This window comes from Urocampus carinirostris, chromosome 12 (genome assembly GCF_059441175.1).
Source record: "Urocampus carinirostris isolate Australia breed hairy pipefish chromosome 12, RoL_Ucar_1.0, whole genome shotgun sequence".
Taxonomy (NCBI): Eukaryota; Metazoa; Chordata; class Actinopteri; order Syngnathiformes; family Syngnathidae; genus Urocampus; species Urocampus carinirostris.
In genome coordinates this window covers 15,728,959-15,792,197 of record NC_142360.1, presented here as the reverse complement: position 1 = coordinate 15,792,197, position 63,239 = coordinate 15,728,959, and the positions used below count along the sequence as shown (strand labels likewise).

The following is a 63,239-nucleotide window of genomic DNA, read 5'->3' as shown; positions in this document are numbered from 1 at the left end:
AAAAACTCAAAACCTCAGCACAAGGAAAATAAGATACCGATAATTGGAGCTTCATCTGTTTAGCCAATCAGAACACGGAACACAATGCACAATATGAATCTGTGAAGTAGCAAAACTGCGATAGAGCATGGGATTACTAAAATATTTTTTCAGCGAACCTCCGCACATGCAAGGCAAACACTTTTTGACTCAGGCTCCCGTCAGTTCCGTTCTGACCTGTTTCCTGCTTGGCCGTCCCTGGTTTCCCAATCGACTCCGGTTACCTGACATGATTCCGTCCTCCGACCACGCTCCAATCTCCCGTCCCGGCTGCTTGACTTGTTTCCGAGCACCGGATCGCTGTCGTTTGTTACTCCGCGCCTGACTTCCCCGATTCCTCTGTAAAACTTTGAAATGTGACGCGTTTGGGTCTGCTGTCTGTTCTGGCTCTGACAGTGCTCGAATTTTGAAGGTTACTGTTAAACTCTAAACATGTTTGGTAAAAATTGGCATGGTAAGGCTGAAACCTTGAGAAGGGGGCCTCACAAGTAGTAATCCCCCTTCAAGGATGACCAGGGTGCACTAGATTTAGCATTGGGAAACAGTTTAGCAATTGGCTCAACATACCAAGTGTCTGCAGAAACCGAAAAAAAAACAAAAAACAATCCCATAACGGGGTCAGGTTGTGTGTGTGTGTGTGTGTGTTGGGTAGGCGTGACTGCCAGTGTGCACAACTGTGATAGGCTAGTGTTTGCTGTCAGTCAAAGAGCACGGTGGGCGCACAAGTCAATGTGGCTACCCAAAACAAATGGCGACAGCTAACTTTTAGTGGCTCGTTACGCTGAAAAGAATTTTAACAATTAAATCGGACAATAAAGAGAAAGTCAGAACAGCGCATAAAAATGCATATCAGCACCGGGTCCTCCATGGGTTATTATCAGGTTCGGGAAGCCACTGAGGCGTCGTCAAGATCGAAGGCAATAGCTGCGCTGCAGGTGCGGCCTACTGCTATGGCTAGGCTAACAACTCTCTTAAGCCACCCCTGCTGAGCCTGTATCTCACCAAAACCAGATCCATTACCCATGTAAAGGATGACCTCAAAACTACTACATTTGGAACAGCTGTATTTTATTCATCGCGGACACCTGTCTTAATTCGAGGATATCTGATGCCAGCGTGGAGCTAGCCAGCCACTTTCTAAATCGCTCTTTAATTTCAATAAAGACCATTGATTTAGCGCTTTTCAAGTCAATGAAGACCTCCCAAAGCGTTTTACAATGTGCTTCACACTTACCCATTCACACACACACTCACACACCAATAGGGAGTCCTACCTGCTTATTCATATACGCTCAGTTGGTAAGGACGTCATCTCGAGGTAGGTTTGACTCTTGGAGGCTGTTATAAAGGTGCAACGCTGCTTTGCGGATTTTCATATTAAGCAAGGTGTTCTGGTCCCCATTACTTGCAATAACCATGGGATTACTGTACATCTACACATAGAGTGGAAACACTTGTCCGTTGTTTGTTTTGATAGTTTGTGAGGTGTCGGGGCTCAAAACTACTTTATTACGTTGAAAGTAAAATCTAATTTCAGTCTATTTACAATTTATTGCTAAAGGCCTAGCTGGCCTAGAATGCCTGTGGGTAATGGCAAACAAGAAGGCCGAAAGCCATCGCCCCGTCTCCCCAGCCAGGTAACACGGCAAAACCAAGCCATGGTTCTAATTTTCAAAACCCCTTGGCTGAAGATGAGGACAGAAAGGGATAGAGACTTTTCTATGGAAAGTGTTTCTTTCCTTTCCGCCATGTGGCCACCAAAGTCGATTTTGAATTAAATAGATATAATTCAAAGCAAATTTACTCTACACTGGAGGTGAATTTCATTCAGGTTTACTCTGAAGGAGGACCATACTTGGCTCTACTATCAGAGTCAGGCGCTGAAAAGTTTTGAGTGAATCATTTACTCCACACTTGACATCTCCCATACCCTGGACGACATGAGACAACAAGAAAAAAATTGGATATTGACAAAAGATTGAGAAAATGAAAAACGGATAACATTATACAGTGCTTTGCTAAATTATTGGCCAGTCAAGAACTGTTTGACCTATTGCCGAATTTCAGGCTTAAACATGATAGATAAAAACTAAAAATACTTTCTACGAATCAACAACAAGTGAGGCACACTAGGGAAAAGAATAATATTTTTTCTAACAAACGGAAAATTGAAAAATAGGCATTGCACAAATAATGCCCCCCTATGAGTTAATATCATGTTCCATCTCATTTTGCTGCGATCACAGCCACAAGTTATGATGCTAACACCATCAGTTTTGACGGTGGGGATTGTAACTTTAGGGTGATGTGCAGTGTTACTCTTACGCCAAACATAACACTTTGCATTCATTTGTCTTTTTTAACTTATTTTCCCTCAATTTAAGTCATTCCATGCATGAAGTTACACAATATTTGGCAATATGTAGAATAAATTATGCGTTTGTTGCCTCCCGTCTCGATTACTGTAATGCACTACTCTCTGGCCTCCCGAAGTCCAAAATCAAGAGCCTTCAACTAGTACAAAATGCTGCAGGAAGGCTTTTAACTAAGACAAGAAAGTTTGATTGCATTACCCCGATCTTAGCTAACCTGCATTGGCTCCCTGTTAGCTTAAGATGTGATCTTAAGGTTCTGTTGGTAGTATACAAAATCATGCATGGACTTGCTCCCTCATATCTTTCAGATTTAATTTCCCCCTATGTTCCAGTCAGTAAGCCTTTGCTCTGAAAATGCTGGTCTACTAGTGATCCCAAGAGCCAAGAAGAGATCCGCATGTTCGAGAGCGCTCTCCATTCGGGCCCTGGTGCTGTGGAATGCTCTTCCCCCTGAGATTCGATCTGCAACGTCAGTGGAAATGTTTAAATCCAAGCTTAAAACACACTTCTATTCTATAGCATATGAATAACCTATATTTTATGGTGACAATATCTGTGTGTTATTTGCCCTCATGTAGGTTTTAGATCAGGGGATGGTGTCATAATAGTCTGTGGTTTGCAATAATCTGTGGTCTGAGCAGCTCTTTGTGATTAAGGGCTGTACAAATAAACATGACTTGACAACCAAATCGGAAGAGCCATTTGAGAGCGGAAAGAGTCATCTCTTTTAATAAAGACCCTCGCTGAAAAAGTCGATTCTCTATAAAGAGCCAAAATTCCCATCACTCCGATCGAGGAGTTCTATTGGCTGGGTGCTTGTAGAAAGGGGCGGGGATTATATTGACACTGCAACACGTTTTAACATCATTTCATTCAGATGCGCGATTAAATTAGGATTTACTTCAACAAACATCATCCCGCATCACCAATTCTCAGGTGAATTTTGGTTTTTGCTCTTTTTATCGTATGAAGTTTAATTAGGGTTGCAGCTTTTGCGTGGATTTTGTTAGTGAGCGTGTCAAAAGTTTAGAAAAACAAGAGACAAGATCACCTCTAGTATGTATGTTCCATCTATCTGTATTTAAAACTAAATACAGTTTAAATAAAGTGTGTTTTAGCATAAGCGTATCCAAGCAGAAAACATGGATGACTGGTTTGTGTGTTGAGTTCAGTCCTAGCTTCAAAGAGGGCATGTCTGGGCAAATATCTTTGATGATTTTTGTCCTCCAACTTGCTTAAATTGAATATATTTTGTTATCTAGCGTTTCCTAGTGGTATTAAAACGCTATTCGTTAAATTAAAAAAAATATTGATTTCAATAATGTGCATAAAAAATTGAACGATCCGATAAATTACTCAAGTTTAGGTCAAGAAGTGTGTATTTATTTTGTAGGAGTGAGAAGATATGCTTTGGTCATGATTCGATTGTATCACCAATTTTTGATAATAATTACAAGTATTGTGATTCAATATAATTGATGTTTCCTAAAAATCAAGCAAAAAGTTTAATTTATTGCTTTCAATCTGAAAACTAAAAAATACTGTCGAAAACAATGATAATCTTTTACAGCAATACTATAATGCAAACATACTACATATGAAACGCTACAAAATACAAGTACAGTAATGATACAAAAATACTAAATCCATTAAAAAATACTATAAAAATAATGCAAAATCAGTACTGAAACAATAAAACAATACTGCTATGGCAATACTTCAAAAATACAACTAAAACACCACTACCAAAATACTATGATACAAAAATATTGGTAAAGAATTACTACTAATTACACCTACATTAATATTTCAAAATAAAAAAACTACAAACAATGGAAATTTTATATAGAAGTACTACAAAATTACTAATTGAATACTACTATGGAAATTGTTGTGTACTTGATACTTAATTCACAAATTAATTTCTGGGGAGAAACATCAATTTTAAAAATTGCCAAAAATAAAATCACAATATACAGAAGAATTTTTTTTTTGTCCCACCCCTTTTATTTTGCATAACATAAGCCTCGCCTAGAAGTAGTTTATAGTCCATCTTGCTAGTACAGGTACTCCCTAAAACCTTGTGAACGTCTCAATGTCGTTTGAATGTTAATAAAAAATGCAGCGCAACTTCCATTTTTTTTCCAGTGATAAATGAATACTGAATGTATAACAAATGTGATTGACTTCATTACTTGAAGAAATACTTAAAGTTGAATGAGATGACATTTATAAATTGGAAAGAAAATGGTAAGGTTTGGTCACTTTGAGGCTCTCTAGTTTGGATCATCATTGTGCTTTGTAGCGCTGGTTTTCGGTTGCACTTAACTTTAGCGACTTCTCGTGGTCAAATATACCACAGTCTCCCTTTAAAACAGGGGACTCAAAAACGCTGCCCAGGGGGCAATTGTTTCCCTTGGAATCTTTGTTTGAATCCCCCGGTTTACTACGAAAGCTTAATGAGACAGAGTATCATTTTTCGCCTCCTAGCGGTTCTCTACCAATCATTCATGAAAAAAATAGGTTTTTAAACAAATAAAGCCAAGAATACATGAACTTGCATTTTACACCTTACAAAATATTTGTAAGTTAAGTAATTTGCATTTATTTTACATAACGGGGGAGCCTCACCTAGGGGCAGTTAATATAATTTTCCGCCCTCTTGTTGCAGTTACCCCAAAAATAAAAAGAATCACAAAAAATAGTAGAAAAACCTGGTTGCAGTTTGGTAACTTTGAGTTACTGTAGTTTACATTCTTGTGTGTTTTTAGTACCCGTTTTCACTTGCACTACACAATATAGTGATCTCTAGTGGTCGAATATTACATATTGTCCCTTCCATGTAAGTGTAGCCCACGGAAATTCACTCATTTATTACTCATGATTGGTTTATTTTCATATTAATCCTTACGGTTTATTATTTTTAGATTTTATTTAGAAAGCAAATTTTAAAGCAAGCTAATCGAGAAACGTGAATGTTTTTATCAGCGCTTTTCTTGTGGAAAACCCGTTATGGCCCAACATCACCCACAAGCTATTTCCAGTGGCCCCCAAGTAAATCGAGTTTGAGACCCCTTTTTTATATCGACACCGTGATAAAATATAGTCCATTCTTAATACACGTTTAGTACATACCAGTCAATGAATTAAACATTTTACATTACTTTGTTTTAGGTAGTGGTAAGTTTGGGTAAAGAAAAACCCAGCCCGAACCTGCCCTTGATTTGAAAGACCAAGCCCAAAGAAAACAAGATTTTACATATTTTGATAACGAGGAGTTGGGAAGAGGAGGAAAGGGGTGGTTTTGAATGAACTCGCGGACGAGTGGGCTGCGTGAGAAGGGAATGGTATTCATCGTGCAAATGCTCTACAAAGAACAACAGGTTGATCATTTTTGAAAAAAAAAAAAAAAAAAATGGCAGGAGAGAAGCCTGCCCCAAACCTGAATGTACTAATTGACACTTCAGGCCTGACCTGAATTTCAGGCTGGGCTAAGGCCCAAGATCTTAACCTTTAGTTCTGAGTTATATGACACGCTAGGACAACTTGCAGAGGTATGAGATAGTTTATGAAGAAAAAAGTGCACCTCTTCCTGATGTTTTTGAATAAATGTTTTGTTGCAGACATGGTTGCATTCTTCCCATCTTCACACCATTATGTTCTGCTGCTCTGCACACTTGCCAACATTGTTCCAGCAGCCACTGGACTCTTTGAATGGCTGAGGCCAACAAAGCTTCCTCCAGAAGATGCAACATCCCATCAACCTCCTCCTGGAGCTTTAGTCCCAATAATTTTAGCCAAAGATGCTCAGTTTGAATTCTCCACCACTGATGAAAGGTTCCTGGCTAAGGCCAAGGAGCTGGAGCTGAGTGCTTTAGACAACTGTCATCACAGGGTATTGGAGCATGTCAACACTGGAGGAGAGTTATTTGCTCTCAACTCTTTGACTAAACAAATGCTTACATGTTATGCTCTGCAGGTAGTTGCCGAGTTAAAAGTGAGCTGTGAAGGTCTTTCAGAGGAGGACCTGGCCAAACTTGGTGTTGCATTGTTCAATTGCCAGGCACAGATAGAAGGCCGCACAACCTATCCATGTAAAGAATATATGGTAAGCGTTTGGAATAATATTTGAAAGTATTACAATTAATGAAATGAGATTTGTACACCCTTTTCATGGCAAAATTCTTTATTCAATATTTAAGGACTTTTCAAAGCCAATTTTCCAACTTTTTCAGTACCATTAAAAGAGAAATCTGATGTGAATCTCAAATATATCTATGATTTGTAATCTTGCGTGTGGATTTATCAATACAAATTATTTTTAGATCTTAAGTACATTGTGAATACGTTATGTTTTTGAGATAAAACTCAACCCATAGAGTTGTTGGGTAAAAATGACATTTTCAGTTGCAGTAAATTCTTCCATTGCAATTTACCACTCTGAAACACTTTCTTAATATTGCATGGTCCATAATAAATGTCCATAACTGGTAGTTAATGCTTGCATTTTGCCCTGTCTAGGTGTAGCATGCACCTGTCCTCTTGGGCAAAATCCGTAGGGGGCGATGATGCTTTCTAGGACAATAACATACTAATTCCAGTTGCCGGTAACCATGGAGGAAGGAATGCAATAGCAAAGTGAAGCCACCAGAAAGTATTTTTGGTGTCATTTTTAAGCCGACTTGTTGAGAAAAATGTACACAATTTCAAGAATATTCAAGCATTTGACCCAAACCACTTTTCAATCTTTGAATCCACGCTAAAATTGAAGCATATTTAAGGATTTAAAGCCCCGGTGCGAACCCTGATACTAACGACTGTTTCCTAGACTTATTTTGAGACAAGGCACACACTTTTGCATTAAAAAAATCTCAAGGCAGTCATTCTAAAATGTTTAGAAATTCCCATCACCGTATGATTTTTTTTTAACTTCTCACCAGGGATCAGGTGATAATACAGCTCATTTATTTTGGTTAACAATTTTGAATGAACATTGATATATTTTTAACCAGTTTTACCATGTTTTATAAAGTTGTTTTTTTCTACAAAAGACCATGTTATTCAACTCATCACTGGAAGAAAACAAAAATACTGAACATTGGCATGCCTTTTTTACAAAGAAAAAAATTGGGCAATTTCCTGCTGCACACTAAACAAGGTCTTACGGCACACTGGTTAAAAAATACATTCAACCAATTTCTAGAAACATCACTACAGAAATAAAGGTCTGGTCCATTTTTGTTGTAGTCTACGCCAGTAAACAATGCTATTATTTGTAGTAAAGTAGAAAAGTTAGACCAAAATAATTTGTGCAGTCCATCTACTGTATGTAAACCAAAGCCATAAGCCCCTGATGGGAGGTGGCTAGAGTCGAGGACACATTCAACAAACATCCATTCCCCTTCGCCCTTCCCACCCTGAAACCAAATTTTAAGCCCACAGCACAATCCTTGCATGAAATCCTTCATCAGCAGAAGCCTAACACCATACACTGGTTTACCCCCTCCGTATCAAATCGTTTATCAGTTATTCTTAACTATTCCTTCCCATTTACATCCATCCCTAGCACGCACTCTTGCATTCATTAAATCAACAGACCTCACATCCAGAGCACTTTTCACCCCATCTATCCAACCATATTTGGACCTTCCTTCCATTCATTCTATTCCCCACCACTTCTGCACTGCATACTCTTAGCTTACAAGCTAAATTCTACAGTGCCTTTCAAAAGTATTGGCTCCTCAAGAACCTTTTGACATATTGCTATATTTCAGGCTTCAAAGACAAAACTCAAGTGAGACACAATCGTGAAAAGAGACCAAATGTATCAGACTTTTTCTATTCTTACAAATAAAAAATTAAAAGGTAAACGTTGCAAAAAAATATTGGCCCCCTTCAAGTTAATATGTTGTATAACCTTTTTTTGCTGTGATCATAGCAACAAGTATTTTTCGGTAGGTCTCAAGGTTTGCATATCTTGAAACAGAAATATTTGCACGATTTTCCCTACAAAATAGCTCAAGTCCCGCAAGATTTGTTTGGGCTCGTTTGTGTGGAGCTTTCGCATGATTGTGTCTCATTTTGTTGATTTTAAGACTAATGTGGCAAAATGACAAAGTTCCAGGGGGGTATTGATGACTCTCACTCGGTACTGTATGTTTGTGGTCCTCGTTTTCTCTTCCAGAGTATTAAAGAATGCACAGCCAACATGGACCCAGACACCTGGACCGCCTACCACGTCGTGAGCAACAGAGCTCGAGCTCTGTGCTATGCAACACGCCAGCAGCTTTTTCGGCGCAGGGCTGAGCACACAGTCAACATGCTCATTTCTACAGCTGCAAGTCAACTGTCTTCCATGGAAGAGCTTAAGGTAGTACATACTTTGAAAAAAAAAATTGAAAGGACAAATATCCTGTGATTTGAAGCTGTCGAATGGATTGAAGGCTTGAATAAAAAATTAAACTACAAGGCGAAGACCGGACTGCTCGAAATTAAAAACTCTATAAAAGACGCATATAGTGTAGTCTAGTGCAGTAGTTCTCAACTTGTGTAACTTGAGTACCCATCATTTAACCCTGATGACAGGGTGCAACCCAAATCAAGAGAAACAAAACTTAAATTTGTTTTTTTCATCTTTGGAGTTTGGGTGGTACTTGGACTTAACTAGAAGCACATCTTCTCTTAATTCCTTCATTTAAATGCTACTGATGTATAGAAAAACAAACGGGGACCAGCATGACGTCACTTACCAGCTCTCTACTGAGCCCCCCATCCCTCAAACATAATTTGCTCCGCCCTGAACGGCATGATAAAGACACATAGTGAAAAATAATAAATAAAGGCTATTTGAACACATTATTAACTCATTCAGTTCCATAATGTCTAAATACGTTTTTAGAAGCATTTTCCCCGAGGCCCAAAACTCAGATATATAATGTTTGTCTTGTTTGGTGCAGCTCATTAGTAAGTATCAAGCCTTTGGGATTTTTTTCAGTACAATAAATCACAAATAGATGGCATGAGTGGCTTTGATCAGATCTTTGTCCAAATATCGAGGGTACCCCCACTTCCCAGTGTTGCTTCCTGTATCCAGTGAATGAAGTGTGTAGGCGGCCCCGTCTGTTGATTATAGGCATATTGAAACAATGTGGTCAGAGTACCAAAAATATGGTTGAATACAGACAGTTAACGCTTCAAGCTTTTTTCTTTCTAAAAAGATAACCAAGTCCCTTTGTCACTGTCGGTGTACGGAGGGATGACATATTGTGCACGTTCACAGTAACTCCATGCTGACCAAAAGTGTGACGTCACACGAAACGTAGGGCCCTCAAAAGTTTATGCATCAGTTCAGTGTTCTTGCAATAAAATGTTATTTGGCAAACAAAGTGCCATTGTGTTCAAGTGAGGCATTATTCAAATACTGGAGGTATCACAAATGGAAAAAAAAAACAAAGAAGTGAAAGTGCTGCTTGAAATGCATCCTTTCACAAAAAGCTGTTTTTCTCTCGGGTTTTCCTGGAAATTAGTATTTTCAAGAAACTTAGGAATATTCAACTGTCGTTTACGGAACGATGGTAAAAGCTAGCAACATACTTTTGTTTTCTAGTGAAAGATGAGAGTTACCGCTTTTGTTCGATATGGACACCTCAAACGACGCACCCTATCTTTAACTAGCCGTAGCTATGTGTCTACGGTATCAGTCTATTATGAACCCAATTGAATGTTTTTTTTTGATAGGATGTTCAACTGGAGCTCCGAGAGATGACTGCAACATCACTGGAGGGCCACAGTGCTCTGCATGCTCAGCAGGTCAAACTACAAGAAGGCCAAGATCAATTGAAAAGTTCCCTGAGAGACAACCTTGATCGTCTGCATCAGGAGAAAGCTCTCATTGCCTCCGGACAGGAACTCGTTGCCAAGCTAATCCGAAGAATTACAAATAAAATGGGTGAGAACTTATGACTTTCCTGCCTTGAGGTTGGTTAGTGGATTTGTGCGGTATTCCCTATACCAAAAAAAAACGTACCTGGGTTTGAGATGGTTGTCTCTCTCAATGTAAATATAGAACAGGGGCGTGCAAACCTTTTGAGTAGCGGGCCGCATTGGTTTGAAAGAATTTGCGTATGGGGAGAAAAAGAAAGCTGATTATGTCTCGCCCAGAGTAATTTTGTGTAGCAACTGTTTATTTCAGAATAGTTATTACTCCAGTGTTCCCATGGATTCCTAATTTCTTAAAAGGTATTGAATTTATTAATTTCCATTAAAATGTCTTGAATCCATCTTAAGACGGCGAACACATACGATTTATATTTGTTTGAACAAAAAATATTTGGGTAACATTTATTGTCTTTTTTTTTAATAATTCACCAATTTACTTTCGTGACAGTACTGCGTCACCACAATGACGGAACTATCAAAACGGTGATGAGTTTTCAGTCAGGCTTTTCTGAGCAGACACTTGTCTTAAATCTACCCACAATGCACATAGCAACTTCGGACAGAGGCGTTTACTTTGGACCATAGGAAAGTGTACACTTAATGTGAAGTTTTCTGTTCGACAAACATTTTTCGCAATGAATAAAGGCTTTGCCAGGTAATGCGTATGAAGCAAGGTGTATTAAGAATAATTTTGCGTTTTTTTGTTTTGTTTGGTTCCGTTTTGGTTTTTCAGTCAACTCTGTCTTAAATTTGATTTCAAAAGGCATTTAATAAGTATTTAATTTAACTTGCGTTAAGCTGTAGGAACCATAAACTCAAGTAGAAGTAAATAGTATTCATCCAAATATTTATTTGAGTAAAGGTAAGTGCACCTAACAGCGTGCAATCTGTGGAGATCCTCCACACAGAAAACAGAAGCCTGGCCTAAAATGAGATTGACATTTAATGCCTGAAGCTCGCCCGGGGCCAAGATCTTACCTCTAATTGGAGAGGAACGGGTGCTGCCAGGCTGTACTTGCCCAAGACACACCAAAGGGAGTGGTGCAACACTGGTGGAGCTGTGATTCTCCAGATCTACAAATAGATTTGAGATTTACTCGGGATCTAAAAATCGTATGTGCAAGATTTAAAATCGCATATGCAAGTCGCAAATAATGTGGTGGCTATGCAAAATACATAATTCGCACCAGATTTCTTCTTTTAATGCTACTGGAGATATTGAAATAATGGCCTTTAAAGTCATTAAAAAGGGCGTAGATTCATCCCTGAAAAAGGTGTACGAACCCTGTAATAAGTTTTGTGTGTTCCCTCTTCAGCTCTTGTTGGTGAGAAAGTGCAGATCCAAGGCTCCAAAGTTCAGGACAGCCACAGAGCCATTGTTCAAGACCTCTCTGACATCCGAAACCAAGCTCAGGGCATCCATCAGAAAATTGGTATTTAACAGCTGGAAACCGCTGTAGCAAGTGTCTGTTTTTGATATCATAAACCTAACATTTGTCTACAGATGACAGCATGTCAGAGTTTGCTCAGTACCAGGACCAGACGTTGAACTACTACATTGATCTCATGAGTAAACTGGAGCAAATGAATGTTAGTCTGGGCTTCATGCTGCACAACTTGGATGAAATCCAAGGCCGGGTAGAGGACAGACTTCATGTAATTCAGGATTACCTTGGCTGGGCAGGTAAGTCACACGTGACACTTAATGCATTAAGATATTGTCAAACACTTTTTAAAAATAAATCAGGCACAGGTTATGCTAATGTTGAAAATATTTCACATTCTGTGTGACTCAAGAAATTTTGTCTCAAAGTTGACTTATCTGGCTTGTTTCTGTAAAGCTGTGACCTCAACAATTTCAAAATGGCCAATCCCTTTAACACAATATGCAAGGCCAGCTCCTAAACAGCCAGCGGTTGTAGCAAATGGCAATTGCATATCACTTGTTACTGCTTGGAGTTAGGTGATTTTGGCTTTCCGTTTTTCGCCTTGTGTCGCTTTTGGTATAATTTTTTTCAGGCTAGTTCCCAGTTAGCGTCGGGGCTGCTGAGGGCTTTCCTGTTTTGTTTGCTCCCGGTTGGTGCTTGTTTGCTTCCCACTGTGTATTATTCCTCTGACTAGCCTGGCATTTGCTCTGGTTTTGCTGTGTTCCCTGGTTTGCTTATTCCAGGCCACTTTGTTCTTGGTTAAAAATTGGGCTGGCCGCTCACTGCGTGTTTTTTGGTCTGCGGGCCTCAAGTTTTTCCGCTGAGGCCGCTGCCACTTTTTGTTGATCAATCCCAGTTATCACCTTTTGGCAGCTCTGTTTTTGTTGTTTTTCTTTCCAGTTAGTCCCTTTATGGTTCCTTCCCCTTGGTTGTACTGTTAATTGCGTATTATTCCTATTTATGTGTGCACTTGTGTTAGAGCTCAAATTTTGTTTTTGCTGTATAATGACAATAAAGGAATTCAATTCAATTTAATCCACCTGTGGCACAGCTCCTACTCATTCCCCACAAATTCTACCAAAACTTTGCTTAAAGCACTCGAAACCTCTTCGATTAATCAATATGTTTAACAATAGGGCGACTAGCTTGCTAAGGTGCTGGTTAGAGGTAGGATTGGGCCTAAAAAGATCAAGTAGGACCATAGCCTGCAGGTATTAAAGCCTGACCAATTAACCAGATGTGAGGAACCAAGCCTGAAGCAAAACGGAAACTTATCTGTGAGGACACACAGGGCAGAAGTGATGGCACGGATCCTCCACAAAGAACAATGACTCGTGGATAATATGAAAATGGCAGATAAGCCCGGCCCGAGTCCAAACGTACTGATAGGCATCTTGGGCCCAACCTGAATTTTGGGCAAGACTAGGTCTTTAGAGCTTACCTCTAGTGCTGGTGTTCCTCCAAATATGTTGCAGCTCAGAATGATAAAGACAAGACATGGTCTTCAAAATAATTGGAATATCCCAATTAAATATATTTAGTTTTATGCAAAAATCATGTGCAATTTCCTCACATTTTACATATTTAATTTGGGATTTTCTTTAGATGCTCACTTATTGCCTTTATCCTGTTTGCTTGCTTCTCTTTCCAGGTATTAGCATAAGCGCAACATGGACATGTGTTGCGCATATCGGCCACTTTGTCCTGTTCGCCGTCCTGCAGTCTTTTCTACGTTGTGCTGTTTTCCCCCGTGTGATGCTACTGCTCACTGTTCCCTTGAATGCAGTGGCGGAGGTCAACCAGCAGCCGGCGCTGGATCTTGGCAGTCTCAGCTTGATACTCATCATAATTTGTCTGGGTACTTACTTTAAGATGTGCACACAATTGAGCAAGGGCATAGGTTTGGTCTTGGTGGGGACTTTTATTTTTTTGGAAGAGAAATCACATATTGGTGGGGACAAAAGAATGATTCATACCTGTGAACCACAGCCAATTGCGCCCCTTATTAAAAATTTAAATTACCCAAAATAAGCGATAATGAATCTTACAAACACAAGACCACCCCTATTTATTTACAGCAAGGCAGACTGTAGAAAAAAAACCCAAAGATGATTTGTGTAAACAAATTCTAGTTACCAAGAAAATTCAACCAATTCTTTCAGCATCTTTCTTAGTTCTTTGCCTACTTGCAGTAAATTTAGTGGTGCTTATTATCAGGGTTGGGTAGGGTTACTTTAACTTGATTACTTTCAATTACTTTTGGATTACTCCAATACCAAATATGCTGATAAAAGACAAAATAAACTAAATATGGATAAAATTATAACTCACAACACGTGGTAAGCTTTCTCTCCTGGCTTTGATCTCTTTGATCTCCGGCAAAACTAACATAAAATGCGACAGAAACAAAATGAAAATAAATCCAAACATCATTTTTGCCGTTCCATGTATTCCGTTACTCCCCAAGCCTGCACAAAATTTCGTAATTTTATTCAGGTTTAGTTTATTTTGTCTTTTATTAGCATATTTGGTATTGGAGTAATCCAAAAGTAATTGAAAGTAATCAAGTTAAAGTAACCCTACTCAACCCTGCTTATTATACATACCAGCGGAAGATTTCAATCTTGGTACATCCTGCAGATGGTTTACTCTGTAACAGAAACCGTAACAATTTAAATTGTAATTGGTATCCATTTCGATTGTCTTCCTTTACTCTGTATGTATTTTGCTCACATGGCTGAAAACTCGGTCTGCATTAGTCAGGGAGTATGAGAGGCTGTTTAAGAAGTAAACCATAATTGCTCTCATATAAAACGCCATATTCACACATGCACAACTATACTCTCATACAGACGTACCCAAGAACAACACTACTATACTCTCACACGTACTACTATGATCTCATACACACACACTTCTCCCGCACATACTACTATACTGTCATACATACACTATTATACTCCTCATAAAGTACATACAACTACTATTCTGGGAGCAACTTCAGTTTGACATAAACTGAAAGTTGAGGTCATCATTACTCTAGTTATGGTAATTTTATTGGTGTGTGTGAAAGTGTAATGGTGTCTATGGGAGTATTGTAGTATGTGTGTGAAGGCATAGTAATAAGTGTCAAAGCATAGTGTTTGATAGTGTCGTTGTGAGAGAGTATAATGGTAGTATTTGATAGAAATAGTATGTTTGTACATGGGTATGACTGTGTGTGAGTTTGTAATATGTGAGAACAAGTATGATTTACTTCTCAAACGGCCTCTCATTAGGCAGAACAATACGCGCAAAAGATGAATGCTTGGGTGATGACATTTGCAAGCATACTGTGACAATATAAGCAATCTACGACTGTATCGTTTGCTACTAGTGATTGAAATGTTTTGGATTAGAGCCGATTTGGGTCTAACAAAATGTTTTACAATATTTTTTTTCTTAGTTACGATTACTGTTAAATAGCATACAAAATTTGAAATGATCCAAAAAAATGCTTAAGTTGTCAGGTAAGGTGATGGATTTATTTGCTTGAGATTTTCTTCCATGCCATTGCAATTGAGTGAAACTTATATGACCTTGTGCTTTTTTTCCCTGGTTATTTGCAGGTCACTGGTTATTCAGTCAGTTGTGGGTTCAATTTCCCAGCAGAGGAAAACCCCTACGCACCCCAACGCCTCAGAGGTTAGTTTCTAATGTTGTTATTGCTGTTTTAACTGTAGTTATGACACCAAATTGGATATTGAGTGTATCCCTGGGGGATTGTTGTTTCCGTCTTAAGGAAAGAGGACAGTCGCGCAGAACACAAGAACCTTTTGAAGCAAGATGCAGTAAGCGCAGAAAAACAATGTTCAAACACCATTTATGAATAAATCTTTATTTTAACTTTCCAGGGTTCGATTGAGGATTTTTCCCCAAGAAACTTGAACACCGTTTTCGACACATGGGGTGATTTTAGAAGTGGAAGTATTACCCACTCAATTGCAAACAGGTCTGGTTTCTTATACCACATGTATTTATACAAATACTTTTTCATTCAATCAGTAAAATAAAATAAAAAAATATGTATGTATATATATATATATATATATATATATATATATATATATAATTTATTTATTTTCAGCTCTATCTCAGGACGCCAACTCTGCAACTCGATCACCAAAGCTGGGAAAGCGTGCAAGAAGAGAGCACTCATGGGTCAAGATTACTGCAGAGTCCATGAAAGCGGCCTTAACTCCTACTTCCAATAATGAAGTGCATTTCCTTGCAAGCTCTTTTATCTACAATTATAGGTTTTTAAGTATTATGTATTTTTAATGTCCCCAAATGTAGACTTATTGGTCTTTGAGCACTTTTTTCTGTAATAAAATTATGGTAAAACTATTATCGACTTCCTGGCTCAGAAATGACTTCAAAAAGAATAGAATATACCTTTTATTATCATTGTTACAAAATGGGTTGAATGGTAAATGGTCTGCATTTATACAGCGCTTTTCAAGTCAATGAAGACCTCCCAAAGCGCCTTACAATGTGCTTCACTCTTAGCCATTCACACACCTGCTTATTGGGGGCATTAGGGATTCAGTGTCTTGCCCAAACATATTGTGACAACGAAATTAAACGAGGCACTCCAGTTCACATTTTACCGTGAGGATAAAAAAAAGAAAGATAAAGGATAATTTACACAGTATTTACACAAGGTGTGGGCATGTAGGGTGTTTACATATGAGAATGTAATGATTTGAGGTCCTTTTTAATTGTAAACTACGTAATATTCAAACTTGAATCATTTAAGTTGTGAGTTGTGTTTGAGTTTCCTTAAACACAACTTACAACTTAAAGGGACGCTGTGATATTTTACCACTAGACGTCTTGTATTGTGTGGTGTGATTAAAGCACATAATACAAACTACAGAAACAAAAACTGACCAAACTCCGTTTTTCTCAAGTTTTGCCCAGCCTTTCACAAGGTTTTAGTTTTTAGCGGTAATATGTCAGACAATAGTGTAAGCTCCTTCAATGGGAGTCTCGTCATGTAAAATTCAAATTTCTTGACCAACAAGTATTTAAAGAAAAGCACACTTAAATGATCGTTATTTAAGACTAGGAAATGCTAAATGTCTCTTAAATTCAGGGATCAGAATGGAGATTTTCATTTTCAGCTGAAATAGCCAGGGTCCGCAGGCCCCGGCCAGGTCCAGGGCGGAGTCCGGTGGGGGGCTCAGGGGGGCAAACCCACCCGAAGCCAACGGCATTTATTCTATTTGCTATGAAAATTGCACTAGAATGAATTAAATCCAACAAAACAGAAACCATGTATTTTTTTCAGTTTTAAGATGTTTAAAACAATTGGGGGATTACAATGTTACAACAATCACCATTGTTGTTGTGTTTTGATGATGAAGATGGACCTTGTATTTAGCTACTAATCAACAATATATATGAAAATATATACATTAATAACCATTCATCATTAATTTGAAAATAGAATGCACAAACTGAACATGCTTAAAGAAAATACATGTCAGTCTGTGACAGTCTTCTCCAGCCATGACCACTTCAATTTATTCTTGATTCCTTTATCAATCTCGGAGACAAAAGCCTCGTCTTCTTTTCTTAGTATTTTCATATTTACTTTTTCAAACACTCATTTCACCGTTTGAAAAGACCGGAAGGAGCGCCATATTTGAGAAGGCCAATGCTCTGAACAAAAGCTCCGCTGATTGGTTATCAGCGAACCTATCGACCAATGTTAGGAGTCGATCTATTTGTTGTGTGTTATAGATCTAATGCGCTGCGCTTCTTTTAGCCGATTTTTCTCGCGATCTCTAACTGCTAACTTGGGGTGATGAAACAGTCACGTATCATACCTCACCCCCCCAAAATATTTTCTCATCGAATTTAGACGATTTACGGGAATGACCTTTGGGGTTCAAAAACAGCGGAAATCCGCGGTTCCGCGGAAAATTCTGATCCCTATAAATTGAACCAAAAACATTAACTTAGCACGGCTTGCTGGTGTGTTTGAGTAGGAAAACATGATTTGATCCCTTAATAGCAAGATGCTAACTGCAAATCAAATTCTGGTTCCTCCGGACACGCTTACCAGTTAGTTGAAAAAGTGAAAAGGGTGTGAAAGCAATACCGATAAGTGTATAGAGTGCACCCCTAATTTTTTTTACTTGGCTCAAATTAAGCATTGAAAGTGACAAATGCTGCAGAAGACATGCGGCCATAATTCATAACATTTATTGACAACTATGTACACAATACCAACATATTTACAATATATTTCATGTTCGATTCATCAACGGATACGCCAAAGCTTTGTTTCCATTTTTTGCGTTTACATCTTTCAGGTTGGTTTTCTCCATTCTCTGGTACCGTAAATGAAAATAGTGTGAGATTTAATTTTAACACACAAATAGCTACAGTATGCCTGCGCAAACTACACTTAACATCACGCACAAGCTCAAATGCCCAATTCATTCAGGTCAAATCTCACAAAAAACACCCTCCACCTCAACATTTTGTCCTGGAATCTATGCAATTGAAGTAGGTCACGCTTTTTGACTTAAATGGTGAATTTCTCCAAAAGGTGAGATTTTCATGCCTGCCAGACACTGTCAGCTCGGTTCTCATCCAATCTGGCATCTCTGACGTTTTGATCCACACTTGGTCACTGGTTTCACTTTCGGGCTGTGTCGTAATGCGTAACAAACCAGTCGCAGGTTTCCTTGAGTGCTGGAAGAATACAGTAAGTTGATAACATTCTTTCAAAAATGTCAGAATTGAATCTTTCTTGTGGCCCCACCTTGTCTGAATGGTGTGAAGCGGAAATCTGGTAGATAGCGTCGCAACTTTGCATTGCTGGCCGTCTTTTTAAACTGCCCGTCCGATTTACTGTTATCATACTTTAGGGTGATGGTCAAGGACATTTCAGTGGGACAAAATGATTACTATAAATTCATGACTACAAACTCCTTTTTTTCTACATTTCAAACACTGGCTTACAAACGATGCTGCTTATTCTTTTGCTTTTTTCCTGGCAGGTTGGCCCGGTGCATACCCAGCGAGTCTCCTCTGCTGTTCCCTAGCAGCTTCTATAAAACTGGTGTGGACTAGAGGAATCCAACTATTTTATTAAAACAAAGCATCACAAGGTCATGCGGCGGGTAATGACGCAATGTGATTTCTGCCAAGTGCTTTGAATGTTGGTTAAAAATGAATAAAGCGCTGACAAATGGCCGCAGCAGTCTATTTCAATAAACTAGGGCAGCTGTCAATATTGCTTAAATTGGCACTAATATATACAAGTATACGCAGGAGTGCGACAAAGACATTCTCATAACCAACCTCCATGTGCAGTAGTGACTAAATTTCAGAAGCCCTTTGATTCACAACATTTATCAATGTCAAAGACAATTAAATACAATCCACACTTACGCCGCCATGGACTGATCGCAAGTCTCTTGGACACATGAAAAAGTGATAAAGGAGAAAAACGAATGCTTCTACATGAAAAAATCGTACATGCACATTAGTTACTAACTAAGCGGGGTACACTATAATTATCAAGGTGAGTTATTGGACTGATCATAGACATATGATGAAAAGGTTTTCGGTCCGCTTTATGTACAGACACTCCCCTACTTACAAGCATTTGACCTGAGATAAAACATTACTTTCGGGATGTTAAAGTTTCTGGACATTGTTGTAAGTTTTTGTAAAGTGTGCATCTTTTTTTGAGTACAGGACATTGGTCTCGTGCTTCTTTCTACCACTACCGGCTTGTGGTGCTGTGATATGTCACCCAACATCTGCTCGGGAGGAAAAAAAATCTGCTTCCTCTTCCTAGTTTATGTGTAAACATTCTATACTGTATATGTCTAAACTATCTCCAGCACGTTAAGAACTTTGTCTCATGCATCCATTCAATATCATTGGTGTAAAGTGTAAAGAGAGAGTTTTTTTTTTTTTAAAAAGTGGAATAAGAAAGCTTGATGTGGTTGATAAAATGGTTGGATCACTTTTTTTCGGCCACTCTCTTAACACGAAGGAGGACCTCTTGAAGCTCATCTTCCAAAAGTTACACTTCATGATTATAGAGCATATCATTTTATTAAATGTTTATTTTATTTTGTAAGAAACCATACAGGTTACTTAAACAAGCCTTTAACCTACAAAATATAGCACTGAAGCAATTTACGAATGATTGTACGGAAACGATCTCATTCGTATGTAGGGCAGCCTCTGTATATCGGACAAATATACCCGATTAGTCAATAGTAGTCAATCAGCTGACACTACTTGTTAAAAAGATTGAGAATTCATGACTAATGATTTTTATGTGTTAATGCAAATTTCATATTGAGCGCTGTGCTAGTTGAGATTGACAGCTGCAAACACACTCTGCAAACTAGTTTCTTAATCACGGCACAATGTGTCACTTATCTGTACTAGACATTTCCCGATTGATTTTTTTTTCCATAAAGGAAATGGGATTGACTTCATTCTATGGCTTTTTAGGCCCGTGTCTTTAAAATTCGGTGCAACTAGTACAAAAACAAAATTGAGTTTATATTAAATTTGCTCATGCAGTTTATAATCAAGTGTGCTCTGTAGTGTGGAATTCATGGCGCACAAAGATAAGTATTGATTCAAATTTAGTTATAAGCTCTTAAGATGATTGAGTTAAGAGTATAGTTATTGAGGATACGATAACCTCGCCCTTATATTCCAGCGCTCCCACCACTGCATCTGCGGCTTCTTTGATTGATACTTCATCTTCCTCGCCAACTGGAGAGAAAAGAAAAATGTATTTTGGCTATTCTTCATGTGTATACCAAAAGTACTTACCAGAGATGATAATGGGGTCGACCTCTGGATATTCCCTCAAGACCCAGATGAAGAGACGTGCCAAATCCAAAGAATAAATGAACTGCCTTTTGGGGGTGCCAGAGCCCCAAACTACCAAGGGCATTCCCTCCTCTAAACAGCAAAGCAGTGCAAATACATAACCGGTTGTGTTAACGATCAAATATTTACAAAGGAATCAATTTTTATGAGTTGACTGCATATCGGAAAATGCTACCTATTTTCTAACAGCATTAAACCATATAATTTTTTAACTCATTCAATGCCGGACATTTCTCTCAAACGGGAAGAACATGGTGCCAGCCATTTTGAAGGCCTACAGAAAATTATGTTTTGTAATTATACAGGCATAAGACAAAGTTTTAACCCTCCTCTTTCATTGGTAAAAATAGCAAGTATCCATTTATAGCTTTTACCATTGTTGAATAAACAACAATTGAACATTGTTAAATTTCTTGAATGTACTCTTTCCGAAAAAAAAAAAGAGAAAATGTCTTTAGAAAACGATGCGTTTCGGTGTTTGTTTTTAATGTAAGAACACTAAACTTATGCATGGGCTCTGCAACAACTATTCAGCACCCTATGCTTTCGTTGACGTGATCACACGATTTAGGTCGCCATGGCCCTTCTGCGGACGTCCACTAACCGTCATTCGTGTCTGAGCTGACGATGATGAATGGACTTGGTTATATTTTTAGAAAGAAAAAAGCTTGAAGAATTAACTGTATCTTCGCTACTCTGACCACACTGTTTCACTACGATACAGGGGATGTCTACACCCTTCAATCACTGGATACAGGAAGCAAGACTAAGAAGTTGGGGCTTCCACAATGTGTGGACAAAGATCTGATTAAAGCCACTCGTGCCGTCGTATTGTTTTTTATCACACTGTTACCATTCCCAGAAGCTTGATACTTACTGATGAGCTGCGCCAAACTTTTTCTTTTTAAATAAAATCTCTTCATGGTTTGGAACTGAATGAGTTAAAGGCGCCGCACTATTGTTTATTACAGTACAGTAAATGAGCAGTTCCACTTACTTTTGGCAATATACGTTTTGTGAATGAGGCCTGGCAAGACATGACCATCTTCAATGCTGAAATTGTCATGGGGACCAAACACGTTTGTGGGGATCACAGCCGTGTAGCAGCGGCCATGCTGCTGGAAATAGGCCCTGTACAACATCATTGTGGTTGATCAGATGAGTGTGAACAAATTAAAGCAATATCTGATTCCAAAGAACAACTAAAGTATAATAAAACTACACGTGACAAAAAGATGACCGGAACCTTGTGATCCTAACAAAAGCTAATACTTCTAATCTTGACATTGAATAAAACCTTTAAGGGTTTACTATGTTCTTGAACTATTGAAAAATGAAAATAAAAAAATCGTTACAAATAATATCAAAAAGTCTTACATTTGGGTAGGCTACTCGATTGACCTCTGACCTCAGCTTGTTAATCTTCACAAGCTTTAGAAAGCTTGTATATATATATATATATATATATATATCTCATCTCATTAGCCGTACCGCTTATCCTCATTAGGGTCGCGGGGGGGCTGGACCCCATCCCAGCCATCTCCGGGCAGTGGGCAGGGGACACCCTGAACTGGTCGCCAGCCAATCATATATATATATATATATATATATATATATATATATATATATATGTGTGTGGGTGAAAAGTGCACTCTTGAGGTCTTCAACATTCTTGGGGGTTTTTAAATCCAGTTGTAAGAAACTTATGAATCACGCATGCTTGATTGGCCTACCTGTTATGGACATCCAACATTCTTTTTGCATAGGCATAGCCAAAGTTGGACTCATGAGGAGGGCCGTTATGGATCTGTGGAAAACATGAGCAAAATATTTAGGAAATGCTTCTTAGCAGTACAAAAAATATATAAAATACAGCGATAAGCAACAACAAAATCATAATATATTATCAAACGTGTCGAAAAAAGCCAATAATAAATGTACCATTAAAAGTAAAGATGGAAAACACATTCTGGATAGGCTTCTTGGCAGCATGAAAGATTTAAAATATACCAGGAAATCTAGAGCAAAACCATATCTAAATCATTTGAAATAATCTACCCCACATCAAAATTAACATTTCTAATAAGTTTCCAGACAGAATTATGCTACACATGGAAATTGTATAAAAGTATAAGAAAAGCTTTACAATATACAGGTAAAGCTACAGCAAAAGCATAATATTAAGATAGTCTAAAATACACTACATTATAACAAATAATATAAAACAAGAGATTCTGATACATGGAAATTCCAAAAAGTGAAATCTATTGAAAATATGTTTTTATACAAATACATAAAAGCCCAATAGTTCCATTTGCTCAATGACCTGCAAATAGGGGGTGACGAGTGAGGCTGTACCTTACCTGCCATCATGAAAATATAGAATTAAATGGTTATACAGACGCTCCCCGACTTACGACCATTCGACTTACGTTAACGGTAGATATAAACATTTTTATCGGAATGTCGAAAAATATCCGGACATTGCTGTAAGTTAGATTTTGAATTGTGTGCACCTTTTTCTGAGTAAAGGACGTTACTGTAGTGCTTCTTTCCACACTACCGGTGTGTGGCGCTGTGAGAGGTCACCCACCATCCACACCGAAGAAGAAATCCGGCTTCTACTTCCTAGTTCGTGTGTAAGCATACAGTACTACGTGTACCGTACCTAGCGCGCTAAGAACTTTGACATTTTAATTGTTTAATATGTCGCGCATCCATTCAATATGGTTGGTGTAAAGTGTAAAGAAGAGGTGAGCCGTTTCTTTTGAAACTGAAGTGGAATAAGAAAGCTTGATGCGGTTGAGAAAATGTTTGGATCGCTTTTTTTCGGCCACTCTCCAACACGGAGGAGGACCTTTTGAAGCCTATCTTCCGGAACTAAGTTACACTTAACTTTGTTTATCTTTATAGAGCATATTATTTTATAAAATGTTTATTTTTTTTAGTACAAAACAATAGATGTTACTTATACAAGCCTTAAACATACTTATATAAACCTTAAACATACATTGTATACAAAATATAGCATTGAAGCAACTTCCGAACAAAACCTTGTTCGTAAGTAGGGCAGCGTCTGTACAGTATTTCTTCAGACTCAAAGTTCTTACTCATTTAACTTCACATTTTTATTTCTTTTTCACAGTTGCTGAATCTTTACATTATAGAATAAATATTATAACAATTAGTATGTAACCTGTTACTGTGCTGAGCATCTACAGATGCAGAACGAGGCACGCAGTCCTTTTGCCTCATGGCATAGGGCGATGGTAAAGGATTCTGATTTGGTGCACAGCTCAACCCCAAACCGTAGAATTAGTGATAGTATTAGCAAGTCTAGCCATCCAGAATTTTATTTTCGTTACATTGACCTTTTTTTTAATAATGTAGGATGACCTATTTATTGAGGCTTTTGTTCGAACGGAACAGCACATATACTTATATAAGACATAAAACGTTTTTATTGCTTTCTTTCTCTGCCAATTAAATGAATAAGATGTAGATTATTTTATTTGTCAATCTGACTGCATGTCACTACATTTTCCCGATATAATCAATAAATTAGAACAGCAAAACAGGGGCCATAAACGCAGATACCACTTACCATCGTCTCATCGATGGGATATGTGGTCTTATCGGGAAAAATGCAGGTGGATAAACAGGAAACAACCTTAACCACACCCACTTCATGTGCAGCCTGCAGCACGTTGTCGTTGATGTGGAGATTATTCCTCTGAAAAGCAGAGACAACATATGCTAGGCTAAACTCAAAACTACATAAGGCCAAAAAGGTGCACACACTTGTATTTATACCCAAAAGTCCAGGTTCCGCTTCAAGTTCTTGAAGAGCCCCCCGACCATGGCAGCCAGATGGATAACGTGAGTGGGCTGATGTTTCCTGAAAATTTGCCGTGTCTCCTCTATGCTCCTAAAAGCGCCAAGCAAACAAAAAACATGAAGAATAAATGCATAGCTCTAAAACATTTTGAACATCGGTTAAATGGTGTTGCACCCACGTGAGGTTGGCATCTTTGGAGGAAAGAAAAATCCATTCCTCCTCTTCCTCTCGGTTGCCTCTTGCCCTTTCCTCTTTGACCACATGTTGTATGGCCATCCCCACCAAGCCCGAACCTCCAGTCACCAGCACCTTCATCAGGACCTCTCATGGAAGAAAGACCAATCGATTGACCAGGAAAGAAAGTACTTTATATTTTAGTGTTTCTTGTATAATTGCATGATATATGACGAATTCCGGAGGCTGGACGTTGACTCTTCGGGTATGCAGGCGTAGTGATTCACACATCGCAACTTAGACGTTTTTACAATATTTGATACTTTTTTTATATTATTTTAAATTGTGTTTGCCATATTACAATTTTGGTGAGGGGAAAAACACAAATGCAAAAAAACTGACCTCGTCTTGCCCAATTGGACTCTACTCCGGATCGTTTTAGTATCAGAAGGGTAAGAACTAAGAAAAATGCTGAAAATGTGTTTGTGTCATTTGGAAAATAAAATTAACCCGATTACACAAATAACATTTGTATTGATTCTATATCGTCTGTCTTTTTGCAAGTAAACATGTGGCGAGTTTGTAAAATTGACTATCACTTAATATTTGAAAGTAATTAGAATCTTTAAAAGGGGTACAATCGGCTGATTGAAAGAATGAATAAACGAGTTATGACGACACGTAAATAACTATACTGTATAAGTCTAATGTAACGTGACTGGATTGATGTCCATCTATAGATGAAAATGTGCGGAACGTGACGAGCTTTTACTCAACTTCGCTTCAACTCGTTGTTAGCTAACTCAGTACTTTTGCGCTTAAGAAAGCAATATAATGTAAATGTGTACCTCCGCATAGAAACTTAGATTCCTTATATTATCTTCTTGAGGAACGTGCTTAAAGGGTATAATATCCTAAATGATAATTACAAACACAACTCACAGTCCAGCTTTGTGCTTTAAGGACAAAACAGCAACTGAAAGATGACGTCAAGACAAAAGTTCCGGTTCCGCCTTCAAATTAAAACTCAACGTTTTACTTGGTGCAATAAATATGAGGCAAGTCATGTTTATTTGTATGGCACATAATCACAAAAAGTCTCAAGGGGCTGCACAGACCACAGACAATTGCAAAACAACAGACTATGATGACACCATCCCCTGATCTAAAACCTACACGAGGGCAAGGAAAAACTCAAAAACCTCAACATGAGGATACTTGGCACATATGACTCAGAAACATGTAAGTTTAAGCCAAAGGAAGCCTTTATTCTCATTCGTATCATCTTCAATAGCAAAATTCTACATTCACAAAAGAAAATTTACAAGAAAAAAAAAATCTTTCATTGCCTTCCAATGTGAAGTGAAATATTTTACGATATCCATAAAGCTTTCCCAGGACCAGAAGGCAATTAAAACTAATAATATTTGGAAACATTTTGGCATTTTATGTAACTTTCTGTTTTCCCCCTGGCATGTTTTAATTTAGTGTTTTGTTTTTTATCTTTTTCTTTATTGGTATTTTGGTTTGTCGTACAGTCTGGTTGTACTGTGGTAAGATGTTTGTATGGTAATGTATATTCAAATGTTGAATCAAGCAAAATAAAAAAAATAGAAACAAATAAATAAATTATGAGAACTTGGGTATTTTTACTTGAAATAAGCACTAAATACCTGTCAAAGTAAACCAAAACTAATTTAAAATAATATTTTGGACTGTCACTTCACTACAGTTACCGTATTTTCCGCACTATATGGCGCACCGTGTTATAAGGCGCACCTTCAATGAATGATATATTTTAAAACTTTTGCCATACATAAGACGGTTTTTTAAGGGTTATTGTTCTATCTTCGTTATTCATTATCCGTTATCGGTCAGTTCATAATACGCTACAAAGCCTAGGAGCTGGGACACTTACTCTCAGCCAAAAGGCCAAGCTAAGGTCCCAGCCCTAAAGCCTTGCTGCGGTCATTGCGAATGCACCTACACACTGGAATAACTGAAATATTAGAGATCAGATTGCTATAATATAAGACCAGACAGTGTCCCCAATTTAACAAACCAGAGTGCAGTTTGTTAGCTACGGACTGTGTGTGTGTGTGTTAGATCATAACTATATCTCACATACCTGTCAACCTCCACAGCTCCATGCCCGTACAAACTGTAGTATTTTCCTGTACAAAATATAAAATAATCTTACACCATTTTTTTTTCCGGAATGATGCATGATGGGAAATCCCCAGGCGGCAGACGCACGCGCACAGTAGCATCAAACCGCTCGCTTCGTTTGCAACGAAAAAAACGATACCGAGATAGAGGCTTTTGCGGCGAACTCGTTTGACTTGATTGATTTGCCGTTTCGTGATAGTCGGTGTTTACCGGATGGTACCCATAATTGACGAATTTGCGTTTTTCCGTACAGATTTTTTTGTACGTCATACACGTCTTAAAATGCATAAAACATACTTTGTATGGCAAAAACATACAGGTTGACAGGTATGATCTCAAGAAAACAGCCCATCAAAAGAGGATAAAACAAGTTGTCACGCCACCTCCAGTCAAAGTAGAACAACTGTGTTCCCATTTTACCCGCATGGACATGGCGACGTGCTATTCAAATAATCCACTTTTTTTTTTACAAGAAACCGGAAGTGAAGAAAACATCACTTTTAGTGGTGCTGTGTACAATAGCGCCGCCCTGCAGTTTGGCACGTAAAATCGTGTATACGAGAGGCAAATTTTGTAATCTCGTTGCTCATACTGCCAAGTCAACACCTTTTTCATCCAGCGAGTTCTGTTTTAGTTTAAGCGTGTTTGAATATGTTGTCAAAAGAAACACAGTCTTTGTTGCATTTTTACCATTCAATTTGTTTTTATTTAACGCCGTCGCTACTGAGGAGAGGAGAACCTTCCAAGGAAAAGGATGGAGTTGGATTTATTGTGCCTCACAAAGAAAAGGAAGGGATGGTCTGCCGTGAAGTGCTCTTCTCTCATCATGCAGAAAGCGGCAAGACCAGCGGTAGCTGCTGCCGCCTCGGTGCCCTCCTCGTTGACTTCCACAAAAGCTTTGTGGGCCACAGTAGATAGAGATAGTCCTCCTTCGCCGGTCATTCCAGAAAGGTCGGCTTTTGCTGCGCAGAATATGTCTGTCATGCCCAACTTAGCCAACGGCTCATTCAGTTCGTACTCTTCTTCCAGTTTGAACTTAGGCAAATGAACAATAATTTCAGAGTGGACGTCCATGATGTCTCTGTTGGTCCACTCGTGAAGCTTTTCATGCGTGAGCTCTTTTTCCAGCTACAGGAAAATTAGACATACATATGTTCAGTTCAGATCATGAAATGATTTATACAAAAAAAAAAAACAGGATTGTTATCCCATGTTAAGATTGATTTGTCAATAACTGAAGCACCAAGTAGTTGCGATTTAGTGACTGATTACAACACTGTGGGCACAGTTTTTCATATTTTTATACATGACTTCCTTTCAGAACAGGGGTGGGTAAACTACGGCCTGCCAACAAATTTAATCCGAGCAGCAAGACAAAACTGAGATTGTCATGATTACTCATTACATTCACCTGTACCTGCCCGTTTGGCGCCAGCTGCTGCTGCTTACCTGATTGGTTCTCTTCCTATTTAAGCTCAGTGCTTTCACTCGCCCTTTGTCAGTCCGTCAGCGAACCTCTGTTTACACAAGGCAAGCATTTTTGACTCTGACTATCGTTGGTCCCGTTTTATCACCCGTTTTCCACTCGCCCGTTCCTGATTTCCCAGTTTGTCTCCGGCTACAACCAGTTTTTTTACTCCGACCACGTTCTGATCTCCCTCCCCGGCTAACGACCCAATTTTTGACCCCGACCACATTTTGATCTCCTGTCCCGGGCAACGACCTGTTTTTCCCGTCTAACCACGGTACGATCTCCCGCTCAGGAAGATCCACTTCCGCATTCAGAACACGCTCTGATCCCGTGAGAGGCTTGCTTTCCTCGTCTAGCGAACACCGGATCGCGGGCGCTGATTTTCCTCTATATCTCAGTAAATTTGTGATTAACGTTAAGCATCTGGGTCCTCCTTCTGTTCTGGTCCTGACAGAGATGAGCGCAAGAGAAAAATGAGCCTCAAACAATGACATGCAGTTTAAATATTTCCACTGGATGCTGCTAAAGTCAACCGCTTCTCCAAAAGCTGCATTTGCTGACCACCATTTATCAAACAGAGAAAATATGAGGAGCCATAGCAATGTTATTTTACTCAAAATATAAGGCACAGACATTCTGATTAAGCCATTACCATTGCTCTCAACTGGATTGCTCATACCTCAGCTTCTTAGCCTGTGTGCCTTCATGTACCCACAGAAAGACTATATTCCTCATTGCGCTCAGGACCAACATTTAAATAGCAATACATTTTTTATTGTACTTGCCTTTTTAAAATCAATTTCATTCATCAAGATTCAGTGCTTAAAAAGGGATATATTACTTTGCTATTTATTGATTTTTAATATAATTTATTCATCATTTTTGATTTGCTTTGAATTAAATTTTTATTTTTTAAATAAACATATCTTTTGTATATTTGAATGTTTCAAAAACAATTTGATGAAATTTTTTAATTGTAAACAAATAGACAATGAAACATAACTTGTGCAGGTAAATGTACATAAGAAAAATGGATTAGCATATGTGTTCTTTTTTCCTCATATATTGCAGAGAAATCAGATTTAATAGTCTCTGTTGGCTTATACAAAACATTAAGTACCGTATTTTCCGCACCATAAGGCGCACCTAAAAGTCTTAATTTTTTTCAAAAGCTGACCATGCGCCTTATAATACAGTGCGCCTTATATATGGCTCATTATTAAATCGCAAGGTCTCGCAACTTACGCAACAGCCGCCGACTCGATTTCCCCCCGAACGTGGAGTAGTCCGCGGTGTATGCTGGGATTTATATACCGGCGTTTCATTGGCTAACCAATGTGTCAATCATCAGTTAAATCGATCGCTTTTGGCTGAAGTTATTCGGAGCCTCGGATTGGCTAGAGGGCCAAAACAAACCCTGCAATTGGCCGAAAAAGATGTGTCAATCATCCGTTAAATCGATCGCTATTGGTTGAAGTTATTCGGAGCCTCGGATTGGCTAGAGGGCCAAAACAAACCCTGCAATTGGCCGAAAAAGATGTGTCAATCATCCGTTAAATTGATCGCTATTGGCTGAAGTTATTCGGAGCCTCGGATAGGCCAGAGGGCCGAAACAAACCCTGCAATTGGCCGAAAAAGATGACTGAATAGCAAGCTTGCTAAACTACGCCATAAAGAAACATGTTTCATTAGTCTGTATTTGTAAATATTTTACTCTCCTGGATTTACTACACTCACGGTTGTAAGAAGACCATGATTGCGTATCATTATTGAACGTGAGAACTTAGGTGAGCTATGCGGTTTTATATTTTCCCGGTATCTTGTTTTAGAACGATCTTGATGTTGCTGTGATGAGTTGAGTGAATTAAACTCAATTCCAAGTGTTTATTGTCATATGCACAGTAAAGTTGCGAGCGAAAAAGAAAATAGAAACTAAGGAATGGTTGGCATTTCTTGAATCCCAAGACTTTAACCTTCCGAATGATATTTGAAATGATGCATTTGAGTGACATCGTACGGACACCACATCCGCACGTGTCTACGACACGTATTTGCTTCTTTGCAAGCTTTGGGAATGTTAAGGGGGTAATCAGTTTGACTGAATCATCTGACTGTTTTGTCGACATTCCCATAGTAGCGCCTTATAATCCGGTGCGCCTTATCTATGGAAGATATAGGACCAAAAACTATTTTTTGGGGGTGCGCCCTATAACCCGGTGCGCCCTATAGTGCGGAAAATACGGTACATCAATCAGCCAAATAACCCTGCCCCCTCAGCCCAGCCCCTGTGCAATTCGCTCAACCCAATGCTGCCCGCAACGCAAAATGTTCGCCAACCTCTCACAGAATACGTGTGATTATTCTCCACTGATAACGTTTAGAGAATTCGACGATCAGCTTCGGCGAGAGGAGAAGAAGTTTAACGGAGATAGTAAAGGTAGCAAAGAAATTTTATTGTATTGTATTCTATTACTTTGATAATGTATTCTGCGATGTTCTGTAGACCTGGCAGAGGGCAGCCTGTGTTTTTTTAGAGCTGTATTTCTGACTTTTAGTTTAACAAATGTTCAAACATTTCTAATAATACTGTCATCCATCGCCACTTTGCTGCCTGAGTGCATCGCATGTTTAAAATTACTACGCGATCCATTATCCTTGATTGCACATTGCTGCTTTGTTAAGCCTGGCGGGTCTTTTTTGCTGTTCTGTCCACCAAAAAGAGAACTTTCACTCATTCAGCCACAATCCATTATCTCTCTGCAAATTGATGTTAGTGGGTACTGGCAGAGTTCACTTTTGTCAAGCCTGGTGGCTCTTTTTTCTGTTTTTTTACCCACTTAATATGAACTGTACTGGCGTGGCCTCAATCCATTATCCCTAATTCCTATCTGTTTAAGCCAGGACCAGAAGGCACTTTCTGTCAGGAAGTGTGATATTCTTAAACTGAAGTGCATTGTTGTGGCCGAGATATATTATTGCTTCTGGACTATTGGTAGGTGCAGGGGCTGGCAAAGTATTTTTTGTTTTTTCCCTTTCGGGACGCTTAAGCATGCTATTGTAGCCCACCTAAAACAAACTGCTTTGTTTTGGTTGCAATCTGTTATCCCTAGTAGATTACTCCTGAGAGCAGGGGACAAGGTAGCAAATATGTGTATCGTGTCTTAGCTTATTTTTTATTTTCTTCTTGCCTAAAATGAACTACACTCATGTGGCCGCATTCCATTATCCCCAATCCCTGTACATAGTTCCCACAGACCACATGACCCCTCCGGGGTGGCCATCTTGGATGGCAAAAGAGCTGTTTACACCACTTTACTGGTAATTATATGCAGGCAATACACAAAGAGGTAAGTATTAGTTTCAGGAGCGAGCAGCAGCAAGTCAACTGCAGGAGAGAGAGTGGGAAAGGTGAGATGGCACAACATTCATTTGGACAGGTAACTTAAAATTAGTTTTATCTGGTTATATCAGTATCAGAAATTATTTTCCCCCAATTTCATTAACACTCCACTTATTGAAACATGAATATTTTGTTTGTTTGTTTGTACATGATTCAATTATTTGTTTGTTTGTACATGATTCAAATTGAATCTTTTCTTCCGGCGCCGTCACGAATGGCAGCCACTCCAGCAGCTCCCGTGTTATTTTCGATTGTTCTCTATTGTTCTCAGCTCAGGGATGCTGCTGGAAATGTGAATTTCCCTTCGGGGATGAACAAAGTATCTATCTATCTATCTATCTATCTAGAGTTGTTTATAATTCCTTTAAAGTTTTCTAATGAAAATAAGGCACCTTTCGAACGCCAACGGTGCCGTAACCCCACACATACGTGATGGCGTTTTCAGCTGTGCTGTTTTCTGCTCTACTCCAAGTTGTCTAGGTCCTCTGTTTTCAGAATATGTGACCATTCAAGATGAGATCACCGCAAAGTAAGATAGCGATTATATAGAGCTGCACATATTCCCCACTTTGCAAAGGAGAACAAAAGAGAGGGTGTGTGCCATATATTTCGAGACAACAGCGTCAGGGCACTTTCTGCATTCCCATAACGAACCACACTGTGGAAAACAGGGCCGGATTCCAACCCATATGTGAGAAGTTGTCTTTCTGTTTTTGTCACTGGTGGTTTCCATAGTAGCAGACCGAATTGTATTTGCTTGTCATTGTTCCTCGAAGATTAAAGTTAACTCAGTCACTGAATGATGATTTTAATATTACCGATAAGCAAATTGTGTAAATTGTTTTATTTATGGGCAGTATTAGCTCGTCTTGGGATCAAGAGATCGCAGGTTCAATTCCTGGCTTCTCCGTGTTATATGTCGAAGTGACCTTGGGCAAGACACTGAATCCCTAGTGCCCCCAATAAGCAGGTCAGCGCCTTGCTATTGGTGTGTTAGTGTGTGTGTGAATGGGTAAGTGTGAAGCACATTGTAAAGCGCTTTGGGAGGTCTTCATTGACTTGAAAAGCGCTATATAAATGCAGACCATTATATATAATTTTTTGTGCGGTTCAATTTGAATTATATTAGAATTACATTTAGAATTGTCTTTATTGTCATTTATATCAACGTTGGGCAACACTGTATGCAACGAGATTAGACAACGCACTCCAGGGTAAAACATGTAATATGGAGACTTTGAAAAAAAGATAAAAGACAATCAGGATTCATCGGAAATAAAAAAATGGTAATAACATTGTGCTTGAACCTGAACCTAGAATCCCCCTGATTACGATGTCAAACCTGTGAAAACAAAAAATTATTGATCCCAGTAAACATTTGTACCTTAAGCAGTGCATCAGTGCCACCTGTAGGTTCTTCTGGAAGCAAGATGACCATGCTGAGCTCATCGTCTACATACGGCAGCTCCAAAATTTGTAGGCCAAGCTCAGGGATGTAGTTGTAAGGCAGTTTCTTCATTAAATACATCATTTCCACCTTTGGCGTCCATTCCTGACAAACATCAAACACAGACGCGTTTCGATTTCACAGTCTGAAATGATCGAAGAATCAACTCGGACTTGTTCGCTCCCACAAAGGTGCAAAGGAAGACAAGGGAACAAGCTTGGACCTGGTTAACTTTGAACGGCATATCTTTGGTGTTTGCAGGATCAAAGCGATGCTTCCAGCTGCCTTTGAAGTAGATGGCATTGACCAGAGCCAATCTCGTCATAGTGCTGACTGTCCCTGCTTTCAAAAGATCTTGAATCTTGTCTAAGAAGAATCAAACAAAAGAAAGCAGTATAATGCAAATTACGTACTTCACGTTCTAGAACCTTCTTTCGGAGATATAATGTACTCTCAGTCTTCTGTTCCACCCATTTGTTAATCTCCACCCTGGAAGCTTCTGGAGCACCAATAAAATCAACATTCTTCAGGTCGGCTTGATAGTACTTCTGCGTGGCATCAAGGAATTGCTGCAAACAAAATAATAGCACAAAGATACAGTGTGTAACATTCTGTATGCAGACATTGACAGAACCCAAGCCCTAAAAACTCACAGGTAAGAATTCCGAAGTAATTTCTCCGTAGAGGCGATTGGCCAGTTTCAAGATATACGATGCTGAAGGTGAATTAATGCCCGCGTTAAGAGTTTGGAATTCCGCATGGATGCAGTTACCAGATGGGAATGACAAGGCCTAGAGAAAGATTTTAAAACCGTCACTTTGATTTTCAAAATGCTTGCCCTCTGTACTCTACTGAAGTTATACATGGAAGAAATGTTTACCTTTGCCATTTGTGCAGCGGTGTCTCCTTTGGCTCCCAGGTAGACCATTGCCAAAGCTGAGCTGATGCTCAAAGGAGAGACAAAAATGTTCCCGGTGGGGTTTGTTAAGCTAAGGGTGCGAAGCAGCTCAAGTGCAAAAGTTGTATTGGAGATGTTGAGGGCAGCCATTGTTTATGTGACGTATTGCTCTACAATGAAAAAAAAATTGCATACTGTTACTGTTTCTGTTTGTAGATAAAAGACACTGAACTTGCACACACTTAGAGCCATAGTAGCATTTGTCAAGGTTTTTGGATTGGTCTAAAATGCTCAATCAAACTTGATTCCTGTGGGTAATCTATGTGTGTCAGAATCGATATTGTATTTAACATTGTCGCTTTCATTTGAAAAATAAGGCAAGGCAAGGCAAGGCAAGTTTATTTGTATAGCACAATTCATACACAAGGCAATTCAAAGTGCTTTACATAAATGGCAGACAGGTTAAAAACACACAATAAAAGACATTGAAAATTATAAGTTTCTCTATTGTATTTTTAAAACTTTTTAGTATTTTTGCATGTTTGAAATTGTAAACATTCCACAATGATATTTGTTATTACTATCATTATTATATTTTATTATTATTAATGTACCACGACCTCAGAACTGTGCCGCACACGCGCTAACCACTGCGCCGCCGTGCTGCCCATCATCGAAATATAAAATTTAAAATATACTAAAATTTGGCAATATATATTCTGTGTTAATGGTCTTTCTCATTGAACGTCACCATTTTTGAATGAATATTTTTACAATCGCTTGTTTATAACATTATATTATGAGTATTTTAAATACAAGCAGTATGTAACATATAAATGTGTTGAGCGTCTGCAGATGCAGAGTAGGGCACGCAATTCTCTTGGCTCATGGCAGAGGGCGATAGTGAGACCAAGGATTCTAATTTGGGTCACACCTTGGTCCCAAACAATAGACTTAGTGATCGTATTAGCAAGTTCACAGCAATTAAAGCTATCCAGTATTTTTTTTTTTTATCGGTGCATGGTCTTTTTTTCCATAATGGAGGATTATCCATCTATTGATCCTTTTGATTAAAAAGAGCAGTATGAAACATATTGCTGAGTTGAGCGTCTGCAGATGCAGAGTGAGGCACGCAAATCTCTTGCCTCAGTGCGATAGCAAGACCAAACATTCAGTGTTGGTGTACACCTCAGCCCCAAACAATATATTCAGTGCTAGTATTAGCAAGCTAACAGCATGTCAAAACTTTTTTCTTCCTGTGCATGGACTTTATTCATAATAGAACATCTTAATGTTTTTTATTCAAAAGGAGAAGCACATAGACTTAATTTATTTGTTAAGGTAAGACAATAGAATTTTTTTTCCTTTCTTAATTGTTTTTTTTGCTCTGCCAATCAAATAATTAATCACACAGTTTGTACATTACAGTCAGATTATGAATTTTTTATGTATTTATTATCCCCGCGACCCTATTGAGGATAAGCAGTGCAGATAATGGATGGATGTATTTATTATAAGCGTCACGTTACCTGTTTGTCTGTCCACTTGCGCCTGGCACACTTGAAAAGGTCACAGGTAGAAACTCTCGCAAAAGCAGACCAAGCCCCAGCAGAAACCCTCTGACTGATGTGTTCTGACTTTTGGTTCCGGTTTCAGTGACCACTCGCTGCCTGATATGTACACCAAGTGTGTCTGCAGAACAGCCCTTTGTGTCTGACTGTGGGCGTGTGTATGGGTGTGACTCATAACTCGGCGCTCATGAAGAGGGACAAAGTTGACACCAGTCAGGGTAAATAGTTCACTGCTTGCACTCAGATCATTTGTTTTGTCATTGCAGCAACAAAGCGTTTTTTTTTTCACAAACTAAACCTCCCAATGTTAATTAAACATAAATAACAAGTACGGAATTTGTGGAATTTTGAAAGCTGCATCATGTCTGGGGCTTGTCAGGTCGAAGCCAGTTACACCACACTTAAAGGGATACACAAATTGCAAAACAAAATGTGAGATAATAGTACTTGTTTTTTTATTTTATATATATATATATATATATATATATATATATATATATATATATATATATATATATATATATATATATATATATATATATATATATATATATATATATATAGTCACTGGTATATTTCAATTATATTATTGCAAGACAACCTGCGAGAAACACACAAAAAAGTCACAATCACATACCTAAAAAGAGGCGATGGCAAAAAAGGAAGCCCACCGTTCAATCAGAAGTCCCCCAACGACACGGTAAGCAGAGTTCCAATTACTAAGTGGAGATGAGCGCCAAGCATTCGCTGATTACTACAATCAGCGAATGCTTGAGCGTCTGGCTTCCCGCAACCAGCGAGCACCGGATCGCGGGCGCTGGCCTCCCTCTTTCTATCAATGAATTTGACGCCACGCATTTGGGTACTGATTCCGTTCTGGTCGTGACACCTTTGACATTTAGGGACAACTTTTTGAATTAGGATTGTCTTTATTTTCATTAATAACAACATGATGTACATTGTTTGCAACATGATTAGAGATGGCACTCCAGGGTAAACAAAAATATTTAGAAAATAAAAATGATGTAAAAAGAATGTCAGAATGAATAGGCAAAATATTTACAAGGTAGTGCTTGGAGACTGGCCTAAGTTTTAAGTGTATCGCAACAATAGTGGAATGAAAAAGAGTGCAGTAGCATTTAGCACCCATATAAGAATTGAATATGAATATCCATTTGGCTTTGTAGAAGGACAAATTATTTAACTTTGTCTAAACGGTGATCCTGCAGATTTTGCAAAGAAAACAGGTTCTTTTCCATTTCCGATGATTCTTGTTTGTATAGGTGTGTTGTGTGTGATTTATGGTGCAAGCTGAATGCTTACATTCTAGCCTTGGCAACCTTGAGAAGCAGCTCTAATTTATCGCGGCCTTTGGACATCAGACTTTGGTTACATAAGCAGGATGTAGCCTGACTCACTAAGTCATGGTGGATGTTTGGCTTAATACCTTTTCAAAGAATACCAAAACTATAGTGAACTCTTATGGTTTTCATTAGTTTATTTTGACATTCTTATTAGTGTTCTTCCTAAATGATTTTTTTTTTCAAATTCAAGCACTCGTTGCTGGCATTGTGTTTAATCGTAACACCTCTATCTTACCGAATGTCCTGCGTTTGTAAAGATTAACTGGGTAACACCCAGAAGGACAAATTCTGTTCGAAGATGAAAACGCTTCATTTTGCAATACTTGAATATCATTTAGGTTCGTTTTCTGAAGGTAACTTGTTAACCTCTTGACACATTTATGCTCAATATATTTCTAATGGCTTTACTAGTAAGAGGACAAATCTAGCATCCTGGTTGCAAACTGGGAAGCTTGGTTGTGCCATATAGAAAATGCCTAAACCCCTAACATGGGAGCCATATTGGATGAGGGTAAGCCCTCCTGGTACGTAGACGTACTTAGCAGCCATATCGTGTGGGACCAGTTTCTATCAAAATGAGGTGCCTACCTGACAAAAATTCAAGCGTGTTGACACAAAGTTTGCGTCATGATTGCCGATTGAGAGCACCTGCGACGGCTTAATTGGCGCTAACAGCTGATTGGTTGTTGCTCTCTTTTCAAACCCCCAGCTTCCAAGAGGAATCCGTCAGATCGTTACGCGAACTGTTGCCTTCAGCTCAGTAAGCCTTTTCGTCCAACTCTGTTCCTGTCCTGTTTTTCTGCCTGATTTTTGTTGCCAACCTGTTTCCGGACCTGACTACCCCCTGTTCTGCCTGCCTGTTACCTGACCTGTTTTGCCCCGTTACCTGCCTGCCTCCTGCTACCGACCTCGCCTACAAACTTGACACCGCCTTTGATCTCCAGCCCCGGCCAACGACTTACTATTCCCGCCTGTCTCCGATCTTCCTCGCTCAACACGGAAGTGCCACTTCCGCGTTCCCGCCAACTGCTAACCGTGTTCGTCGATCCGCGAATCGTGAAAGCAAGCCTTTCTCTCCCTTTTTTATCAATAAAAACTGAGAAAACGAGCGCTATTGGGTCCCGTCTCCGTTCCTGGTTTGTGACAGTTTGTGATCATTGCTTGAAACCAAAATGAACAAAATCAAGTTCTGCATGTAGCAACCAATTCAGTATCACACTCGTCTGAAATTTAAAATCAAATGAAATGACATTATGCGGAGTTCAGGGCAACTTTTTTTTTCAATGAATTGAACATTAGTTGTTTTTTTGTTTTATGACTTACGTGATATTTAGACACAACAAAAAAAGTTTCTATTGTTAGTGTCAGAAACAAAACAAATGGAGAACCCAAACGCGTAATGTTTCACACAAAGGTTTATTGGAATATCCAGGAAGTCAGGTGAAAGCGAGCACCAGGCTGGACAGGGGGAGCAAGCAGCTCACTGGAGCGTGATTGGAATGCGGAAGAGAGTAGATTCACTGGGGCGGGAGATCGGAGTGATGTCAAATGGGCAAAATGGATTGATATCTGGAGCGGGAGATCATAGCCTGGTCGGTGGGAAAAAAAGGGTCAATAGCAGGAGACGATCGGGAAATCAGGAGCAGACGAGTAGGATACGGATGAAGACGGGACAGAGTCAAAGTGCTTGCCTTGGGTATGCAGAGGTTCGCTGACAGACTGACAAGGAGTGACTGGTACCACTTGGAGACTGGCTCAAGTTATAAGTGCATTGTAAAATAGTGCTAGGAAAAATATAACAATAACATTTACAATACATACTACCCTAGTGGTTAAGGGAAAACCAGCCCCAGGTGATGAGCGGGTTAAGTAATAATTATATTATATCTTCGAAAATGTAACTAATGTAAACAGCCAACATAAAGTGGTAAAGAACAGCAGCAGCCAAATTAGTAAGACTCCTGCGAAATTCGTTGACACGACAAAAGCCAAAAATGTAAAGTCGTTTATAACCATGGTCAAGTTAAAGAAATATGTTTAAAACACTTGGCCTAAAGGTGGAAACACAAAAAAAAGGCTTTACGCACAAGGTTCATCGACTATTTACTCTTCAGTTAAACAACAGCGACGATTGCCTACCCCGTCCTCGTGTATCTTTTCGTGCCATTTCAACGACCATTTAAATCTATCCATCCATTCCATCCATCCATTATCTGGACTGGAGTGTCTGTAGGAAACCCACGCAAGCACAGGGAGAACATGCAAACTACGCACAGGAAGGCTGGTAGCTCGATTTGATCCCATGACCTCAGAACTGTGCCACGGACGTGCTAACCACTCAGCTGCCATGCTGCTCTATTCAAATCCAATATTTTGCAATTACTTTGCAAAAAGCGTTTCTTTAATCGAGTTGAATCAGTTACCTTGCTGAAAATGTTAAGTGTATTATGTACATGCATGTATGCAACAGGCCGGACCAGGAAGCAGCTAGACGATCACATTGCAGGGTATATCTACATTGACATAGAATGTATATTTTGAAGTATTTGCCGGTGATAAGAAAATGAATCTTCTTGAAGCAGTAGTTGTATTTTGTTCACTCGGTGTGAAAATAATATTGAATTCGCTCAAGTTTCCACCATGTTAAAACAAGATTGCCATATATGAAGCTTTATATTTTCATCAGTAGTAGATGATTAGACTCACTGGCTGCAACACTATTTACTCCCTCATCATAGAAAAGTTTGCTATTTAGTCAGAAAAAGGAGCGATGCAGCTTAATGTTGTTACCATTTTAAGATGCCTATTCAGCAACTTGTGAAGTCCAGTGAGACCTATTGTTAGCCATGAAGAGACCACTCCCCTTTGTGCTACTACTGCTGGTTCTGAAAGAAACTGCTAGCTATCGCTGTTTGCGGTGGTGATGAAGGGCCCTAAGCAGGCACTTAGTTGAGTTGTGCGTCAAATCTATTCTGGGTGTTCGATAACAGCTCTCGCTTTTCTGTCTCCTCAAGATGACTTGGTTCCCAACACAAACATAATACTTGCTGGATGGAACGTTGTATCTGGGGGGGTTGCACTTAGCACACTGGCAACAAGAACCACAACTTCCACATATCACACTGCATAAGTTCAGATGAGGATAACAAATCGCAATACAGCCCAGCAGGAAGCAGATATTTTAATATATGACCATATTATTTGTCCAATAGTCATCTAGCACAATATGTGGTGATAAAAAAGTTATACCATGGCATAACAATTTGAATTTAGCAAGTTGACTCAGCTGAAAATAGCTGGATTTCAAAACTGCAAATATCTGGGCTTCTTATCTTGGCTCTTGAAATACATAAAGGAGTATATTTTTGGGGGGGAATATATAAGAAAAAAATAAAAGCCATCCATGCGTTGACATTGCATACCATGAGTGGCACATTTGACAATTTCTCAATTGTGTTTGATGTTCATCAATACAATGGAATGAGACATATTTGTCTCCATGTAGGATGGACCCCAGAGGTAAAAGTAGGGCCAGGCAATGAATACAATTATTGGAAGATTTGACATTCTAAAAACTGAAAATGTGAAATTTTGCTAATATGAGAAATTTAGAGAAGGAACTCATCAGTTTGTGCTTACTATTAAAAGTAGTTAGCAGAATGGTAAATACGGTGGTTTACTAGGCATTCTTACAATTATTTTTGTGTTGACTGCTTAATTCTTGTTTGCCGCTAGCTATGGATAAGAGTTTTCGTAACAGATATTAATGTCAGGGTTGCCATAGCGCCCATTTGGCCCCGCCCGTGTGGCGCCAGCTGCGACCCGTTGACAGATTGGCTTCTCTGATATTTAAGCTCTGTGCTCTCACGCACCTTTTGTCAGTCCGTCAACGAACCTCTGCTCTGCAAGACGTGGGTTTTGACTCGGTCCTGTTTCCTGTTGGTATTTCCTGTCCGGTATTGTTCCCGTTTATTTTGTCCTGTTTAATATAGGTTTCCAGTTTCGTTCCCGTCTAGTTTGTCCTGTTTAATTTTGGAAGATTAATATTAATCTTGAATGAATCACCTCCATTGTTTTGATATCAGTCCTGTCACTCCCGTCCTGTCCGGTATCGACCCCATCTGTCCGATATCTGCTCTGGCAATTAGTATCGATCTCGGCGGCCTCTGGCTTCCTATAATTCCATGTCAGACTGCTGCCTAACGTGCATGACTCCTCATATCCCGTAAAATAAAAGGCTTGTGTGAGAAACGACACGCATTTGAGTCCTGATCCTGTTCCGGTTCTTAACAATTAATGTTAAAAGTGGGGTGCTACCGCAGCCTCCCTGTGTGGAGTTTGTATGTTCTCCCGGTGCCTGCATGGGTTTCCTCCGGGCACTCTGGTTTCCTACCACATTCCAAAAACATGAATGACAGGTTAATTGGTTTGTCCAAACTGTCCCTAGGTTGAATGAGCGAGTGAGTTGTTTACATTTATATTTAGCACCCACGTGACCCTACTGAGGATAACCGGTGCAGATAATGGATGGATGGATGGATGGAAGGTGGAGAGCTTCATTCGAGGTGTCCTTGAAAAGTTGGAAGAAGAATACGTTCTCTGTTAAGTACGTGTCAAGAATGCCCATCTCTGTTCAAAGAGCCCTTATAATTGTTTCTACTTTGCTAGGGTCGCGGGGGTCCTGGAGCCCATCTCAGCTAACATTGGCATATGGGGAGACACCTGAAACTGGTTGCCAGCCAGTCGCAGGGCACGCGGAAAAAATCACTCGCTCATTCACATCCAGGGACAATCTAGACTCTGCAATAAATCTGCCGTGCATGTCTTTGGAATGTGTGAGGAAACCAGAGAGCCTGGAGGAAACCCACGCGGGCTCGAGCAGAACATGCAAACTCCGAAAATGAATTAAAACCATACCTCTAAGGATAGGTCTGATGCCACTAAAAGTGCATGTCAAGAGGGTTAAAGTATTATAAAACCAAAAACTCCATGTATAAGACTTAAATTGTACAAAGCAGACAAGTGAACTCTATTTATGAATGTATTTTAAAGCGCTTGATCCCCGCATAATCATCGACAAATCCTGTTGTGTTTACTTCCTTTTCCAATAATAGTTGCCATAAAATCCTTTGAGCTCATACAATCCACAATTTATGTTATCATAAAGTCAGCACCAACCAAGAATAGAAAGGTAGCACACTTGTCTTTTAAGAATGTTGACAGGAAGAGGCAGGCTTCTTTATCTACTTTTTTATAAGTGTGAGATAACGTTGTAGCAGATTTGCTGGCACCAGCAAGACAAGCCCTGGGTAGGGTCTTGTTTGCCTAAGCAGTCATTTTTCATTTTTCATTTCCTTTCTGAACATGTGTGTCGGTACATTTTTGTTTGTACTCTTAGAAACAGTGGCGATTTGCTTCTTTTGGGGACAAAATTACAAAACAAACAGAGGGCTGTATCTTCTGGAGCCTGGTCACAGAGCTGCAGTAGTTGGGACATGAAGAGGCTACAGAGGGAAATGTTAGTTTCAATATAGTGTCGTTGGGAAAAAATTGAATGGAAATAAATATGTGAGGAGAAGTTTCCACAACAATGGAGGTGATTCATTCAAGATTAATATTGTTTCCTGTGCTATTATTTGTTAATGAAGTATTTAATAGTAATGGGAATTCCTGCTCCTTTTCGAGAACCGGCTCGTTTGGCCTGCTCTTTTGGCCCCCAAACGGCTCTTTGGATTTTTTGTCGTTGCTTTAATTGATATTTTACCAATCATTATACTGTATAATATTATGCATAAAATTACTTAAAATTTTTTTTTGAGATATATTATTCTTTTAAATCATATTTACATAAATTCAGGGTCCGTACGCGAACTTAAAATCATTGAAAAGTCTTGAATTTTAATGATGTGTTTTCAAGGATTGAAAAGAGCTTGAATTATTGGTAAAGTCCTAGTAAATGTTTGAATTTTTTGCCTTGTTTCTACATAAAAATGGAAATACTGCTTTGCCATTGCATTTCTACTTCTCTCTTTAATGCATGTCCCGACCAGAACAAGCAGTGGACTCAAATGCGTAACGTTTCACACAATGCTTTATTAAGGGATCGGGGAAGTCAGGGCGAGAGGAAAAAGACAGCGATCTGGTGCTCACTGGGCAGGAGGAGTAGGAAGCCCTCGCGGCCGGTGACAGGTGGCAAGTCGGGTAGCCAGGACAAGAGAATAAAGCGTGGTCGGGGATCGGAAGCAAATCGGGTAGCCGGGACAGGAGATCCAAGCGTGGTCAGGGATCGGAAGCAAGTCAGGTAACCGAAGATGATCGGGAAGCCAAGACAGGGGATCAATACAGGAAACAGAGGACGGAATCAGGCAGGATGCAGGAACAGGTCGGAATCAAAACGGCAGCCACAGTCAAAAAGTGCTTCCCTTGCATGTGCTGAGGTTCGCTGACGGACTGACCAAGATTAATCGAGAATGAAGTGCTTAAATAGGGAGAGGGATAATTAGGGAACGAGTGGCAGCTGGGGCTGAAAGAGTGAGCGCAGGTGAGGGCAATTAGTGGGCAAGTGACAGAATTGTGACACTGCAACTAGCATTAGTTTGTACGGCATTGTCCTATCAAGCGTCACCAGCCCCTACACCTAAACAGGGCACTATGAAATGTGTACTAGTGCAAGGATTACGTATCAATTATGTACATTTATCGCGGGCGACAGAAAAAATTAAGGGAATTTTTCCCATTTACATATACTCTGAGACTCAGTCTTTTCCCAAAATCCAGCAGGTTGAGGAGGCTGTGAAATGAGTAGGTGGGGTACCAAGCAATCCTGGTGAGGTGGGAGTTGTAGATTTAACGACATTATATTTTGGATGAATATAGGCGGAGTGGTCAGCTGACGTGCCTCTCAATGTGACCTCATTGTGTTCGGTCCACACAGCTGTGTCCTTCTTAAATGGGGATCACCTCAGAATCCACCGTCAAAAATCCACTGATTGAGATTCTAGGTAAAATTAAGTGGCACCATTGAAAATCTGTGTCACGTTAGTCTCAACTGACCTCCAAATCGGCACATCTTCTATTCCCTGTCGCGTACTGTAGTGGCGGGATTCAATTGCAGTCATAATGACATGCAGAGACTCCCAGCTCAAACAAAAGATTTGCACTTGGCGTAAGCAGCCTCACAACAAGTTTGAGTGTGTAGCTCTGGAGTTCTCCTACACAACTTACTGCATATCATATCTTGTAGTTAACACCAATTTTGAACCTAGCCCCACTTTACGATGTGGATCAGGACTTTGCACTGGTTCTGGGCACAAATGTGAAATAAAAATTTCCAGGACACATTTTACCCAAGTAATTTCACACATTATAAATAATGTCAGTCATATAAATTAGTGCTTCTCATAAAAGTTATGAGATGTTATATTTAAAAGAATAAAAAACTGCTACTGTTAGAATCCCTGTTAAGGTCAAGAGAACATTATATGAACAACCCAACATAAACACGCCACATGCTGCATTTGGAGAAAGAAAATGATGCAATAGATACAGATTAAGATCAAGTTTTTCTTCTGGACCATGATAATTTAAACAGCTGGCAGAAATGACCAAAAACATGTTTTGTATAGTAAGTGAACTTACATTCATACCAATTTAAAATTTTGCCTTTATCCATCCATATAATTTCTTGTGTATGAATGAATGATCAATGTATGTATTATTTGCTTATTCCTTAGGTTAGGTCCATAACAGCAGAGTTTAAACTACTGCTGCCACTACTGGGTAACGAAAGAATATTCTTTTCATAGTTTTGATGCAGGGTCGTAAGTCGAGCTGGTCAATTAATATCGTTAGTTACCTAAATCAGGAAATCGAAAGTATGCATTTAAGAAATTACGTGAAAACTGGTACTGATTGTTAAACAACGGTTAGTATTTACCTGAAGCAAAATAGTATAATTAGATTTCAAAATGTCTTTATTGTCATCAATAACAGCATAGTGAACATTCTTTACAATGAGATTAGACATGGCACTCCAGCATACACTCATACTAAAGACTGAAAAGAGATAACAAGAATATCAGGATGAATGAGCTAGTGCTTAGAGACTGGCCTAAGTTCTAAGTGCATTCTAACTATGCTAACTATTTGCATGTTGGTTTTAGATCAAGGGATGGTGTAATTGTAACCTGTGCAGTCCTTTGAGATATTTTGTCATTGAGGGCTATACAAATAAATAGGCCTTGACCTGAAAAATAATATATGAATACCGGTACCTATTTTCTATCTATCTATCTATCTATCTATCTATCTATCTATCTATCTATCTATCTATCTATCTATCTATCTATCTATCTATCTATCTATCTATCTATCTATCTATCTATCTATCTATCTATCTATCTATCTATCTATCTATCTATCTATCTATCTATCTATCTATCTATCTATCTATCTATCTATCTATCTATCTATCTATCTATCTATCTATCTATCTATCTATCTATCTATCTCTCTCTCTCTCTCTCTCTCTCTCTCTCTCTCTCTCTCTCTCTCTGTGTCTCTGTCTCTGTCTCTGTCTCTGTCTCTCTCTCTCTGTCTCTCTCTCTCTGTCTCTCTCTGTCTCTCTCTCTCTCTCTCTCTGTCTCTCTCTCTCTCTCTCTCTCTTTCTCTATCTATCTGTCTGTCTGTCTGTGTGTCTGTCAAAGAAAAAAATGAAATAAAAAATTAAAAAAAGGAAAAAGTAGCAAAAAACACACACCTACATTTTTTGGGACCATGGCCAACCCAAATGCCCAAACACCCAAACAAGTTGAGCACCTCGGAACCCAAGTTGGTCATGCTATCGTCTTTCCAGATGAAACAGGACACAAGAAAGAGGCCATGATACCCGGGTCAGGGTGACATAACACACTCTTCTGTTCAACAGCAGAGCCCGACAGCTTTCACTGGTTTACCCCTGCCGCATCATACGGGTGTCATGCGCATTCTTAGAACGCGTCTAACCATCCCACGTTTGTATACATAGGCTACATATATTTTTTTCACAGTCTGGTGCGCTTGTTTAGGGTGGTGATGGCCCTGGGGAAGAAGCTGTCTCTGACTCTGTTACTCCTTGTTTAGAGGAAAATACAGTACCTATCACAGGGCAGGGGGTCAAATAAGTGGTGGCCGTGGTGAGAAGATTCTTTTATAATATTCTTGACTGTGCTGTGGTATCACAATTAAAACAACCGTGCGTATCTGATTATTCGATTTTTTTTTAAAGTAAGTTACTTAGCGGCTCAGGCCGGTTCAGGCTTCAATACCCACGGGTTGGGTAGGGCAGAATTTTTGGCCCGGTCTTACTTCTAACAGAATATATTCCTTAATCAATGAACATTTATTTAAATACACATTACTCAATAAAATGGAGATTTGATTTTTGAGTCAAATTGCCCCGCCTTAATTGTGAGGACCTCTTATAATCAAGCCTATTCATGAAGAAAAGAAACACACTAGTCACGCACAGGTTCTTTCAGCTAAATGCTAAGTATTTTGCTCGCCGACTTCCATGATGTGTTGTTACAATTTTTCCATGTGGCCCCTTTTAACTTTGAACTCCTGCGCAAGCAAATGTCCCTCTAAGCTATTCGCAGGGCAACCTCAGTGAGTAGATCCTAAAGATAGCAAATGTGGAACATGAACATTTGCCCAGGGCGACATTGTGGGAAAGACGTAAAGCGCTTTTAAACCCAAAGTCAACAGGCTCCACTGGAACCAATTAGCGCGTCGGATACATCACTAGGACAGAAGGTGACAAGCTCGAGGACCGGCCTGGGCCTGCCTGTGCCTTAAAACAGGACAACACACCACCTGGTTATTTAAACAAACCCTGTCACACATAGTTTCCAATCAGTTCCAATCAGTATTTATTGCAAACAGCCCTGAAACATTAGGAGCAGACACAGTTAGTCAAAAGCAACTATGATTATGAGATTCATTTTTGAGATTAAACTGGATTCTCTGGTAAAATCCATTAGTCCTTGGTGAATTCCATTAGTCTTCGGGAACTGTTTTTATCATTTTAATTTATATCTTCTTCTTCTGCCTTAACTTAAAATGCTCTGTTGTCTCCTAGATCAAACTACAAAGATAAATACCGTAGTTGTTTTAGGAGAGTACAATTTTACATGCAACCAATTCAATGACGGAATTTGAGAGTCGAGCAGTACCTTATACTTCCATTGACTCTATTGTCACGTTTATGATTACGTTTTGGGACTGGGAGTTACTGTTGTTTTGAAATTTAGAACTCTCTGATTTCCAAACGTATTCCATGTCAGATACTGCTGAGCAATCCCAATGCATTTCTTTTTTTAAACAGTTATTTATGCGCTTCTTTTATTTTTTTAAATGTATTTGGTGCCCTCAGGGAAATTCATTTTTACTGACGGAAACGGTGGGTACAGTCAGTGCTGTTGTAGCGGAGCGTGCGCCAAATGACTGATCTACAGCACCTAGTATTCCCAGGCAAGACCCCACCCAAGTACTATCCAAATTCTTTCTGAAACTTAAAGTTATTTTTGATCAATTCAATCTTGATCTAAGAAGTGCACCATTGTTTTTTTTATTTCGCAGTGCGCCACTGAGTGTTACAGGCCAGTGTCACTTGTCATTACGAGAAACAAAAGAAAATATAGTAAGCTCATCCCTAGATTTTGCATTTTTACTATTTTTGTCACTGCCTATTGTCTGTCCAAAAGGGAGTCCCATGACAGCATTAGGAAGTGTGAATACAAAAGCTGAAAGTCCAAAACACAACACTGTCTTCTGAAAAAAAGTGAAGTGTCTCCTGATTCACAGTCTTAATTTGCCCGTGTATATACTGTATATATTGCAGGACGCCTTCTCCGTCTGTCAACTTGTTGCTCTGACATTCCGCACACTCCTTTCTGCCTGATTGCGGACCCCTGATTCATGAGTAGACTGCTGCCCCCCACTCCCTTCCCCTGCCCATGTCCTCTCATCCATAGTAGACAGACACAAGACCCCAGCCACCCCCTTCAAGCGCCTTGGTCACCCCACCCCCGCCTACGCACCACCACATATCCCGGGACATCTGTGCCTCCTCACCCCAGTGCCACAATCAACTCGACATTGGGATTGAGCTTTCTACTCTGATCCGACGGACAATACACACTTTCGACTGAAATCACAGCAAAACAATAGAAAAAAATATTTCCTGGGGAGGAAGCTTCCATCACACCCATGATAAGCATGGGAGGAAATGAGAAGATTTTAGTGATTGCCAATGTTCCCAGCTATGAAGGGTGAGTCAATTAAAAATTATCATTTGCATACGATTATGTTGACATTTTGGTGGTCGTTCCCTAATTGGAATCACTTAAGATGGATTGTACACAAACATGATGCAAATCTACACTGGTACAAAGACCGCATTTTGAATTCTAACACCTTTTTGCCTGATGTATTATATTACATGCACTGCAAGGTGCAACATATGAAACCATTCCAGGAACTTTTGCTAATGACGCAGACTCATCAAGGACATTGTTCTCGCCTTTTACTTTCTATTATTATAGCCTCTTGCAATTGATTGTTTGGTGAAAAAAAACAAGTTGGGAGGATATTAAAGGCAACAACTTATTATAAATGCACAGCACAAAAAGCATGCTTTTTATCTGCTGTGCACAAAAAAAAAAATCTTGGCTTTGTTCTTGACTACACTGAGTGGACGTTCTACAGTTACACTGTCTTGCAGATTTGTGGCAGTCTGAAGGACTGGACCGTCTGCCGGAGTTGGAAATGTCATTCGATGCACAAATCATATTTAAGCAGGCTTCCAAATTGGTAAAATATTGGTAAACTATCAAATATTTTGTTCTGGTCATACTGGAAGGTGTGTTACCTCCTCTCGAGGTTTCTAATTTTCCTCATGCTGTGGGATGTTTGAGTTTTTCTTTGCCTGTAAATGTGACCTGTGGAGCCTTTTGAGGCTCACTGTGATTAAGAGCTGCACAAATAATTCCGACTTGACTAGACTTGAAACCTGCATGCAGCTTCAGGACAACCCTGTCACAGCGTCTTGATAACGATTTGGCTGCATAGGTTTTTTTTTTTACTACAAAAATTGCTGAGATTGACAGTGATGACATTGCAGTGATGACATGGGTGCTTGGCTAGGACTGTGACAAAAATGGCCGCCTTGTCAAGGCAATCTTGTATATAGTAACTATATCAGCCAGGCAACATGTTTATTTTTAACCCTGCTAATTAAGTGGCTCAGGAAGCCTCATTAATGTACATGTGTTATCAGAAAAATGTGTCCTCGTTTTTTTGTTGTTGAGTGATGATGCCGTGTTCTATTCTCTCCTCGTACAAATGCTCCAACACCCCAGTCACATTCCCATGGTTTATAGGATTTGATAGCTGTTTCCATGCAACCTCAAAACAAGGACATCAAATGCTGCTGGGAGAACAACCCTCACAGCACTCCAAAATCCCCCAGACTCACTTCATTTGGGACTAACCCCTTGTTCAATATCATTCATTTAAATTTTCCTGACAAAAATATGTTTCAATTGAAACATGCCAACAGAATTAAAGTAATGGTTATTGAATTGCTTAAAATTTGGGGTATCAGTTGATCGTGATGACACAAAACAAATATGATTGGAAGCCTTAGCAGAATGTTAGCAGCTAAGTTGGGGTTTTGGGGGAAGCTTAGAACAGAGTTAGGAATTCCAAATAAATTATACGTAATCAGTTGCTTCAACTTTGGAGATGTTGGCCATTGTAAAATGAAAATTCTTCACCAAAGATACAGTCAACGTGGTGTTTCCAACCTAAGACCCCACCTCACTAAAATGGCTACAACCAGATACAACCGTGTTCAAGTTTGGGGCTCTTTACTGTAAATTTGTTTGCTCAACTAAACTTGTAATTGTGATCTAATTAGAATTCATCAAGTGAAGCACATATTATAAAATTATTTTGAAAGAAGTACTCCGTACGTCAAACATCTGACAAAAAAAAAGAAAAGATTCAGACGTCAGTGTCACGAGGCGTGGTGTCGTGGAAGGGAAGACCGGACCAGAAAAAGGCAGGAGGCATGAAGGGAGAACTCAAATGCGTTGACGATCCATAAGATTTATTTTACAAAATAAAAGTCGCCCAATACTCCGGGGCAAAACAGAACAACACAGAGTTCCTCCGGCACGAACTCAACAGGACAAGGCATAACAGACTAAAACAGGACAAGGCATAACAGACCGGGATTGTGAAGAATGAGTAGTAATGAACCCGCAACCGCAGAGCCCACCATGCAGCCTTAAATACAGACCCACCATTAGTGGAAATGCTTTCAGCTGTTGCCCAGGGGGCGGGGCAGACTGGTCACCAAGGCGACCGTGACAGAGCCCCCCTCTTAAGGGACAGCTCCCGAGGTCCCAAAAAAGAAAATATTACAACCTCACGCCCCGGAATGGTTCGACGCTCACGATTGGGGCAACCCCGCTCCCTCCTCCGAACACGCAGGAACGGGGAGAGGCAGGCGCCATCTGCGTCGGGCGGATCGGAATCGGCGCTCGGTAGGGGGGGGTCCGGCGGGCAAGCTGGACAGGGGATAACAGACAGGCAAAATCAGAGCAGAATCAGAACAGGTAAACAGGACAGGCCTCTACAGAAGAGTCGCACTCAGGTCAGGCCTCTACAGAAGAGTCGCACTCAGGTCAGGCCTCTACAGAAGAGTCGCACTCAGGTCAGGCCTCTACAGAAGAGTCGCACTCAGGTCAGGCCGATGCAGAAGAGTCGCACTCAGGTCAGGCCGATGCAGAAGAGTCGCACTCAGGTCAGGCCGATGCAGAAGAGTCGCACTCAGGTCAGGCCGATGCAGAAGAGTCGCACTCAGGTCAGGCCGATGCAGAAGAGTCGCACTCAGGTCAGGCCGATGCAGAAGAGTCGCACTCAGGTCAGGCCGATGCAGAAGAGTCGCACTCAGGACAGGCCGATGCAGAAGAGTCGCACTCAGGACAGGCCGATGCAGAAGAGTCGCACTCAGGACAGGCCGATGCAGAAGAGTCGCACTCAGGACAGGCCGATGCAGAAGAGTCGCACTCAGGACAGGCCGATGCAGAAGAGTCGCACTCAGGACAGGCCGATGCAGAAGAGTCGCACTCAGGACAGGCCGATGCAGAAGAGTCGCACTCAGGTCAGGCCGATGCAGAAGAGTCGCACTCAGGGGGTTCAGATTCAGAAGAGTCACACTCAGGGGGTTCAGATTCAGAAGAGTCAGACTCAGGGGGTTCAGATTCAGAAGAGTCAGACTCAGGGGGGATCAGATTCAGAAGAGTCAGACTCAGGGGGGATCAGATTCAGAAGAGTCAGACTCAGGAGGGATCAGATTCAGAAGAGTCAGACTCAGGGGGGAACAGATTCAGAACAGACAAGACAGGACAGGAAAGACTGAACAAAATCAGTACAGGGAGACTCAAGGCAGGCATGGGAGTCGAACAGGCAGGCATGGGAGTCGAACAGGCAGGCATGGGAGTCGAACAGGCAGGCATGGGAGTCGAACAGGCAGGCATGGGAGTCGAACAGGCAGGCATGGGAGTCGAACAGGCAGGCATGGGAGTCGAACAGGCAGGCATGGGAGTCGAACAGGCAGGCATGAGAGTCGAACAGGCAGGCATGGGAGTCGAACAGGCAGGCTTGGGAGTCGAACAGGCAGGCTTGGGAGTCGGAGTCGGGCTGGCACGCAGGGGAGACGGAATAGCAGGCAATCGGCACGGGAGTCGGGCAGGCAGGCATGAGAGTTGAACAGGCAGGCGTCAATTCCTCCCGGGAGTCGATTCGAGGCACAGCAAGGGCCACGACGGGCGGGGCCGTGGTTCGAACGAGCAGGGAAGGCCAACTCAGTAGGCGCCTGCCGAACTGCGCTCTCCAGCTCTCCCCAAGTCGCGCTGGGATCGTTCGCTGAGTTCTCTTTGTTGGCGGGTTCATTCTGTCACGAGGCGTGGTGTCGTGGAAGGGAAGACCGGACCAGAAAAAGGCAGGAGGCATGAAGGGAGAACTCAAATGCGTTGACGATCCATAAGATTTATTTTACAAAATAAAAGTCGCCCAATACTCCGGGGCAAAACAGAACAACACAGAGTTCCTCCGGCACGAACTCAACAGGACAAGGCATAACAGACTAAAACAGGACAAGGCATAACAGACCGGGATTGTGAAGAATGAGTAGTAATGAACCCGCAACCGCAGAGCCCACCATGCAGCCTTAAATACAGACCCACCATTAGTGGAAATGCTTTCAGCTGTTGCCCAGGGGGCGGGGCAGACTGGTCACCAAGGCGACCGTGACAGTCAGAGGTTTTTCTTTGAGTAATTTAAAACTCCCGTTAGAAGTCCGGTCGTTGAAAGCCCCAAAAAATCCTGTGCAGGATCCTGCTGGTTGCTCTCTGTTAGGAGATGCCCGTTTTTTGTAAACAGTCTTATTTCCAAGTGAGAATCAGCTCCACCAAAATCAGAGATTGACAAGAACCCGCAGAAACAAGGACTAAAGCAACAATGGGTAAATATTCAGTCCAGGTTTGGTAATCGAGGCAACATTATCGTCGGCGATCCGGTAAATTCACGGTCCAATCAGAGCAAGTGACACCAACGGCATGTTGGAAAGGGGCCAATAGGAAATGACCAAAAAAGGCAACGGAAAGGAAGAGGGTGAGAGAGAGAACCACAAACCTGACAGCCGTACTGTGACAGAGATGGCATCGTCATTGCATTAAAGATGAGATAGAATCTTATTGATGCCTATAGATTTGTAAGAAATGGCTTAAAATCAAATGCCTGTATTTTAAGTAAAAAGCCTGCCAGATCTTGTCCTAGTCACACGTGTTTTTCTATTCAAGAGATCGAACACAATTTTTTCCTGAAATTCCCATTGCTCGGCAAATGGGTCGTGGCTGCCTATTTATCTGAAGCTACATGGTCAGTCTTAAAAAAGGGATGATATAACATTACAGGGATTCCTGGCCACTTCTTGGTTGGTTCCCATTTCAGTAGTGTTACATTTGAACTGTTCTTATTGTTTTTAGTTCTTTTTTGGGTTAAAAAGTCAAGTTTTAAAATATACACAAATCTGTAGAATAATTGCAGTTTGCAATCTTTGTTACATTTGCCTTCCACTAGTACCTATTTTGCAAAGATTGAGACAAAAGTTCCTGAGATATAAGGTGGCCAGGCCTCTTTTCGCTCAAAACATCAACTTTTGCCATCACTGTCAACCACCGCACCAGTTCTCATTCGGATGAAAGTCTGCTTAGTTAAGCCCATCGGAATGGACAGCAGGCTATTCAAAGACAGAGACACTAGCACTTTAAACAAAGCTCCATACTGTACAATAGTATTACGTAATAGCTCTTTAAAGCAACCGCAATGCAAAGCTGCGGATGGAGCTCATACCATTTGTCTGCCTGACAACAAGCGTTGTGGGAGCTCTTTGGGCAGGTCTTCACTCATGGAGCGTTTTCATTTGGGGCGTCCCATAAGAGCAAGACCCATACAACCTCCTGGTGTGCCACAGCGTGCCAAAAATAAATGTCTTTAAAGTGACTTGACCTGACCTGGGATCAGTCGTACTGCTCGGTCCATTCGGGCTCTCAGCACCCCTTGTCCATCTCAATGCCACTTGACACCTGTGGAAGATATGCGGCACATACTTCATTCTTGAAACTTACACGTCAAAACACCAAAAGTTGAAGGTGTTTCTTTGCAGAGGCTGTCAACACCTGTTGTAATTCTAAGGCGGTGATGAGAGTATCTACTTCGTTAAGGACATGAATACTCCATACTGACAGGTAAAGTCCTTTTAAAGTGTAAGTTGTCATCTTTAATTTCATCAGGGTAGAGTAAGTTACAATAGCGGATCTGCTGAAGCTGTTCTCTTTACTTCTTGTTTGGCATTCAAGTACGATCTGGATAAAAGTGCAGAATAGGGTTTTTTTTTCTAACTATTGATTATTTTGGTTAATTTGTTCTTATAATAGATGGCAGGATTTGCAGACAGCTTGGATTTCAATTGAAATTTGAAAATAGGATTTGGACATCTAATGTTGATCAGTAGCTGTAACTCTTCTGCTAGCCGTGGATTATAAATTACAACTTCTGTTGTGCTGTGTTGGAGATGTGTTTGTTTAACCAAAATGTCACCCATATCAGAAAGTGAGATCTGCAAACATTGGCCATTGTCGCAATACTGTTTTATAAAAGATGGCTTGCGAGTGAGATATTGATGTGGATAAAAACAGGGAGAAACAGCAAGATTTTTGTCTAGTGAAATTATGTTCTCCAAAATAGGCTGATTTACAATGATTGGAATCCTGTTTTTAAGGACATATATCCTGTGATTTTCAGTCCTGTCACAATCAACCAACTTTCACAGCATCACCTCTTCGCGGATATGCATTGTGCTCTGCATTCGGATTATGTTACAGTCTTTGAAAACAATATTTATTGTTGTTTTAAAGAGAGACTGCAAAATGTTATCACTAGAAGTCGCTGTATTATATAATGCAACCGAAAACAGCCACAAAGCATAGGGAAGACTACAAACAATGGAGACTCAAAGGGACCAAACCGCCTTTTCTTTTAAATTTTGCCCAGCCTTTTTTGTTTTTTAGGGATACCCAAAGCACCAAGATGGTGGACAATTATCTAAGCTTACTTCAGGTGAGCCTCAAGTTGGTAAAATAAATAAAAATTTGTTGACCTACGAGTATGTAAAAAAAAAGCATGTTCATGTGATAGTTAATTGAGTTTTCATTTTTAATGAACTAAGCTTTTTTTACCACTAGGAGAAGCCATATAATACATTATGTCCCTTTAAGCAAAAACGATTGTAATTCCTTCTGTATGTTTAACGCTTGCTAGGGCCTGTAAAACGTTTATGTAATTAAATTATCAGCTATTGTAAAGTATTTCACTGCATAATAATTGTAAAATAAATAAAGTTACTACTTTACAAATTTCACTTATCCCTGTTTTTTTTTAACTCAACCACAGTGAAAGCTGAGGGATTACTCCCAGTTCTTTCAAAATAGAACTTATTTTGGTGGGGACCGTTTTCGTCATAAAGTAGGACCACTTGTTGATGAAAATCAGGCCTCTGAGGCAAAACAACCATTTGTGTACTGCACTGGACTTGTGTTGTGTCTAAAAGACAGACTAAGAGTAGGAAATTTTAAATATTCAAATAAAACCTCGGACATCAGATTTTTTTCCCCAATAATGTTTCATTATTACTTTGACATCATAAGTTAGTTTTTTAAAATTTAGCTTATCTTGAAATGCTAACTGTAGCACTATCAAGAGCATGGATGAGAAAACCTCAGTGTGAAGGGTCAGCACGGTTATACGAACTACAGTATGCAAATAGAGCTGGGGTCTCAAACTCATTTTAAATCAGGGTCCACATGATAGAAAAAAAGCACTCTCGGGGGAGCCGGACTTGTAAATTAATGGCTTAAAAAATCTGCTTTAGCTGAAGGGTTGGGGACCTTTTTTCTAAATATATTGTCCTTTGAAAAAAAAATCAAAACAACTTATTGAATTCCTTTCTACTACTGCACATTTAACTCGGGGAAACTCACACAAACTGGAAAGTGGCAATAATAACCCACAAACACTCATCTAAGTGCAAATTATTTAATATTTTAAAGGTTTGTTTTAGCCTTGTATTTGTTATTTTTTTGTTAAATAACAATGTTGACCTAAATTTGTAAACTTTGTCACTACAAATGTTCTCTGGTTGATGAATTGTAGTCAGCAAATTCACCTACAGCTGGGGGTTTATTTTACAAGTGGCACATAGCTTTGGGGACATCCAGCTGACATGTTTGCAACTCCAGGTCATTTTTTGATGTGATGTGGCTCATTTTTCTCGTGTGCTTCTCTTATTGTTTAGCAGGACTGATACGGCCAGCGGGCCGTGTGTTTGACAACCCTGACCTAGAGATTGAAGAATTGCTTGTGTCATTTCTAGCTAAAACCCTAATGAAAATATCTGCCGCTCATAAAAAGGAACAGAAGAGTCCGACTTGTATGTTTGTGTTTACTGAGACTATGTCTTCACTTTTTTGGAATCCCAACTGTAAATCATCAAAACTTAAAGAGCCGCCACCAGCCGCGATCCCAGCTGTCCACTTCAGGCCACCCTTTTGCTTTTAGACTTGAAATTGTAGACGGTGAAATCCCCTTGGGATTGAGGAGAGCCCTGGCCGCTGCATAAGTCACGCATGCACGCGCGCACGCTCATGCATGCACGCGCACTGTTTTGAAACGACACACCGTCTAATTGTAAAGCGCGTCCGGGACGTGCATTCTGGGGGTAAAAATAACCTCAGTAGGCTTACATGACCCCACCCCTATGGACCCCGAGAGGTTTAGCAGGTAGAGCAGCGAGCCAGCTGTCTCATGCAGGCGTCAGGCCGGATTTCCATATCATCAGTCGTCCAGTTTAGATGTGATGCTGCTCTCCACCGGTGGAATGTGTCAAAGCATTTGGCCCAGTGTCCCAATGAGCAGCCTATAAAGATATTGCCATAATCCTTGGACATGGTGGCACCGCGATCAAGTATGCCTTTGTACACATTGTTGGGCACGTTGCAGAAAAAAAAGTAATTAGTTACAAATGCTAGTTGTTTCATTTAAAAAGTAATTGCGTTAACCACTAGATTACTGACGCACTGTTTTGGGGGTGATGGACCCATGTTGGGGAAGCAGAAACAGAGGCATGGGTGCTCAAAAAGAAGGATGTTATTTAATACCAAAAGGAGGTACAAAGTGACAGGGGATCACAAACCAAAGAAATGTCCAAACAAGAAACAAAAAAAAAACTGAAGAAAACAAACCTGATGTGGTGGTGGAACTGAAAATAATAATCACAAAAGTTCACTACAGCCCCTTTTTATTCTCCCAAAACGTGCAATTAGAACCATACACAGGGTAGGATATTGAGACCATACTAATATTTCCTTCCTGCAGTCCAAATTATTAAAATTAGATTATTTAGTAAAATTTCTCACTACACAACTGCTATTTAAGGTCAACAAAAACATAGTTCCAGAAAACATCCATTAATTATTCTTTCGGAAAGAGGGAAATTATAACTTAAGGGGCTGTAGTGAATTCATAATTCCAAAGGTGAGAACCACCAGGAAAAGTATGTGTGTGTAGTCAATCTTTGGAACGGTTTGCAAGACGAGATCAAACGGTGTCCAACTATTCACTTGTTCAGGTTTAGATACAAGCGAACATTCCTGGCGGAATACAGAGATGAGGAGGGTGGGGTATGAGTGGTGCGGGAGATTGGGAATAGTGCGTCTAGTTAACTTTGTGTTATTGTTGCTATTCTTATAACTGTTATTATTAATATTATTACAATTGTTGTTATATCATTGGTATATTTGGTGGGGAAGATGAAGGGGTAGGTAATATAAGCATTTGCTTCTTACTACCCCTTTTCGAACATATTATGTAACGTTATTTTGTTGTTGAGTTATTGTTTTTGTTCTGTTTTTATTTTGATGTTCGAATAAAGTTTTCATTCAAAATGACCTCACAACATATCCTGTCTAAATGACATTATAAAGGGTCTGGATAGTTAGGGACAAGTGTGGAGTGAATGGACACACCCGTGTCCAGTTCCAAACCCAGTTGACGCCCTCTTGGGAAAGGGAAACTAAGAACATCAGAGAGGCTTTACCTCTCGCCACCCAGACATGAAACCAGGAGCGGCCGAAATTTTTTCTAAGTTTTGGAGGTGGTGGACCCATTTTTTACAATGTTCTTATGACAGCACCACTGTAATCCCAGCCTTGTTCATTTGTTATATTCAGCACTGTGTTGCTGATGGAAAGAGAGTTAAGTGTGACTTCATGAGCGATGGACAGCAGTTGACATTGTGATTCTCAATCTGCTTTAAAAAGTAGTGGAGTAACGCACCATAATCTAACAATAGTTGAGCTACAAAGTTTTATCAATAACACTTTACAGCAATCTTAACCGAGAAAAGTAAGTGCATTCCAGGAACATGTACGTTTATAACGCGTTACTCCTAACAGGACTTGTACAACATGAATAATTTTACGAGTCTGTTTATTTGTAAAGGAAAATAATGTGGCAAAACGAACAGATCGGATGTTTCTCTGAAATGGTCCTCATATCCTGAATCCCAATAGTTTAAGCGTTCCAATGGTAAATGGCATGACATATTTCAGAAATTGGTGACATCGTACAGAGATGCATTTGTTTATCAAAAGTCTGGCAGGCCCACCTGTGGGCTGTCGGAACTTTGAGGGGTACCGTATATTATTGAAACTCTTTCTGTTTAACGTCTTTCTTTGTAAAGATCTCATGTTTCAATTTGGGTACATGCGGCCAGGGTTGGGTAGGGTTACTTTAACTTGATTACTTTCAATTACTTTTGGATTACTCCAATACCAAATATGCTAATTAAAAGACAAAAGTAACCAAATATGAATAAAATTACTAAATTTTGTGCAGGCTTGGGGAGTAACGGAATACATGGAACGGCAAAAATGATGTTGGCAAGCTGTTTGGATTTATTTTCATTTTGTTTCTGTCGCATTTTATGTTAGTTTTGCCGGAGATCAAAGAGATCAAAGCCAGGAAAGAAAGCTTACCACGTGTTGTGAGTCATAATTTTATTCATATTTAGTTTATTTTGTCTTTTATCAGCATATTTGGTATTGGAGTAATCCAAAAGTAATTGAAAGTAATCAAGTTAAAGTGGGGGGTTTTGGGGTTTTTAAGGGTTATTGATCTATCTTCGTTATTCATTATCCATTATCCGTTATCAGTCATTATACGCTACAAAGCCTAGGAGCCGGGACACTTACTCTCAGCCAAAAGGCTAAGCTAAGGTCCTAGCCCTAAAGCCTTGTTGCGATCATTGCGAATGCACAGTTCCCGGAGGTACTGCAATACCGGGCCGATGCGTGGAGTGGACAGAGCAAGCTCTTATTCCATCTCCGGAATGCAAAAATCAAAAGGCCAAACTAAGGACCTAGTATCTAAGCCTTGCCAAAAGGCCAACAGCCAAGCTAAGGACCTGGCATCAAAGGCCAAGCTAAGATCCTAACCTGACTGACGCTTGCCGGTACATCTGGACTTTAACCCTACCCAACCCTGCATGCGGTTTATAGTCAGGTGTGGCTTATGTATGTACAAAATGTTTTTTTAATATACTGGGTGCAACTTATAATCAGGTGTGCCTTACATTCTGAATTTTACAGTAATATTTTTACACCTTGATATAATGATTTGACTTCTTGGTACAGTAATCTGTTGCTCTTATGAGGTTAACCTTTCACAGTTTCGCTACTTCACGGATTTCCATTATGCGTTTTGTACTGCATTGTGATTGGCTAAACAGATCCTAAAACATCAGGTATTGGTGGAATTAATTAATTAATTAATTAATGTTGACTGTACAGAATACAGTACTTTTGTTTTTCAAAAGAATGATTAGACCCGTAAAGATGTTTTGTATTTTTTATTTTGATATATAATCTAGACCAGGGGTAGGGAACCTATGGCTCAGGAGCCATATATGGCTCTTTTCATGAGTACATATGGCTCCGAAATAAAATGCAACTATTGCACATCTGTCTGTGGCGCTCCAAAGTCAAGTGATTTCATCCCGATTTTGGTCCATATAAAGCCAAAGCAACTTAATGCAGAAGTTCGATAAGAAACCATTTAAACTGATGAATAAAAACGCTGGCATATGACTTTGATTGGGTGAGCAGCACAGGTGGGCGGATCCCTGCACACAGTGCAAGGCACTTCCTTCTCTCTCTCTCTCTCTCGCTCAGTGCAGTCTACACCGAAAGTGAATATAACGATATGCTTATTGTTTGCAGTAATTTGTGACATTTTTAGAAAAGAACTTTGCATGCACATTTTTTTAAAACTGTTATAAAGGACAAATTTAATGGGAAAAAATTGCCTCAAGATTCTTAACTTAAGGTGGAAGACAAATTGTAAATGGCATAATTTACATTGATTTGGGACACAGGATTTGGCATTATTATCATTTCATATATTTGATTAAATCATCAAATGACACACAGTGAAATAAAATGTGCTGAAGAATTAGCTTTTGTCTAGAAAGCGTGTTTGGCAGTTTTTTCAATTTTGTCTGAAAATATATGATGTGGCTCTCTCAATTTCTTTTTAAAACATTTCTTTGCTTTTATGGCTCTCAAAAAGGTTCCTGACCCCTGATCTAGACTGTATTTCATTGTATGATAATTGAAAAAATAGATTTTTCCTTCACGGACAACTTTAATCAGGGTTTTTTTTTTGTATACGAGGGATTACTGTATATTCTTTCATTCATTCAGTTGTTTTTCAGTTTTCGTTTGCAATTTGAAGTTGGCCTTAAGTCTTATCAGTCCTTGCCAGAGCCAGATTACACCAAAGGCTGTTGTCAAGTACGAATATCTCCATTACCTCTCTAACTGCTCTACTTTAGGTTTTGTTTTTGTCATAGACAGCCCTCCTCGTATAAAAGTAATTGTGAGCCATGTCAGTCTTGCACTTGTGAATCAAAGATTTTTTGTCTGTGCAGCTCTATGAAACGTTTTGCAATTAATGACTGTATAAATGAATCTTGCTTGACTTGATATTTTTTTGGACCTCATTTGTTTCTTTAATATTCAGAATAAAAGCCTCAATTGAACTGCTCAACTTCAGCATTTTTTTGTACTCAAGTAAAAGTATTGTTACTTCAGAAAATGGACTCAAGTAAAAGTAAAAGTAGTCATCCAAGTGCTTACTTGAGTAAAAGTAAATGTAAATGGTCTGCATTTATATCGCACTTTTCAAGTCAAAGAAGATCTCCCAATTTGCTTTACAATGAGCTTCACACTTACCCATTTACACACACTCACATACCCTTACCCATTCACGCACGCAGCGTCAGCCATGCAAGGCAAGTACCGGCTTACCGGGGACATTAGGGATTCATTGTTGGTAAAAAAACTTACTCAAGTACTGAGTAACAGTACCAATTTTTTAATAAACGTCCAATCAGATCATCAAATTATCAAAGTCCATCCAATAAACAATAAAATACATTTAATTAAAAAGTACATCAAAATAATCAACGTAAATTCAAGTGGTTCAGCAATTAAATAAAAATTGTATAAATCAAATAAATAAAGTAAGCACATGTAGCACCTAGTTGCGTGTTTGTGTGTGTGGCGAGATCTACATGCACTGCGCATACAGCACAGTAAAAAAACATTCCTATATACGTATTTAATGCAGAAATAATTTTTTGAATTAAAGACGCTGATGGTTGAGGATAATAATAATAAATTTTACTTCAGAGCAGATTTCAGGTCACCAAAGTTCGCTGTACACAGAATATTAAACAACAATAGGACAAACAAGTAATAAATAGCATATAAAACCAAGTAAAGTAGAAATTAGAATTTAGGAAACTAACCGTTACATGTTTACTGAAATTCAATGTTGAATGCAGAAATCTTCGTTTGTTTAGGCAAACAGAGGAGACATTGAATATTGTATCTGGCGTTCAGCACCTTTATTAAGGGGCCGTTCACACAGCCGTTTGCGGCTGAATCACGGCTAAAATTTTGCGTTTTTTTTTTTTGCCCGTGGTTGCCCGCGATGGAAAATGCGCAAAATTGGCCAACTCGCTGTTCATCGGTGGTATGCCCGCAAAACAGACGCCGGCGACTGTTCCGCTTCCTCATCGCGTAATTTTCTCGTGTGGACCACGGGTATAAAAGCTCCCGAGCCGGTGTTGTGCCCAAATCCGACTCCTACGCAACCCCAACAGCTGTGCTTTACTCGCGTCGGAAATTCACACGCGGGTGGCCGCGCGAAAAAGTTTTGAGCTGCTCAAAACTTTGAGAACGTGTTAACCGCGGGCGGCACACGAGGTAATGACGCGGAAATGACGCGGAACGACGTGCAATGGCCGCGGCCAAGGCGTGGTTACACGTGGGTAGGACGCGAAATTTCAGCGGGTAATCGTGGGTGAAGTACAGTCATAGCATATTCTGCGCCTGTATCGCGGTGTTATTACGTGAAATTAGCGTGTTACGCGTGTGACGGTCAAACGCCTTTCTCCACGTATATACAGCGCGATTTGCCGAGCACACGTCAGTTGTGCTCGAGACGTCAAGGGGGTGAACATGGATCCCCGTCACCGTAGTGACCTCGTCTTAATCCATTTTTATTTATTGACATTTCTTTTCATTTCATAACAAGATAATAAAATAAAAATGAAAAACTATTACAATAATAACATATTGGCTTCTTCGGCGCCATAGCTTGAAATCTTGATCTTCTCGGTTATGATTTCTACAGCGCGGTGTTATGCAGAGAAATGCATCCCTGCCGAGATTTGCATCCCCTCGCTACTACAACCACTTTTACCTCGTTTTATCTCACTTTTATATCACTTTTAGGGAATGTAATGGCGAACATATAACCAAATCCACTTCGTCTTGCATTTGTTGGGAGTGTAATACAACTTAAACCATTCCGTCTTTGTTTTTGTTGTGAACGTAATCGAACGGTAATACACACCGTATATAAAATCCTCCCCCCCTCGCGTGAACGCGCATTCTGCTGCGCTTCCAACAAAAGCGATCGTATTCAATATGAAACGCATATTAAAACATTAAAGCGAGCTAATTATAACAATTGTGAGATCCTAGTCTATATAACGCGTTTATTTAAACAATAAAGTGCGATCGTATTCTACAAAATGCGTTTGTTAACGCGGATGAAAAAGTCACCAACGTCACTGCACGCTTCCAACAAAAGCGATCGCAGCAGAATGCGCGTTCACGCGAGGGGGGGGTGCGTAAGAGTCGGATTTGGGCACAACACCGGCTCAGGAGCTTTTATACCCGTGGTCCACACGAGAAAATGCCGCGGAAATGACGCGATGAGGAAGCGGAACCGTCGCCGGCGTCTGTTTTGCGGGCTTACCACCGATGAACAGCGGGTTGGCCAATTTTGCGCATTTTCCATCGCGGGCAACCACGGGCAAAAAAAAAACGCAAAATTTTACCCGCGATACAGACGCAAACGGCTGTGTGACTGGGCCCTAAGGGGGAACATGCTTTTGATGTGAGGCCAT

General features: G+C 39.9%; 3 protein-coding genes and 1 pseudogene across 4 annotated transcripts; 1 reads left to right on the top strand and 3 right to left on the bottom strand.

Moving 5' to 3' along the window:
- Positions 1–3,214: 3,214 nt before the first annotated feature.
- On the top strand, positions 3,215–16,124 carry bmb (brambleberry). The gene is made up of 12 exons (XM_088350079.1): positions 3,215–3,350; positions 6,038–6,309; positions 6,394–6,522; positions 8,599–8,784; positions 10,152–10,362; positions 11,669–11,785; positions 11,857–12,036; positions 13,431–13,637; positions 15,388–15,463; positions 15,561–15,609; positions 15,673–15,770; positions 15,906–16,124. Exons 2-12 carry the CDS (start codon positions 6,040–6,042, stop codon positions 16,030–16,032), a joined length of 1,650 nt encoding a protein of 549 aa, XP_088206205.1. The 5' UTR covers positions 3,215–3,350; positions 6,038–6,039; the 3' UTR covers positions 16,033–16,124.
- A 1,885-nt stretch (positions 16,125–18,009) lies between these two features.
- On the bottom strand, positions 18,010–25,696 carry LOC148355069 (GDP-L-fucose synthase-like). Of its 2 annotated transcripts, none has more exons than XM_088350080.1 (10): positions 25,656–25,696; positions 24,718–24,862; positions 24,515–24,629; positions 24,306–24,434; positions 22,435–22,508; positions 21,699–21,832; positions 20,642–20,773; positions 20,502–20,581; positions 18,597–18,696; positions 18,010–18,526 (listed from the first exon to the last, which is right to left on the bottom strand). In XM_088350080.1, exons 2-10 carry the CDS (start codon positions 24,852–24,854, stop codon positions 18,471–18,473), a joined length of 957 nt encoding a protein of 318 aa, XP_088206206.1. In that variant the 5' UTR covers positions 24,855–24,862; positions 25,656–25,696; the 3' UTR covers positions 18,010–18,470. The 2 variants fall into 2 exon arrangements, with proteins under 2 accessions (XP_088206206.1, XP_088206207.1); XM_088350081.1 differs by having other exon boundaries at positions 25,562–25,692.
- A 1,892-nt stretch (positions 25,697–27,588) lies between these two features.
- Positions 27,589–35,798, bottom strand: serpinb1 (serpin peptidase inhibitor, clade B (ovalbumin), member 1). The gene is made up of 7 exons (XM_088349255.1): positions 35,628–35,798; positions 34,081–34,268; positions 33,854–33,991; positions 33,652–33,769; positions 33,424–33,566; positions 33,138–33,305; positions 27,589–28,010 (listed from the first exon to the last, which is right to left on the bottom strand). Exons 2-7 carry the CDS (start codon positions 34,246–34,248, stop codon positions 27,603–27,605), a joined length of 1,143 nt encoding a protein of 380 aa, XP_088205381.1. The 5' UTR covers positions 34,249–34,268; positions 35,628–35,798; the 3' UTR covers positions 27,589–27,602.
- A 23,206-nt stretch (positions 35,799–59,004) lies between these two features.
- Positions 59,005–59,153, bottom strand: LOC148355067 (U2 spliceosomal RNA; annotated as a pseudogene).
- Between the last annotated feature and the right edge of the window lie 4,086 nt (positions 59,154–63,239).

Bases quoted from the DNA above. Each gene is read 5' to 3' on its own strand.
- serpinb1 (XM_088349255.1), bottom strand. From the start codon at position 34,248: ATGGCTGCCCTCAACATCTCCAATACAACTTTTGCACTTGAGCTGCTT. The intron at 33,992-34,080 runs GTAAACATTTCT...ATCTTTCTCTAG, and splicing joins CCGCTGCACAAATGGCAAAG to GCCTTGTCATTCCCATCTGG. The intron at 33,567-33,651 runs GTACATTATATC...GATTCTTCTTAG, and splicing joins GGTGGAACAGAAGACTGAGA to ACAAGATTCAAGATCTTTTG.
- LOC148355069 (XM_088350080.1), bottom strand. From the start codon at position 24,854: ATGAAGGTGCTGGTGACTGGAGGTTCGGGCTTGGTGGGGATGGCCATA. The intron at 21,833-22,434 runs GTAGGCCAATCA...GATGTTGTACAG, and splicing joins ATGTTGGATGTCCATAACAG to GGCCTATTTCCAGCAGCATG. The intron at 18,527-18,596 runs GTGGGGCCACAA...GTATTCTTCCAG, and splicing joins CTTCACACCATTCAGACAAG to CACTCAAGGAAACCTGCGAC.
- bmb (XM_088350079.1), top strand. From the start codon at position 6,040: ATGGTTGCATTCTTCCCATCTTCACACCATTATGTTCTGCTGCTCTGC. The intron at 6,523-8,598 runs GTAAGCGTTTGG...TTTCTCTTCCAG, and splicing joins ATCCATGTAAAGAATATATG to AGTATTAAAGAATGCACAGC. The intron at 15,771-15,905 runs GTCTGGTTTCTT...ATTTATTTTCAG, and splicing joins ACCCACTCAATTGCAAACAG to CTCTATCTCAGGACGCCAAC.